The sequence below is a fragment of the Spinacia oleracea genome, chromosome 3 (genome assembly GCF_020520425.1).
Source record: "Spinacia oleracea cultivar Varoflay chromosome 3, BTI_SOV_V1, whole genome shotgun sequence".
Lineage (NCBI taxonomy): Eukaryota > Viridiplantae > Streptophyta > Magnoliopsida > Caryophyllales > Amaranthaceae > Spinacia > Spinacia oleracea.
In genome coordinates this window covers 122,171,392-122,243,480 of record NC_079489.1, presented here as the reverse complement: position 1 = coordinate 122,243,480, position 72,089 = coordinate 122,171,392, and the positions used below count along the sequence as shown (strand labels likewise).

At 37.1% G+C, this 72,089-nt stretch overlaps 2 protein-coding genes across 9 annotated transcripts; one reads left to right on the top strand and one right to left on the bottom strand.

The window, feature by feature from the left end:
* Positions 1-29,508: 29,508 nt before the first annotated feature.
* On the top strand, positions 29,509-34,984 carry LOC110786274 (TSL-kinase interacting protein 1). Of its 3 annotated transcripts, none has more exons than XM_021990814.2 (8): positions 29,509-29,792; positions 30,535-30,676; positions 31,118-31,317; positions 31,406-31,647; positions 31,730-32,051; positions 32,839-33,177; positions 34,067-34,189; positions 34,316-34,984. In XM_021990814.2, exons 2-8 carry the CDS (start codon positions 30,550-30,552, stop codon positions 34,379-34,381), a joined length of 1,419 nt encoding a protein of 472 aa, XP_021846506.1. In that variant the 5' UTR covers positions 29,509-29,792; positions 30,535-30,549; the 3' UTR covers positions 34,382-34,984. The 3 variants fall into 3 exon arrangements, with proteins under 3 accessions (XP_021846506.1, XP_021846507.1, XP_021846505.1); XM_021990815.2 differs by having other exon boundaries at positions 29,514-29,744; positions 31,178-31,317; XM_021990813.2 differs by having other exon boundaries at positions 29,515-29,744.
* A 6,383-nt stretch (positions 34,985-41,367) lies between these two features.
* On the bottom strand, positions 41,368-54,396 carry LOC110786273 (crossover junction endonuclease EME1B). 6 transcript variants are annotated; one of them, XM_021990809.2, is made up of 13 exons: positions 53,861-54,393; positions 51,258-51,635; positions 51,103-51,176; positions 50,015-50,173; positions 49,779-49,938; positions 49,578-49,687; positions 49,191-49,369; positions 48,300-48,363; positions 48,092-48,210; positions 46,884-46,973; positions 45,060-45,174; positions 43,066-43,273; positions 41,368-41,952 (listed from the first exon to the last, which is right to left on the bottom strand). In XM_021990809.2, exons 1-12 carry the CDS (start codon positions 54,225-54,227, stop codon positions 43,100-43,102), a joined length of 1,989 nt encoding a protein of 662 aa, XP_021846501.1. In that variant the 5' UTR covers positions 54,228-54,393; the 3' UTR covers positions 41,368-41,952; positions 43,066-43,099. The 6 variants fall into 6 exon arrangements, 4 of the variants coding, with proteins under 4 accessions (XP_021846501.1, XP_021846502.1, XP_021846503.1 ...); XM_021990810.2 differs by having other exon boundaries at positions 49,788-49,938; positions 53,861-54,392; XM_021990811.2 differs by lacking the exons at positions 41,368-41,952; positions 43,066-43,273 and adding an exon at positions 43,308-44,955 and having other exon boundaries at positions 53,861-54,396.
* Between the last annotated feature and the right edge of the window lie 17,693 nt (positions 54,397-72,089).

Below are 72,089 nucleotides of genomic sequence, written 5' to 3'. Positions count from 1 at the left end.
ATCGTATATCATATTGTGTATAGTCGTAAGCCAGGCCGTACAAATAATTGTATCGTACAACGTTGGATCGTCAAGTACTATACGATAAACAATGGTCGTAAGGCCTTGGACACAAATACGAGAATGCAACGTTGGTGGCCCAATGAGCCAAGCACACAAGCGTGCAAGGCCCGTAAGGCGTTGCATTGCGACAATGCACAAGCAAGGCTAAGGCTGCTTGTAATACCTCTTATTTTTTTTGAATTTATAAATACTCCCTCCGTCCCGGAATACTCGACCCGGTTTGACCGGCACAGAGTTTAAGGGCCTTGAATTGACTTATTTAATTTAATAGTGGGGTATTATTTTAATGTAGTTAGTGGAAATGTGTAAAGGGTGGGGTTGGGGGAACGTAGGGGTTGAATTTTTAATTATTTTTTGTATGGAGTAGGGGGTAAGTGGGTTAATAGGGGTGAAGTGAGAAATAATATAATATTGTTAGAATATTTCCATTTTTAGAAACAGGTCAAGTATTAAGGGACGGCCCGATAAGGAAAACAGGTCAAGTATTCCGGGACGGAGGGAGTATATTTTAATGTATTTATAAAGTACTTTCACGAATTTTAGAATTTAAATCGCATTTAATATGGATTTAAATGTATTTTTAATTAAATAAAATATTTATTATTTCTATTTAATTCCGAAGTAAAATTAAATGAATTTATTATTTTATTATTTAAGTCGGGATTTTATTGGGTCGTATTTCAACACAATTTAAATTCAATTCCGAGCCCAATCCAATTCAGTTGGTGAACCCAACAAAGTTTTAAAGCTTTCAATTCTAATTTAAACCCAATTGCAAAGCCTAATGCAAAACCCTAAGCCTAAGCCCACTAGGGATTACGAACCTATAAATATAACCCCTCTCATTAATTATCCCCACTTAAACTCCAGAAATTCTTTCTCCTCTTCTTTGCTCTTCTCTCTCTTTTGTCCGGCTCTTTGCTCGCCCCTCACCCGCACGCATGCAGCCGAGCACACTGCTCGATGCTGCCTTGTGTTGTGCCTCGAGCACTCGCCTCGCCCCTCTTTGTGCACGCTGCTCGTGCCTCTCGCACACAGCCCGCACACCTCTCACTCCCTTCGCGTCCCACTCGCCCAATATGCACGGTGCTGCTGCTGCTGTTGCTGTGTGTTTTTTTCGTTGGTCCCTCGCCCAGCCACACACTCGCCCTCACTCGTCTCTCTTTCCCCTCGCTCGTACGCTGCACCGAGCCCTGCCCTGCTGCTTGTTGCCTTCGCTTCCCGCACGCACCCGCAACGCACACACGTCCCTCGTGTGTGTTGCGTGTATTGCTGTGTTCCGTATACTCCGTATATTTTAGCTCTTTTTCTCCTAATCACATTCAATTCGTGATTGTATCGTGCTATAGACCAGATTGGTATAATTCTCTTCTTCCTTTCCTATTCTATTTCAATTCCGTATTTAAAATTATATTATTATTATTATTGATTTTGATTAATTACACTGTTGGGAACGGTTATGAATACCGTATTGTGATGTTGTACGTGTTTGAATTCACGGGGATGATTTTAATTAAAAGAGTTATTATTTTCATATTTGATTATTTTGTTAAAGCTTGGATTTTTAAAGATTAAACGTGATTTTTATGGTTAATTAAGATTAGGGTTTTAATCTTGGTATAATGGACGATTGATTTACATAATTTAAAGTCGTTTTCAATTATGGAAATCAAATCTAATTTTCAAATTTAATTCAAAACTAGAAAGTGTTGATTTTGATGATTTTAAAGGAGAAATATATTATTTTCTTACTAGGAATTTAATCGTTCAATTGAGACTATTATTTTAATTATGAGCAACTAATTTCTAATTAAATAAAAGGTTTTAGAATTCTTAAAAGTTGCTGGAAATTTAGTAAGCATGGATAATAACTAAGTTTTATTATTTTAATTATAGGAGGTGATTTCTAGCCTTGATTGTGATTCGCAAAGTGGCCCCCGTACTTAGATACTCGAGGTACGTACATGCCTAGAGTGACCACCGTTTACATGAGGATTATGTGACGATTATTATTTGTGAATCATGTGATTTAAAGAATTATGGACTTCATGTTTGATGTGGTGAACAACCTTGTTATGTTTTATTGTTGAATTATGAAGCCTAAGTGGACAGTCATGTTGTGATCAATTATAATCGTTGAATTATGTCAAGCATGTTGTTCAGGTTTATATGCATGTATGAGTGTTTCACATCCAAGGATTATGTTTAAGCTATTCTACGGGATGTCTAGCATACATTAAGCCAAGTAGTTGTGCCCTAGCTCACTATTTATTCTACCGTCGTGTAGAATATGTTTGGGAAGTCTATGTGAATTGAACTAAGGGCTATTCGTGCCTTGTGCACACCCCGCTTGTTAACTGGCAATGTCGGTTTATCTCAATAGTATATTGATAAGGAACAATGGGAGTAATATCACTTGAGTCCTATGCTTGATCACATGTCCTAAAGGAAGAAAATGAAGTGTCATTGTTTGGTTTCTTGTATTTTATGACTTGTTGTTGTATCTTGAGTTCACCTCGTGCATAAAATACTAATTAACGTAAAGTGCAACTAGAACTAGCTGAGCTTCAAAACTCTTGGAACGTATATACATTGAGTATGAACAATAGGGGAGTCTTGCCGGAACACTTTTACTCCTTGAATGAGCTTACTCTTGACTGAACCTATAAGGTCACACCAATGGCATGTAACAGATCACCAGATTAAATGAATCGGAAATTCATTTAATAGCTTTTCGGGAATTAGTTCGTAAAAACATAATATACGATATGACGTTGGATCGGAATCGTATATTGTATCGCGAATATTCGTAAGCTGGGAGAAACGAATAATCGTATCGTACGACGGTGATTCGTCGTGTACGATACGATAAATTATATCCGTAAGGTGTTCGTCGCAAATACGAGCCGCAACGGAGCTGCCGGCCCGTCGAGCCAAGCGCGCATGCGCGCAAGCCCCAACGAGCCAGCAAGCTTGCGTGCAGCAAGCATCCAGCCCGCGGCACAGCGTGTGCGCGCACAATGGGCAGCAGCGCAGCAAGCAAAGCAGCAAGGCCCGCGGCCCACTGCTGTGATGCTTGGTTGCCGTGTGTGTGGGCTTCGGTGAGTGTGTGCTTGTGTGGCCGGTTAGGCCCTTGTGCCTTGACCGGTTACACAATATAACCTTAGGGTTATATTCCACACTCCCAACTTGTTTTTTCCAATCTGAAAACCTAATTCAAAATATTACGTACGTTCAGTTTTGCTCTCTGCACAAAATTGTTCTTCCCAAAAGCAAACACTCTTGAGCATTGTCTAAGCCACGAATCCCAAGACGGATCTGAACGTGTCGGTGAACCAAATAGAGGAACGACGATTGGAGTTCTTTGTTCGTGTTCGTGAATCATAAACTCGGGGAAACACGCTTCGAATGTAAGTATGCTTAATCTGTGCTTTCACATGTTTCCTGGCTTTGGGGATTGTTCCGCACATGTTATATGTATTTAACTGTACTCCCCTACAGTTATAACCTTAGGGTTATAACACACCACCATTAATTATGTTTTTTAATACTACTACTATTTTAATTCTACGTGAGTTCAGTTTAACCTAATCAAAGAGAACCCTAATTATCTCTTTGCCTCCGTTCATACTGTTCTTCCCTAAAAGCTAAAAACTCTTGAGTGTTGTCTAAGCTACGAATCTCAAGACGGATCTGAACGTGTCGGTGAACCAAATAGAGGAACGACAATTGGAGTTCTTTGTTCGTGTTCGTGAATCATTGAACAAGGGAAGACACGCTTCGAATGTAAGTTTGCTTAACCTGTACCTTATACATGCTTCCTGGCTTGGGGGATTATTCCGCTATGTTAATATGTATTTAACTGTATTTCCCTACAGTGGTATCATGAGCCTTGTTTATTAAAGTACTTTTTAGCATGATTAATATGTTTTTGTTTCTATCAAAATTTTCTGAATTTTTCATGAATTTACGAAATATTTTGGATTATTGGATAGATCGTAGAATATGTTCTGAATTTGAAAAGTGTCGGAATTTCAATTTTTCTGACCCTAATCTGATTGAAAACAATTTTCTAAGATTATCTAATGAGAACAGAATCTCAAAAACAGGCCTCGAAGTTTGAGTTTTTGGGCGTTTTTGTTAATTAATGAATTAAATTAACAATTTTGGAAAGTTTTTCAATTAATTGCACGACCTAACTACTCGGAATTGATTGAAATTTGGACCTAATGTTCTTGGGTATATTTTAAAATTATGGCAAAATTTTCGGCCATAAATGTTAAGTATAAACCCTAATTTCATTTTCCCTAAATTTGTGATTTTTAGATCGTAAATTGATTTTTAAAATAATTTAGATCTGGAAATTTCGTTAATTGGGAAAGGGAATATAATTTCATGATAAGTGGAAGTTTTTAAAAATTATTGGATTAAAAGTTTGATTAGATTCGTTAATTTTAATCGTCACTTAAACCAAATTGATAAAAAAATCTGAAATTTAAATGTTTAGAACGATTTGAAATTTGGATTATCAAATATGTTCAAATTTTTGTTGACATTGTTCGTTCGTTAAATTTGAATGTTGTTAGCCAAGATTTAATAAATTTTGCAAGATTGGATTGTTGAAAAATTAATTAAATCACCCACTTTGTTATTTTTCGAAAATAAAAACGATTAATTTTGTTAATTTCAAGAAAATAAATCATGCAAATAAAGTTCCGTGAAATTAAAAAAAAATTAATTAAATGGCTCGTATGGCACGAGCCAAAGGCGCGGGAAGAGGGGTGTGTGGTGCGTGTTGCTCGGCGTAGCCCATGCGCGTAGCCTCCCCGCAGCTTGGCGCAGCAACGCGAGGCAGCCAGCAAGCGAGCTGGGCGTGCCTGCGCGCGCTGGCCAAAGCAACGAGCAAGGCAGACGATGCCTTGGCTCAGCGATGAAGCAGCGAGCAAGCAAGGCAGCATCGTTGGCATTGGCTTGCGCGCAGCGACGAGCAAAGCAGCCAGCAGCAGGCCTTGGCTTGCGGTGTTGTGCGGTAGGCTTTCCAAGGCAAGGGGTTGGGGCTCGAGGCCTCGTATGGCCACAATGTACTTGGCAATGTTGGGCAGGGGGCAAGGCTAGCCCGTGTTGCACGAAACTGGCAATTTTGTTCGTTTGGGCTTTAAATTTTATTTTTGCATGAAATGGCAAACGATGGATATTTATTTATTTATTTTATTTAACTTGGGTCGGGCCGTGAGTTTAATTAAATATTTAAAATTAAATTATCCAAAATTAAATATTGGTTTGAGTGGGAGTCTCTTAATGAAATTAATAGAAATAATTATTTTAATTATTTTCGTAGGGCACAATTATTTTAATTAAATTAAATTTTGATTAAAATAAATTCTAAGGATTAATAATTCGGAATTGATTAATCTTTTAGGACACGTTTTATGTGAACGTGATTTTTAAATAAATCATGTAAATACTTGCATATTTATTTGGGCCATTCGTTTTAGGATACAAATGGATGAATGCATAGAATATATATATTTTATCTAATGTAGGTACTCAAGTGACTAGAATGGCCAATCTAGGATAGTTAATTACGGTCTTCGAACCGTTTTATCTTTGAATATAAAGTTTTAAATATGGTCTGCGTACCATTGAAATTTTGATGTAATTTTAATTATTTCAAGTATTTCTGGTTTAGAACTTTAAGTTAGCATATTGAATGCAGTTCAAGACGATGCCAAGCTAACAAGGTGAAGAAGATTGGATGCTTCAAGACAAAGTTTTGGGCCATACTAGTTCACCAAAGTTTATTTATGCACTATATATACTGTGAATGAATGTATATTATGCATGAATGTTGTTTGTATGCTCGATTAGATTTAGTTCACTAAATAATAGAACCAACATAGAAACAACTAGGTCCAAAGTAATATTGAGCTTAAAAATTGCCTTCCAAATCAAGCACTTACAAAAATCTAAGGATCTAAGGTAGTAGGTTTCCGCCAAAGCTAGGTGCTATTTTAGTTGACTTAGATGGTAATTTATCCCAAAGGAACACGTTGATTGTGGTTTTAACTCAAACAACAATGGCATATGTTGTGGAAATGGGATTAATTATGGCATTAATTTATTAACCAAGAGTAACTTGGAGATTACTAGCAATAGGTTTTGCTTACCTAGAATCTTAATTAAAAGACTTAAGACATGCCAAAACTGCTTAAGGATTTAGGACTTTTAGCTTTCATTCATTTTTGGACCATATTTTGTTTTTGCATGAATGAAATTTTTAATAGATTTAATGATTGCATGTTCGCATTTATTTCAAAGTTATTAAAGATTATGAATGGTTATTTATTACGAAATCTTTTCAAATGTAGAATGTCTAAAACAACAATCAAATCATAGGAAATTACGGATGTCGAGTTAAACTTGACTAACTTTCTTGAATGGGAAAGGAAACATATCGAAGTTTTAAATGTTAACGACATGCGCTATGTCATCGAACAACCTTTTCCTAGATATTATGTGCGGGGTATGACTCCAGAAAGGTACATAAATTGAGCACTTCACAAGTACCTTGTCTCAAAGTTTATCCTAAAGTCTATTCCCGAAAATTGGAGAGGGAGGTTCATTACCTATGAACCTCATGCACTCCTAAGTCAACTAAGGGATAAATGTCGTGTGAGGTATCAACCCAAGGGCCAAACTGTTGGTAACGGGGTTGATGAATTGTCTAATTCAATGAGCAATCTCAAACTCATTACCCCACATAGATCGTGCTTGGAGGTCGAGCTTCTAGAGGCACAAAAGCACATTTACAAGGCTAAGATGGAAAGAAACACAAAAATTCGGTCTCATGTGAATATGATGACTGGATTATTCTTCAAAATTGAGAGACTTGGTGGTTCCATCAGAGAGACAATAGCTATTGCACTTGTGCTGAATTCTCTTCATAGGGATTATGAGGGGTTTAAGATGCACTATCTCTTTAATCAGAAAGAGAACACATTCAATGAACTTGTGCAATTGCTCGAAAAATTCGAGAGAATCCTTAAGTTCAAGCAAGACCCTTTGAATGTGAAGTGCACTAAATTCAAGAAAGTGTGCAAGGGGAAGAAAAGCAAGGCTGCGTCTTCATCCACTCCCGGAGGGCAACTGGCTCCTTCCTAGAGCAAGATGAGGAAGAACACTTATCCTTCTTCATCGCAATGCTTCAATTGTAATGAAATTGGTCATTACTAAAGAGATTTCCCTAAACTAAAGGAAGAAAAGAAGGACGGAAACGTTGTTTCTCCTTCAGGTATGTATGTTATACATTGTAATCTTGCTAATTCTACTTCTTGGGTATTAGATACTGGTTGTGGCTCACACTTATATTCCAATTCGCAGGGACTAAGGAGAAGTAGAAAGCTTGATAAAGGCGAGATGGATCTACGCGTGGGAAATGGAGCACAGATTGCTGCATTAGCCGTAGGATCTTATTTTATATCTTTGCCTAGTGGTTTTGTTTTGGAACTAGAAAACTGTTACTATGTTCCTAGTATCACCAGAAACATTATTTCCGTTTCAATTTTGGATTCCAAAGGTTTTAGTTTTCAATTTAAAGACAATAGTTGTTCTTTTTCTTTGAATGAAATGTTTTATGGTTCAGCACAACAAGAAAATGGTCTATATGTGCTAGATACGAGCGAACACATTTATAACATAAATACCAAAAATGCTAAAACTGGTGATTCCAATCTCACATATCTGTGGCATTGTCTATTAGGCCATATAAATACAAAACACATGGAAAGACTTCAAAGGAAGGGCATTCTAGAATCATTCGACTTAGAGAAGATTGATTAATGCAAATCTTGTTTACTTGGCAAAATGACAAAGAGACCTTTCTCAAAGGTAGGAGAAAGAGCAAGTGAACTACTAGGGCTAATACATACGGACGTATGTGGGCTATGAGTACGAAAAAAAGAGGTGATTATGCTATTTCATAACGTTTACGGACGATTTCAGTAGATATGGGTATATTTACTTAATGAAACACAAGTCTGAATCGTTTGAGAAATTCCGAGAATTTCAAAATGAAGTAGAGAATCAACATGGCAAGAAAAACAAAGCTCTAAGATCAGATCGAGGAGGTGAATATCTTAGCCACGAGTTTGATGACTATCTAAAAGAATGCGGTATTCTTTTTTAATTGACTGCTCCAAGGACATCTCAATGGAATGGAGTGTCGGAACGGAGAAACGGGACCTTACTGGATATGGTCAGGTCAATGATGGGTCAAGCCGAACTTCCTTTACAATTTTGGGGACATGCGTTGCAAACAGCAGTACTCACATTGAATCGTGCTCCGTCAAAAGATGTTGAAAAGACTCCATACGAATTTTCGACTGGGAAACTTCCAAAGTTGTCTTTTCTAAAGATTTGGGGTTGCGAAGCATATGTCAAGCGATTAATTTTGGACAAGCTCGAACCAAAATCTGACAAATGTTCCTTCGTTGGGTATCCAGAAGAAACAAAGGGGTATTACTTCTACAACAAGTCAGAGAACAAGGTATTCGTTGCTCGTGAAGGTGTCTTTTTGGAAAGAAATCACATTTCCAAAATGACAAGTGGGAGAATAATGAACCTCGAAGAGATTCGAGACGAACAACGAACCAAGAAATCTTTAGAAGCAGTTCAAAGTGAAGAACCTCCAAGGCCTTTAGAAGAGCCAATGGGAGTAGTTCCTCAAGAAATTGTTGCCCCTCGTAGGTCACATAGAACTAAGGTTCAGCCGGACAGACGGACAGACGTCCTCTTGACTGAAAACTTAGATGTTCTCATATTAGATAGTGATGAACTTATGACCTACAATCAATCTATGACGAGCCCAAGCTCCACTAAATGGTTAGAGGCCATGAAATCCGAGATATACTCCATGTCTGAAAATCAAGTATGGGATTTGGTAGATTTGCCGGATGGGTTTACAACTATAGGATGAAAATAGGTCTTCAAATTGAAGAAAGACAAAGATGGAATTGTATACATATACAAGGATAGATTGGTAGAAAAAGGTTACAGGCAAGTTCACGGCGTTGACTACGATGAAACCTTTTCTCCAGTCGCTATGCTTAAGTCTATTCGGATAATCCTTGCGATTGTCGCGTTTCATGACTATGAAATATGGCAAATGGATGTCAAAACTGCCTTCTTGAATGGTGTTCTTGAAGAGACTGTGTTCACGACACAGCCGGAGGGTTTTGTCGATCAAAAGAATCAAGGAAAGGTATGCAACCTTAAGAAATCCATCTATATATGGATTAAAGCAGTCATCAAGGAGCTGGAATAAACGATTTGATGAAGCAGTCAATAAGTTTGGCTTCATCAAGAATCAGGACGAATCTTGTGTATACAAGAAAGTCAGTGGGAGTAAAATTGCATTCCTAGTCTTGTATGTAGACGACATACTACTTATTGGAAACGACATTCCTATGATGGAGTCTGTAAAGACTTGGCTTGGAAAGTGTTTTTCAATGAAGGACTTAGGAGAGGCACAGTACATATTGGGCATCAAGATCTATAGGGATAGATCTAAAAGGATGATTGGACTAAGCCAGAGCACTTACATTGACAAAGTGCTAGCTAGGTTCAATATGATGGAATCCAAGAGAGGCCATCTACCCATGACACATGGCACATATCTAAGCAAGACTCGGTGTCCCAAGACATCTAATGAGCATAGAAAGATGAGTGGAATTCCATACGCTTCGGCTATTGGATCCATCATGTATACTATGATTTGTACAAGGCCGGATGTTTCATTTGCACTTAGTGCAACGAGTAGGTACCAGTCAGACCCAGGTGAGGCGCATTGGACTGCTGCCAAGAATATCCTAAAGTACCTGAAAATGACAAAGGATCAGTTTCTAGTCTATGGTGGTACAGAAATCCAACTATATATGGATTAAAGCAGGCATCAAGGAGCTGGAATAAACGATTTCATGAAGCAGTCAATAAGTTTGGCTTCATCAAGAATCAGGATGAATCTTGTGTATACAAGAAAGTCAGTGGGAGTAAAACTGCATTCCTAGTCTTGTATGTAGACGACATACTGCTTAAATTATTGGAAACGACATTCCTATGCTGGAGTCTGTAAAGACTTGGCTTGGAAAGTGTTTTTCTCAGTGGTACAGATGAGTTGATTGTTAGAGGCTATAAGGACGCAAGCTTTCAAACCGACAGAGATGATTTCAGATCACAGTCTGGTTTTGTGTTCTGCCTCAATGGCGGAGCAATAAGCTGGAAAAGTGCTAAGCATAGCACTATTGCGGATTCTACAACTGAAGCCGAGTACATTGCTGCCTCAGAAGTAGCAAAGGAAGTTGTTTGGATTTGGAAGATCATCGAAGAAGTTGGGGTTGTCCCCTCCATTAAAGGACCAATGGCTTTGTATTGCGATAATAGCGGAGTCATTGCCTAGGCAAAGGAGCCTAGGAGCCACCAGAAGTCCAAGCACGTACTGCGTCGATTTCACATACTTTGAGAAATGGTTAAAAGGAAAGAAATCGAGATTGCAAGGTTGGAAATGACGACAACGTTGCGGATCCATTGACTAAACCGTTGCCACAAGTGAAGCACAACGCACATGTAGTAACCATGAGAATCAAGCATGTTAGAGAATGGCTTTGATTTTCTAAGTTTTGTTTTAGAACATCTGTTAGATCTGCGTTTAAAACAATTGGTTTAACCATTTCATATTTATGAAATTCTTTATTTCATATTCATTTAATTTGGTTTAGTGTTAAATGAAAAGTCCAAGTGATTCAAATTATTCAAATGGGATGTCAAGATGGATTCTTCGACAAAGAAACACCCATAAGTGAACTTGAATATTCAAGTCACAATGGATCCCTAATCCAGGTCATTAAAAGGTGGACGACCAATGACTAATGAAGATTAGATTGCAAGTAGATTTGTAGTTCGGTTTCTTGAACTAGGTTGATTGGATGTCAAAATCTTTTGCATAGATACTTATCGGATCTTGTATCGGATTGACCATGAGAACACTTTAAGAGATTAAAGTCATGTCATAAGCAGTTCTCATTAATGGTGATTAGAACCATTCCTCAGAACATGAGCAATTATGATTGCTCGTTTGAAGATTAGTTCGGTCTTATGCTCGCAAAACGTCGCACCATAAAAGGAGGCTATAAAAGCAGTTATTGGCCGTACTATGATCAAAGTGAGTGTTAATAGATTGCAAGAATGGATTGTCCTCCTATCTTTGATAGGATATGGTGTTGTTGTGTAACAAGGCCTCTCAGAGAGTTAGATACTGTGAAAATGCATGGCCGTGCTCAGAATGGTTGAGGCTTAACCTTTTGTAAAAGTTTAACAGTTGAACTCAGTAATCCGAGAAACACTTCTGGACCTAAGAAGGATGGCTTGGATCTTACCTTATGTTTAGCAAGTAACACTAAGCGATAAAGGAATGTGAATGCACACTTGTCTGAATGACAAGTGGGAGACTGAAGGAAATGTGTCCTTCACCCAAGGTGCATTAGTCTAATACCAAGGTTCATATTAATTACGAATAATTAATTCAGTGAGATCAAGTGATCGGAACAGCTAGCTGGAGCAATGCTTTCAATCAGTGAGTTCTAATCTACATTAGACTCACAGCTTACTCTTGATTCAACCTATAAGGTCACACCAATGGCATGTAACCGATCACCGGATTAAATGAATCAGAAATTCATTTAATAGCATTTCGGGAATTAGTTCGGAAAAACATAAAAATACGATATGACGTTGGATCGAAATCGTATGTCGTATCGCGAATATTCGTAAGCTAGGCGAAAATATTAAGCGTATCGTACGATGGTGATTCGTCAAGTACGATACGATAAACAATAGCCGTAAGGCGTTGATAGCGAATACGAGCCGAGACAAGGCTACCGGCCAGATTGCGTTTAAGTCAAGTAACGAGGAATGCCAGTAGGAGTTTCCGTCCATGCTTTCGGCAGTCCTAGGTGGAAGGTTGTGGCTTAAGTTGAAAATCATTCAAGCATCCCATCGAGTCAAGCGCGCATGCGCGCAAGGCCCAACGAGCCAACAGCTCGCCTGCAGCGAGGAGCCAGCCCGCAAGGCTTGGCTGGGCGCGCTCGGAGAGCAGCAAGGCAGCAGGCAAAGCAGCGAGGCCCAAGGCCCACGGCTGTGATGCCCTTGTGCGCGCTGCTCGTGGGCTTGTTGCGTGTGTGGCCGGTTGAGGCCGTGTGCCTTGGCCGGTCATGTTATAACCTTAGGGTTATAACACACCACCATTTATTATGTTTTTCAACACTACTACTATTCTAATTCTACGTGAATTCAGTTTAACCTGATCAAAGAGAACCCTAATTCTCTCTTTGCCTCCGTTCATACTGTTCTTCCCTAAAAGCTAAAAACTCTTGAGTGTTGTCTAAGCTACGAATCTCAAGACGGATCTGAACATGTCGGTGAACCAAATAGAGGAACGATAATTGGAGTTCTTTGTTTGTGTTCGTGAATCGTTGAACTAGGGAAAACACGCTTCGAATGTAAGTTTCTTAATCTGTACTTTATACATGCTTCCTGGCTTTGGGGATTGTTCTGCTATGTTAATATGTATTTAACTGTATTCCCCTACAATATGAAATCCTGGAACGGATAGGAAAGGTAGCTTATAGACTAGCCTTACCCATGGACTTGCATAGAGTTTATAATGTGTTTCATATATCTCAATTGAGAAAGTACGTCCCGGATAAGTCGCATGTTTTGCAATCGGAGACCATAGAATTGGACCAAAGCCTAACTTTTGAAGAAAGACGAATCAAAATCCTAGATAGTAAAGTGCGTAGTACGCGGAATAAGGATGTTAAGATGGTTAAAGTGTTATGGTCTAATCAAGAATCTGAAGAAGCTACTTGGGAAGCCGAGGAAGAAATGAGAACAAAATATCCTGAGCTTTTTCCCGAGGTAAGTTGAGTTACGGGGCCGTAACTCGTTTCTTTTAAGGGGGGTAGAATGCGGTAGAATTTCGCACTTTTTACCTTATTTTCCTTTATGTTATGCTTAATTTAGTGCTTTCTATTGAAATTGCACTTCATATTGTCATGTTGAATTACTTAAAGATTACAACAACTAAATTTTTTTGCAAAAAACGCAATAAAGTCTCATAAAGTCTCAAGTTTCATTTCAAATTGTGATTTTCGTGCCCAAGTTTCGGGACGAAACTTCTTTTAAGGAGGGTAGACTGTACTACTTCGTATTTTTCTGAATTTATAAATATATTTTAATGTAATTACAAAGTATTTTCACTAATTTTAGAATTTAAATTTCATTTAATATGGATTTAAATGTGTTTTTAATTACATAAAATATTTATTATTTCTATTTCATTCCGAAATAAAATAAAATAAAATTATTATTTTATTATTTAAGTTGGGAAATTTATTGGGTCGTATTTCAAAATAATTTAAATTCAATTCCGAGCCCAATCCAATTCAATTGGTGAACCCAACAAAGTTTTAAGGATTTCAATTCTAATTTTATTGCAAAACCCTAAGCCTAAGCCCACTAGGGATTAGGAACCTATAAATATAACCCCTCTCATTAATTATCCCCACTTAAATTTCAGAAATTATCTCTCCTCTCCTTTTCTCTCCTCTCTCTTTTGTCCGGCTCTTTGCTCGCCCCTCACCCGCACGCACGCAGCCGAGCACACTGCTCGTTGCTGCCTTGTGCCGTGCCTCAACCACTCACCTCACCCCTCTTCGTGCACGCTGCTCGTGCCTCTCGCATACAGCCGGCACACCTCTCACTCCCTTCGCATCCCACTCGCCCAACACGCACGGTGTTGCTGCTGCTGTTGCTGTGTGTTGTTGTCGTTGGTCCCTCGCCCAGCCACACGCTCGCCCACACACTCACCCTCACTCGTCTCTCTTTCCCCTCGCTCGTGCGCTGCGCCGAGCCCTGCCCTGCTGCTTGCTGCCTTCGCTTCCCGCACGCACCCGCAACGCACACACGTCCCTCGTGTGTGTTTCGTGTATTGTTGTGTTCCGTATACCCCGTATATATTATCTCTTTTTTGCCCAATCACATTCAATTTGTGATTGTATCGTGCTATAGGCCGGATTGGTATAATTCTCTTCTTCCTTGCCTATTCTATTTCAATTCCGTATTTAAAATTATATTATTATTATTATTGATTTTGATTAATTAAACTGCTGGGAACGGTTATGAACACTGTATTGTGATGTTGTACGTGTTTGAATTCATGGGGATGATTTCAATTAAAAGAGTTATTATTTCAGATTTGATTATTTATTAAAGCTTGGATTTTTAATGATTAAACGTGATTTTTATGGTTAATTAAGATTAGAGTTTTAATCTTGGTATAATGGATGATTGATTTACGTAATTTAAAGTCGTTTTCAATTATGGAAATCAAGTCTAATATTCAGATTTAATTCAAAACTTGAAAGTGTTGATTTTGATGATTTTAAAGGAGAAATATTAATACTTTCGTACTAGGAATTTAATCGTTCAATTGAGACTATTATTTTCATTATGAGCAACTAATTTCTAATTAAATAAAAGGTTTTAGAATTCTTTAAAGTTGCTGGAAATTTAGTAAGCATGGATAATAACTAAGTTTTATTATTTTAATTATAGGAGGTGATTTCTAGCCTTGATTGTGATTCGCAAAGTGGCCCCCGTACTTAGATACTCGAGGTACGTACATGCCTAGAGTGACCACCGTTTACATGAGGATTATGTGACGATTATTATTTGTGAATCATGTGATTTAAAGAATTATGGAATTCATGTTTGATGTGGTGAACAAGCATGTTATGTTTTATTGTTGAATTATGAAGCCTAAGTGGACAGTCATGTTGTGATCAATTATAATCATTGAATTATGTCAAGCATGTTGTTCAACCTTATATGCATGTATGAGTGTTTCACATGCAAGTATTATGTTTATGTTATTGTACGGGATGTCTTGCATACTTTAAGCCAAGTAGTTGTGCCTTAGTGCACTATTTATTCTACCGCCGTGTAGAATATGTTTGGGAAGCCTATGTGAATGAACTAAGGACTATTCGTGCCTTGTGCACATGCACCCCGCTTGTTACCTGGCAATGTCGGGTTATCTCAATAGTATATTGAGAAGGAACAATGGGAGTAATATCACTTGTGCCCTATTCTTGATCACATTCCTAAAGGGTTAAAATAAAGTGTCATTGTTTGGTTGCTTGTATTTTATGACTTGTTGATGTGTCTTGAGTTCACCTTGTGCATAAAAGACTAATTAGTGCAACCAGAACTAGCTTCAAAACTCTTGGAACATATATACCTTGAGTATGAACAATGGGGGGGGTCTTACCGGAAAACTTGTACTCCTTGAATGATACAAGACGTTGTTTCATTCTTTATTTTAAGCGCGGGAATTTTGTCGGTATTGGTCCGATATTTATTATTTTGGTGTGTGGTTGGCTTCCAACACCTTTTCTTTTTATTTTATGGATATTTTATTTTACCCGTTCGAAGCTAATTCTTAATTAATCCGTGAGTCAAGAGTCGTGTCAAGTGTCGAGTCTTGTCTCCATGATTACTTGTTTATTAAATGGTTTTTGCATGTGGATTATTTTATTGTTGAGTGAAACATGTTTGAATAGGATTTCATTCTAGCTTGTTCGTACTCAGCTTTCGCTGACTTTGTGCTTCATGTTTCCTTCGGTCATGGCCTTTGCCTTAATGATCCTATGATGATCCATCATTGCACTTGCGTTGTTGGGGAGTAGATTTTGAATAACAAATTTGTAGAGATACTTGCGGGAGAAGTTATCATTAGATTGAGTTTGAGAGATTATTTTCTCTTCCACATTTATAAACTCTATATTTATTTCCTAGTCATGACTTCAGTATTTACTTAAACTTTAGTTAATGGATTTTTAAAACTATTAAATGTTTTGGTTTGGGCCTTAATAGTTCCGAGTTGTACGATGGCCATTAACTATTTATTATGTTTAAAAGTTAGTTAAATTTCGCTGCGTAATTCTGGTAAATAGCCTTAGCCGTTATCACGGTGGCAGTAATATCTTGGTAATTCCTTTATTTAAGTTGGAAAATGGTTTTATAAAAATAAGGAATTATTAGGGTGTTACACTGCTTGCTAGAAACAGGCCCACGGCTTGCGGCTAGCATGTGCGTGCACTGAGTGAAGCAGCATGACACAACGCGGCCTAAGGCCAAACGCTTGTGCGTGTGTGCTATGGGCTGCTCGTGCAGGCTGGCCGACCAAGCCTTTCGTCAGTTGGCTTGCGCACTTGTCCCTAGTTTTATTAGCTTAAACGTTAAGTGTTTACTACCTAGCTAAGAAATCAACATCAAACGCTAGAGCACCAAGAACCCTCTCTATGTGCCTCCTAGAGTGAGATTTTCCCAAAAGCCAAAATACCTTGAAGAAGTTCTAAGCCAACGGAATCATAGCGGATATGAACGTGTCGATGGACGACTATAGAGGAACTACACCGAGTTCTTGATCGTGTTCGTGAGGCTAGTGGGAGTACACACTACGAATGCATGTTACGTTTAATATATACTTATGCATGTGATCTTGGTTATTAACCATGAACCCACCTTTTTTTTATTTCCTAAAAAACATTAAAAAGTTCAACTCTCTAGTCCTTGCGATATTCAACCTTCAAACGTTAGAACCATCAACCTCCACAAAAGTTAGTCACCTAGAGAATTTCACCACCATTTACTAGAAATTCAACAAACATCGCATCATTTACCAAGGACAAAGCCATGAATATATTGTTAGGTTATGATACATATAACAATACATAAATCATGCGGAAAAACCATAAAGCCAGGAAAGCATATTATTTACACATAATCATTTAGCATAGTATAGATGCATACACTTTGTAGCGTGCCTTCCCTAGCTGCGCCCGAACCGAACAAGAACAAGTCTTTAGGACTCCAAGTGTCGTCCCTCCGTAGATAGTCCACAGTACGTCCGGATCCGCCTCAAGTTAGACCAACTAGAATCGCCCTTAAGGTTACTAGGAATTTCGGCTATTGTGTTTGCAAGTGTATGGCTGATTTTTCTTTCAAAAACTTACCCTTTGAATACTTCAATTGTATCTATAAATTATGACCCTAGGCACTTATTTATAGAGGTATGGAAAAGGAATTATAATCCTATTAGGATATTAATTAGTTTAATTAGAATCCTGCTAGGACTCTATTAAATAATCATTATCTAATAGTTTTAGGATTTAATCATATTTCCAATCCCGATTGCTTTAGGATTCCCGCACGAGCATTGCACGAGCACCGTACACCCGCGCAAGCCTTGCGGCCCACGTTAGGCGCACAGCGCTCGGCCCATTGCTGCTGTGTTTCTCGCGCGCGCGCCCCAGGCCTTGGCTGGGCCTGGCCTTGCGCTGGGCCTGGTCGAGGCTTGGCGTGCGATGGTGCGTGTGGCTCGCTGGGCGATGGCCTGGCTTCGTGCTGGGCCTTCGTCTAGCGGGCCTCGTCCGATGCTAATTTGTACGATACGCTTCCGATTAAATTCCCGATTCCGGAATTCATTTCCGATACGAACAATATTTAATATTTCCGATTCCGGAATTAATTTCCGTTTCGAACAAATATTTAATATTTCCGTTTCCAGAATTATTTTCCGATTCCGATAATATTTCCGATTCTGACAATATTTCCGTTTCCGGCAATATTTCCGATTCCGGCAATATTTCTATTTCCGATAATCTTTTCCGATACGTACCATGTTTCCGTTTCCGGCAACATCTACGACTTGGATAATATTTATATTTCCGATGCGATCCATATTTCCGTTTCCGGCAATATCATCGTTTCCGGAGTATTCATTTCTTGCTTGTGACGATCTCAGCTCCCACTGAAACCAAGATCCGTCGATTCCGAATATCCATAGATGTAGTATTTAATGTCATTAAATACTTGATCCGTTTACGTACTATTTGTGTGACCCTGCGGGTTCAGTCAAGAGTAAGCTGTGGATTAATGTCATTAATTCCACTTGAACTGAAGCGGCCTCTAGCTAGGCATTCAGCTCACTTGATCTCACTGAATTATTAACTTGTTAATTAATACTGAACCGCATTTATTAGACTTAACATTGAATGCATACTTGGACCAAGGGCACTATTTCCTTCAGTCTCCCACTTGTCCTTAGGGACAAGTGTGCATTTCCTAATTCCTTTGTCGCTCGATGCTTGCTCTTGAACATAAGGTAAGAGTTGTCATCCTTATTATGTCCAGAGGTGTTTCTCGGTTTCAGAGTTCAACTGATCAAATAAACAGATAATCATAGCCTATGATTCATCCGAGCACGGCCATGCATTTCAAGTTTCTAGCTCTCCGAGTGGCCTTGTACAACTTTTAAGCATCTCATCCCGATTTATGGGAGGACAATCCCAATCTTGCGATCTTGAGATTAGACTTAGTTTGATAGGTGATTGCCTGAGCGTTGCCTTTATAGCCTCCTTTTACGGTGCGACGGTTGGTCAACGTCAAAGCAACCAGTTCTCAAACAAGTAATCTCAAATCACTCAGGTATTGAGGATTTAGTGTCTAATAATTTTAATGAAATTTACTTATGACAGATTTTCATCTCTTACAGTAAAGTTTCATAGGTCTGTCCGATACTAGTCTTCCCAAAGTAAGTATCTATGCAAATGATTATGACATTTCCATGTCCACATAGTTCAAGAAACAGAACTACTAGTCATCTTGCATTCTAGTCGTCTAACGTTTTTTATGCGTCCAATTTTATAGAAAACTCCGACCAGGGACCATTTTCAACTTTTGACATTCAAGTTCACTTGATAGACATTTCTTAGTCACAAGACTGGTCCTGGCAGTCTATCTTGAATATATCATCAAATTTGAAGGGACTCATCATTTAATAAACCACAATTTAAATGGAAAAATGAATTCTGTTCATTTATTGTGAATGATTAACCAATAATGTTTTACAAAGATTTAAACTCTAAAACTTTAAAACATCAAATAAGGACATCAAAGCCATTCTCCAATATGCTTGATTCCCATGGCTGCAGTGTGCGAGTTGTGCTTCGCCTGCGGCAGAGGTTTAGTCAATGGATCTGACATGTTGTCATCAGTTCCAATCTTGCTTATCTCGACTTCTTTTCTTTCAACGAACTCTCGTAGAAGGTGAAATCTACGAAGTACATGCTTGACTCTTTGGTGGTGTCTAGGCTCCTTTGCCTGTGCAATAGCTCCGTTATTATCGCAATACAGGGCTATTGGTCCTTTAATGGAGGGGACTACACCTAGTTCACCTATGAACTTCCTTAGCCATATAGCTTCCTTTGCTGCTTCATGTGCAGCAATGTACTCCGCTTCAGTTGTAGAATCCGCAATGGTGCTTTGCTTAGCACTTTTCCAGCTTACTGCTCCTCCGTTGAGGTAGAAGACAAACCCAGACTGTGATCTGAAATCATCTTTGTCAGTTTGGAAACTTGCGTCCGTATAGCCTTTAACAATTAATTCATCATCTCCACCATAGACCAGGAAGTCATCTTTGTGCCTTTTCAGGTACTTCAGAATATTCTTGGCAGCAGTCCAATGTGCCTCTCCTGGGTCTGACTGGTATCTGCTCGTAGCACTGAGTACGTACGCAACATCCGGGCGTGTACATATCATAGAATACATAATTGAACCAATCAATGATGCATACGGAATCCCATTCATTCGTCTACGCTCATCAAGTGTTTTTGGGCACTGAGTCTTGCTTAGAGTTATTCCATGAGACATGGGTAGGTAGCCTCGCTTGGAGTCTGCCATTTTGAACCTATCAAGCACCTTATTGATATAAGTGCTTTGACTAAGTCCAATCATCTTTTTAGATCTATCTCTGTAAATCTTGATGCCCAATATGTACTGTGCTTCTCCTAGATCCTTCATCGAAAAACATTTCCCGAGCCAAATCTTGACAGAGTTCAACATAGGAATGTCATTTCTGATAAATAATATGTCGTCGACATATAATACTAGGAAAGCAATTTTGCTCCCACTGACCTTCTTGTATACACAAGATTCGTCTACGTTCTTGATGAAACCAAAGTCACTGACTGCTTCATCAAAACGTATATTCCAACTCCTGGATGCCTGCTTCAATCCGTAGATTGATTTCTTTAGCTTGCATAGCTTTTTAGCATTCTTTGGATCCTCAAAACCTTCAGGTTGTGTCATGAACACAGTTTCTGTTAAAACGCCATTTAAGAAAGCGGTTTGACATCCATCTGCCATATTTCGTAATCGTAATATGCAGCGATTTCTAACATTATCCGAATAGACTTTAGCATTGAAACTGGTGAAAAGGTTTCATCGTAATCCACACCGTGGACTTGCCTGTAACCTTTTGCAACCAATCTAGCTTTGAAAACTTCAAGTTTCCCATCCTTGTCCTTTTTCAGTTTGAAAACCCATTTTCTTCCAATGGCTTGGTAGCCATCTGGCAAATCGACCAAATCCCATACTTGGTTTTTAGACATGGAGTCTAATTCAGATTGCATGGCTTCTTGCCATTGCTTGGATCTAGGGCTCGTCATAGCTTGTTTGTAAGTCGCAGGTTCATCACTTTCAAGTAATAGAACGTGATAGCTCTCGTTCGTCAAAATACCTAAGTACCTTTCCGGTTGAGATCTATATCTCTGCGATCTACGCGGGGTAACATTTCTAGATTGACCATGATTCTCACCAGATTCTTCTAAAGATCTCTGAGTTTCATCCTGAATGTCATCTTGAGCATTCTCTAGAGTTTGTTGTTCGACTCGAATTTCTTCGAGGTCTACTTTTCTCCCACTTGTCATTTTGGAAATGTGATCTTTCTCCAAAAAGACACCATCTCGAGCAACAAACACCTTGTTCTCAGATGTATTGTAGAAGTAATACCCCTTTGTTTCCTTTGGATAGCCCACAAAGATACATTTGTCAGATTTCGGATGAAGTTTGTCTGAAATTAATCGTTTGACGTATACTTCACATCCCCAAATCTTAAGAAAAGACACATTTGGAGGCTTTCCAAACCATAACTCATATGGAGCCTTTTCGAAAGCTTTAGACGGAGCTCTATTTATAGTGAGTGCAGTTGTGTTTAGTGCATGTCCCCAAAATTCTATTGGATGTTCGGCCTGACCCATCATTGACCTGACCATGTCTAGCAAGGTTCTGTTCCTCCGTTCCGACACACCATTCCATTGTGGTGTTCCAGGAGGAGTCAATTCTGACAGAATTCCACATTCTTTCAGATGGTCATCAAATTCATAGCTCAGATATTCACCGCCTCTATCAGACCGCAGTGCCTTAATCTTCTTTCCAAATTGATTCTCTACTTCACTTTGAAATTCCTTGAATTTGTCAAAGGATTCAGACTTATGCTTCATTAGGTAGACATAACCATATCTACTGAAGTCATCAGTGAAAGTGATAAAATAGCTGAAACCACCTCTAGCATTTGTACTCATTGGTCCACATACATCTGTATGGATTAAACCTAATAGTTCAGTTGCTCTTTCTCCAACTATAGAGAAAGGGTGCTTTGTCATTTTGCCAAGTAAACATGATTCGCATTTACCATAATCCTCTAAGTCAAATGGTTCTAGAATTCCTTCCTTTTGAAGTCTTTCCATGCGTTTCAAGTTAATATGGACTAATCGACAATGCCACAGATAGGTGAGATCTGAATCATCCTTTTTGGCCTTTTTGGTATTTATGTTATAAACTTGTTTGTCGTGATCTAATAAATAAAGTCCATTGACTAATCTAGCAGATCCATAAAACATCTCTTTAAAATAAAACGAACAACTATTGTCTTTTATTAAAAAGGAAATTCCCTTAGCATCTAAGCAAGAAACTGAAATGATGTTTTTAGTAAGACTTGGAACATGGAAACACTCTTCCAGTTCCAAAACTAGCCCAGAGGGCAACGACAAATAATAAGTTCCTACAGCTAATGCAGCAATCCGTGCTCCATTTCCCACTCGTAGGTCGACTTCACCCTTGCTTAACTTTCTATTTCTTCTTAGTCCCTGTGGATTGGAACATAAGTGTGAGCCACAACCTGTATCTAATACCCAAGAAGTTGAATTAACAAGTATACAGTCTATAACGAAAATACCTGAAGATGGAACGACTGTTCCGTTCTTCTGATCTTCCTTTAGCTTCAAGCAATCTCTCTTCCAATGCCCCTTCTTCTTGCAGTAGAAGCATTCGGATTCAGAAGTGGGTTGACTGACCTTCCTCTTTTCAGATTTGGCGCTAGCTGGTTGCTTAGTCTGGCTGGCCTTGTTGCCACCTTTCTTAGCATTCCTCTTCTTTCCGGATTTCTTGAACTTGCCCCCACGCACCATAAGCACATCTTGCTTATCACTTTTCAGCGTCTTTTCAGCGGTCTTCAGCATACCGTGAAGCTCAGTGAGCGTTTTGTCCAGACTATTCATACTGTAGTTCAGTTTGAACTGATCATACCCGCTATGAAGAGAATGGAGGATGGTGTCTATAGCCATTTCCTAAGAGAATTGTTGATCTAGCCGACTCATATTCTCAATGAGTCCAATCATTTTGAGAACATGTGGACTTACGGGCTCGCCTTTCTTAAGCTTGGTCTCAAGAATTTGCCTATGAGTCTCGAATCTTTCGACTCGAGCCAGATCTTGGAACATGTTCTTTAACTCACTTATGATCGTGAAAGCATCTGAGTTGATGAACGTTTTCTGCAGATCTGCACTCATGGTGGCGAGCATTAGACATTTCACATCCTTGTTGGCATCAATCCAACGATTGAGGGCTGCCTGAGTGACCCCGTCGCCTGCGGCTTCGGGCATCGCCTCTTCCAGGACATACTCCTTTTCTTCCTGCATAAGAACTATTTGCAAGTTCCTTTGCCAGTCAAGGAAGTTTTTCCCGCTCAACTTCTCCTTTTCGAGAATTGATCGAATGTTAAATGAATTGTTGTTTTCCATAATTAAAACTACAATTGAAAAGAATAAACAAATAAATAACCATTCACAGTTTCTCTTAATAAACTTAAATTCTAGCATACATGCATAATTCAATGTTCATTAAGCATTTTATTCAAGTTATGTGTTCCGGCATGTGTGAATAAAATGATTCCAAGATCCTAAAATCCATTGAAGAATTAAGCACAGTTTGTCGACTCAATCCTAAAACATCTTAGGTAAGCAAAAACCTTTTGCTAATAGTCTAGAAACTATTCTTGGTTGATAGGCACGTCTAAGAACTCATTAGGTAAACCTATCGATTTTGCCACGACATAAAAGGACTCCTTACTTATATCGTTGAGTTTCACCAAAACTAACATGTACTCACAATTATTTGTGTACCTTGCCCCTTTAGGACCAATAAGTAACACCTCGCTGAGCGAAAACTATTACTAGATTGATGTAAAGGATATCCAAGCAAGTGTATATTTTGGCATGGCACCTTTTAACTCAATTTTTTTTTTTTTAAGTTTGGAACTTAAGGCTCTTACTATGTTGGTTAGATTTTAAGTGAACTAAAATCCTTAATCATGCAACATAATCAAGCCACAATCTCATGCATAATTAAGACATATTTAAAGCAATAAATAACTTAAAGCATGCATAAGATAATTGTGATCTAGTATGGCCCGACTTCATCTTGAAGCTTCAACTTCAAAGTCCGTCTCGAAAATCTCCGTGGGAGGCACCATTTTCTTCAATTAGGATAAGCTATAATTAAACTAATTACAACTATTTGATGGTACGCAGACCATATTTGAATTGAAAAACAATTTTGGTACTTTGGACCAATTACATTCAAATTAATGGTACGCATACCATATTTTCTATCCTATTTGGGCCATACTAGTCACTTCATAACCTGCAAAACAGTACATATACAATATATACCATTCACCCATTCATTATCATGAATGGCCCACATAGCTGGTTAGTAAAACACGTTATGCATCACATAAATATTTGCAGCAATTAATCAAGGGCACCAATAATCTACAAATTATTCAGTCCTTATTAATTCTAATCAAGTTGGTTTAACCTTAAGGATTTGTAGACCTAATCAAGAGTTTATGACTAAAAAAGGGCTCCCATTTAAACCAATAAATTCATATGCTTTACTAATTTTAAACATAAAAATATATTTCTAGTCTAACCGGAAACATAAATTTATAATTGAATCCACATATTTAATTTATTTTCAGTCGTATTTAAATTAATTCATGATTTTAATTTTAGTAAAATAATTAGAATAAATGAAATTTATTATAATTATAATATTCAAAATTAAAATCCAAGAAAATAACTTAAATTATTAATTTTAAAATTAATTAAAATTACGTAAACTGAAAATTTCAAATTAAAATTTTAAAACTCGACAATCGTGACATGATGAGCACTTGGGCTTGCGCCCAAGCCCCGTCGAGTGCACGACTCATCGATGTACATGGCACAACGTCGCAGCAGCCACGCGCAAACGCAGCAAGACAAGCCACGCTTGCGCGCAGCCTGCCTGCCCATAGCATCGCAGCAGCTACAATGCTCCTCGCTCGCTCGAGGCCACGCGTTGTGGTGCGCAGAGCAGCGATCGCTGGGCGACCAGCTCTCGCTCGCTCGCGCGCCCACAGCGTGCCATGGCTTCTCCCATCGCCCATCGCGCACAGCGCTCGACACAAGGCAGGGCTGCTGCCTTGTGCTCGAGCGCCATCGCCTTGCTCGCTGCATTCGTACTGCGTGGGCGACGAGCTCCCTTGCTCGTCGTCGCACGCCCGCACTATACAACACCCCTTAAAGGTTACACGTAGCGTCCATTGCTTTGTGCGTGCAAGTTATATGAGCGAATCGCATAAAAATTAAAATTTTAATTTCAAAATTAATGACAAATTAATAAATCATATTAATTTCATAATTTTAGGGCGAAAAATCGAAAATTTATTAATTAATTGATTTCCGATTAACATGGATTCAATTCTAGGTCATAAAAATTTAAAATTTAACACAAATTTACAATTTTTATGGTGGTTTTTAATCATAGGTATCTAATTAAATTATTAACTAATTATGAAAATCAAATTAATTCTAAATTATTCCAATTTTCAACAAATTAATCATAATTACAAATTAGATTGCATAATTAACAAGGCTAGGCATTCAAACTTGTTAAACATATACAGTAGGTCAATCAAAAATTCAAGATTTATCAACAAGAATCGCAAATATTTAATTTAACATCTTAAATTTACAAAATTTTGCGTTCGAAAAACTAAAACCTCCGAAAAGTCATAGTTAGGCTTCGAATTTGAGAAATCTGGGTTCGGCCGAAAAATATTATTTTTGTCAAAATTTTAGAATGCCTTTTACATGCGGAATTGACACAAAAATCACTCGATTTGGATGAGTAACGAAGAAACTGCCGAAAAACTGCGTACATATAATTAAATAAACGCAATTTGCAATTAATTAACAATTACGAAAATTAATCACCCCTTTTAATTCTTGCAAATTTGTAATATTTAACCATGTTTATGCAATTTAGATTATGAAAATAATAAGAGGCTCGTGATACCACTGTTAGGTTATGATACATATGACAATACATAAATCATGCGGAAAAACCATAAAGCCAGGAAAGCATATTATTTACACATAATCATTTAGCATAGTATAGATGCATACACTTTGTAGCGTGCCTTCCCTAGCTGCGCCCGAACCGAACAAGAACAAGTCTTTAGGACTCCAAGTGTCGTCCCTCCGTAGATAGTCCACAGTACGTCCGGATCCGCCTCAAGTTAGACCAACTAGAATCGCCCTTAAGGTTACTAGGAATTTCGGCTATTGTGTTTGCAAGTGTATGGCTGATTTTTCTTTCAAAAACTTACCCTTTGAATACTTCAATTGTATCTATAAATTATGACCCTAGGCACTTATTTATAGAGGTATGGAAAAGGAATTATAATCCTATTAGGATATTAATTAGTTTAATTAGAATCCTGCTAGGACTCTATTAAATAATCATTATCTAATAGTTTTAGGATTTAATCATATTTCGAATCCCGATTGCTTTAGGATTCCCGCACGAGCATTGCACGAGCACCGTACACCCGCGCAAGCCTTGCGGCCCACGTTAGGCGCACAGCGCTCGGCCCATTGCTGCTGTGTTTCTCGCGCGCGCGCCCCAGGCCTTGGCTGGGCCTGGCCTTGCGCTGGGCCTGGTCGAGGCTTGGCGTGCGATGGTGCGTGTGGCTCGCTGGGCGATGGCCTGGCTTCGTGCTGGGCCTTCGTCTAGCGGGCCTCGTCCGATGCTAATTCGTACGATACGCTTCCGATTAAATTCCCGATTCCGGAATTCATTTCCGATACAAACAATATTTAATATTTCCGATTCCGGAATTAATTTCCGTTTCGAACAAATATTTAATATTTCCGTTTCCAGAATTATTTTCCGATTCCGATAATATTTCCGATTCTGACAATATTTCCGTTTCCGGCAATATTTCCGATTCCGGCAATATTTCTATTTCCGATAATATTTTCCGATACGTACCATGTTTCCGTTTCCGGCAACATCTACGACTTGGATAATATTTATATTTCCGATGCGATCCATATTTCCGTTTCCGGCAATATCATCGTTTCCGGAGTATTCATTTCTTGCTTGTGACGATCTCAGCTCCCACTGAAACCAAGATCCGTCGATTCCGAATATCCATAGATGGAGTATTTAATGGCATTAAATACTTGATCCGTTTACGTACTATTTGTGTGACCCTACGGGTTCAGTCAAGAGTAAGCTGTGGATTAATGTCATTAATTCCACTTGAACTGAAGCGACCTCTAGCTAGGCATTCAGCTCACTTGATCTCACTGAATTATTAACTTGTTAATTAATACTGAACAGCATTTATTAGACTTAACATTGAATGCATACTTGGACCAAGGGCACTATTTCCTTCATATATCTCAACAAGGGCCGAATTTTACGGGTTATTCCCACCCCCAACCTTTTTATTTGACACATTTCCCACTAATTATATTAAAAACAATACCTGACTATCAACTGCCACCTATAAATTAATAAGTCAATTAAATTGCCTAAAACTATGCGTCGGTCAAACCGGGGCGAGTATCTAGGGACCGAGGGAGTAATACTGAAAAATTATCCAGTGAAAATATTTAAAAATTATTTAATTAAAGAATATAATAATTAATTGTTATTCACGTAATAATCTGGGGCATCACCATGACCCGAATACTAGTTAGTCGTTAAATCACGTGTTTGATAACAAATGTAAAGAGCAAGAAAAGACAGAGGGAATAGTAGACTAGACGATTCGGGAGTGGGAGGAAGGGTTAGTCAATATTTAGGGGGGCGTTTGGTTGGGGGTCTTCAGGAAAGAGAAAGGGAAAGGGAATGATGAGTTTTGATTTGATTTGTTGTTTTTTGTTTGGTGGTTTTTGTCATTCCCTTTACCTTTTTTTTTCACTTACCCCCAAATTCCTCTACAATGATACCCTACCCCCCCCCCCCCCCAAGGGTTTTCCATTTCCTTTTCCTTGACCAACATAAATAATAAATAATGAGTAATAACTAATAAGTAATGAATAATGAATAAATAAATAATAAAATAATAAAATAATGAAAATAAATAATAAAATAATGAATACTAAATAATAAATATAAATACGAAGTAATAAATAATAATAATAATAATAATAATAATAATAATAATAATAATAATAATAATAATAATAATAATAATAATAATAATAATATGGATAAGGTTGCTCAGCTTGATGATCCTCAGTGTGAGCTATTATTACTTAGGGCATGTACCGGAGTTTCTAAACTCTATTTTGCTTTGCGTACTTGTCCTCCTGGTATTTTTTAGGCGGCTCAGCGCACTTTTGATGAGGCTCTTCGATCTTCCTTGGAGCGTATTGTAACTGCTTCAGGACCTGGCTTTGGCGATTGGCAGTGGCGTCTTGCCTCCTTACCTTTTTCTTTTGGTGGACTTGGTGTTTATTCCGCAGGTGATGTTCGTCATTATGCTTTTCTTGCTTCTCGATTGCAGTCTTCTAGTTTGCAGACAAAGCTTCTACGGCATGCTGGTATTGTTGGTCCTGGTCGAGTATTTGAGGATGCGTTGAGTCTATTTAGTAGAACTGTGGAGTATGAAATTATGAGTAACCCTAATGAGGTCGCTGCCCCTAAACTCATGAAGAAATTGGCAGATATATATACTTCACAAAGGTTATTGCATCTGCAGAATCCACCTTCTCTTTATCTTCTCGACAGTCGGCGTTGTGGAAATCGCAGCAGGGAGATCACACCTCTGCTTGGCTTAGTGCGGTCCCCACATCAGGTTTGGGACAGATGATGAATGCTGAGGCTTACCGATGTGTGTTGTGTTACCGGTTGGGGGTTCCTTTGTTCTCTGTTACGGCGCCATGTTCTGCTTGTTCCAGGGTCTTTGCGGGAGACATCTTTTGTGATCATGCGGTGTCATGTGCTGGCATCGTGGGTATTAAACATCAACATAATGTGGTTCGGGATACCCTTGTTGATGTTTGTTATCGCTCTGGGATTTCGGCTCGGAAAGAGGTTGATATTGGTCTATTTGGAGGGAACGATGGAGCTCTCCGACCAGCAGATGTGTTGCTCTACTCTTGGGACCGGGGCTGTGGTGTGTGTGTTGATTTGACGAGATCATCTCCTTTGACACAATATGGGCTGTCTGGCTTTGCTCCGGGCCGGGTTGTGACTGATGCGGCTATTCGGAAATGGGTCAAGTACGAAGCACGTTGCAGGGCCATTGGTTATGATTTTCTTCCGTTCTCTTTCTCTTCTTTGGGGGAGCTGGATAAGGATGCTGTTGCGTTGCTGGAGCGGATTCAGAAGTTTTCTAGGACGTAGGACATTGGGGCTCGTGCTGCTGCTCATATTTTCACTAGGATAGATTTTGCTATAGGCAGAGGAGTGGAGGCCCAGATTGTATCTCGGCTTCCCATTAACTATTTGTAAAATATTTAACTTTGTTAGCATTTGATTTATATAATAATAATAATAATAATAATAAAAATAAAAATAAAAATAAATAAATAATAATAATAATAATAAATAAATACGAAGTAAAAAATAAAAAAATAAAAAATATTTATTTTTATTGTTATTTATTATTTATTATTTTATTATTTATTATTTATTCAGTTCATTTAAATTGTGACAGAGAAGGGAGGAGAATAGAAAACCGAAACACCATTTTTCATTTCATTTTTGTTGATTCCCTTTCTCATTATCTTTCCCTTTCCACTTCTCCAACTAAATGACCCCTTTTATAATCTAACACTCTAACCCAATGGGCTTGATTCGTGTACGGCAGGAAAAAAAAAAAAAAAAAAAAAAACCCGTCAAACTTAAAATTTCGAAACAAACCGCCATAAAACTTACGGAAGCCAAATTTTGTCGAATTTTCAGTATTTCTTTCTCCTCCCGCCAAACTCCTCAAAATTCAGAAATTCCTCCCTTCTCTCTCCTCACTTCAAATCCTCATTATCTTGTCAACACTGCGAAATTCCCAGATCTATCAAACTTCCGGATTCAAAATCAAGGTTGGCAATCGATTCCCCAATTTCCTGTCTTTCTCTGTCTTTGATTAGGTGATAATTTGTTTTTTTTTTCTTCTTTCGTGATTGCGTTTTTTGTTTTCTTGGAAATTGAATTTCCGACTTTTATTTTGTTGAAATCAACTATCGTGTGTGTGTTTTAATTGATTACTGAACTGAGAGGTACAGTGAGAAATTGGGAATTCATTTCGTTATTCCCGAATCGCGATTTTCCGAGGAATGCTTGTTTTGGCTTTGACAATTATTTGAGTTGTAATTCTTCAATAGAAACCCTAATTTTGTCGCTGTTTCGTATTTCGCTTAATCAGAAATGCTCATTTCAGCGTTGTGTTATTGTGTAGGATATATTTAGTATTAGGTGCTAACCTTGCTATCGAATTTCTCTAAGATAGTAATAACTACTCCGTATTCAAATTCATGCATTGTCTAACTTAAATTAGGTTTTGGTTGCCCACTTCTTCTTCTCCTTTTTCTTGGGTATTTTTGGCTGTTTACGAATATGTATGTAAACTCGTTATTTGCGTAGGAGGATGTTTACAAGTTGCTCTTAATAGCAAGTTATAGTTTATAATTTACAAGAATTAGTAAAGGGAGATCATACCAACTGGATTGATTGGTTGAAGTGGTTAACCTGGGGGAAGAAAAGTATACAAGCAGGAATTTTGGATGCAATTGGTTAGAATTTGTTAATGTTTTTGGAAAAAAAAAATATTTTGCAGGTTTGTAATTATGGTATTCACTGATATATTAAAATGATATGGGTTTCGATTTTCAGGGAATCTAAGTTGAGATGAAGTCCTTTAAACAGCCAAAAGAGAAGGGAGAACAAGTTCCCATTCAAGGAAGCATTAGTAAGAGTACCATCGGTAGTAAGAAATCGAGTAAGAGTCCCAGAGGGCAGCACCAAAAAAAAGCAGGTAGCCTTACTTGTCCTAGAGAAACTTGACATAGTTTTGCATTATTTTGAGGTGTAGTAATTCAAAACTGTTTAGGATTCAAAAAGGTAAAAGTATGAAGTTCTGGGATCAGATTTTGGTTCAATTAGTTTCATCCAAGAACAAAACTATACCAATAAGTCTGTATCACTGCATGTTAGAATTTGAATTTAGACTATAGATTAAGTGGAATGATGGAATCTAGAAAAAAGCAGCCTTAGTTGGTGCAGAACAACTAATTATCTTCTAGCTCATCAAGGCTCAAGTACCAAAATTTATCAAGACTTATGTAACCTATTGTTTTTTCTGTATTTCTGTTGAATTTCCTTTAGGTGTAATGTTTGAAATTTCTCTTCATTTTATTGATGGTTCGTTGTCTTTTGTTTATGGGTAATAAGACTAATAATAATGGTTGTGTTCTAGTTGGAAAAGACGCACTCTCCACACTCTCTAAAGTTCTACAACCTGGTGATTGCAATGCAGATAAAGGCTCTGGTCTACAAACTATTAACCAAATGCCTCCAAAGATCAAGCCAGCTAATGAAATAATGTTGCGTTCTTCTCCAAAAATTAAATTACAGCTTTTCCCGATAGATGAAAAATTTCGGATTGGATTGGAAAAGGTAACTGCAAGTTAAATGGTATGCTTTTGATGGTGAAAGCTTCCTATATATTATGGCGTTTAATTTCAGATTTTTTCTGTTTTTTCAGGACGGCCATAATCCATTCCTGGAGTTAACTCTTAGTTCACGAAAGAAAATATCCTCTGTGTTAAAGCACCTTTACAATAAATGGGGCAGTTCAAGCATTGCAATAGGAGAGCTGATGCTTTTCCCTTTCAACATTGCAGCAGAGAGTTTGACGAGTTGTAGAAGGTGGACTTCAAGTGACATTGGCATTCGTGCAGGAGATATTCATGCAATGCTTGGAAATCCAGAAATCTTTCGCTTAAGGTCAATTTGTTTTTTTTCCCCCTTCCCCTCTTGTATCATTCAACAAACTAGCTCAGCTTTCTGACTTTTGCTACCATTGAAGCTATGGCTGGGTTTCCTTTCAACCCAACACCTCTCCTTCACATTGTACCAAGCCTGGTCAGGTAAAGAATGTTTGTCGCCATACCATGGAGGATACGTGTACTACTAGGAATGGGGCAGATGGAACAAGCAAGCCATGCAATGAGGAGGAGTTTATTCATATGGCATTTAGGCAGCCAGTTATACCTGAACCACTGCCTCAGGTAGTTAACAAGAATCAAGATGAGGTGAAAAGTGATGACTTTATGCCGAGCAAGTCCAGCAAAATAGAAAATTATAATGCAGTTGAAGAAGACCCATCAGCTGAACCATTAAAACATGAGGTTTGCCCTCGTTGCAGTTTTGTTGTTTGCATATCATCTTTATGTGTGTGGATAATTTTCATGGTTTCTTTACCTCATAGGCTCACACCACCATTTCTTTCTTTTACCTTGGGGCTCTAATTAGTAGCTCCCAAATTCTGAAATAAGGTATGCAATTATTTGATCTGTGATGATTTGGAAAGATGTCTTCTTATTTGTTTAAAAGAGTTCAGTGGAAAGCCTTAATCCCAAAATGATTTGGGGTCGGATGACATGAACCATCATTAGGAACTGTCCGTGAAACTTGAAGCAAGGAAAGTAAAAGGTTATGTTAAAGAGAATAAACACGCAAAATTGAGAAAATGACGGTGAGAGTAATAAGACAAATAAGTAGGAAACAAGGTCGCTTTAGAAAAAGAGAGTGTGGGTAGTGGATGCCTTTGATGATGAGTGAAGCTATTTAGGGCACCCAGTATATATTGTAGGAAGAAGTTCCTACCCGTCTTCTGAAAATTAGTCAGAACCTAAATGTGATTGTTCCAACTAAAATTTCCTTGTTCTGGTTACAAGGTTGACAATGTTTGTTATTAGCTATACTTCTATGGTGCACTACTACCCAGTGCCTTCAAGTGTTAATTGGATTAGCCTCTGAAGAATTTTAGTAAATGGTTTTCTGGTTCAGCACTTATGCTATCTTCCCTTTTCTGACTACAAGATTGTTCATTGTTTTGTTTTGTGCACTCCAATTCCTAATGGCTTGTGGATTGATTATAGTTTAATAAAGTTTCTTTTTTTTTGTTTTTTTAAGGAGCCAAGGGTGGATACGGGAATGCTGTGGTCTGACTTAAGTAATATAAGCATTGGAGGTCTTCTGTCTGAAGTATCTATGCAGGGAAGATTGTTATCTCAGACTACTGTGGCTGACTCACTAGATGCTTTCATTGAACAATTTAAATACCCTCAAGCTGGAACTACTATATCTAGTATGCCTTCATCTATTCTGGATGCGGAAAACACATGTCATTCATTTGCATTCTCAAAACAGTCATCCTCCGGTAAAGACTTACCAACCATTGGAAGAAGGGCCTTTTCTGGGTTATCCGACCACAATGCTGCTTCTGATACATTTAAGTCTCCCAAGTCTGAGGTTTGTTCACTTCTTTGCTTTTGTTCTTCTTTGCAAGCTCCAACACATGAGATGATAGGTTATGTAAAACCACCTTTTTAGTGTTTCACAAGGATGTAGTATTGCTGTTATGGGGGTAAGTATGAGGGGTCATTCAATCAAATTTCTAAGATTTGATCTCAAAGCCGGGGGTAAATATATGGGAACTGATCTCAGAATCAGTTGTTTTCGCTCCATATATTTGCACCCAATCAAAATCAGTTTCTAAAAGTTGGAAATGGATACAGATTAGCTGTAATTGGTTTTAGTTACCCTACTGTATTGTTATCCAGGAAAATTATATGTAATTTCAAATTTATGACTCCCTCATTGAACATATCCTACCATAATTAACATAACTCATAGTAGGAACCAAAATGCAAGAAAGTTAAAAACTCATTTGTGTAAATATACAACTTTATAAATTACAATTACATGGACCACACATGCAGTCCACAGAAGTGATAGTAAAACCAAATCATATGAATTATAATCATAAAAATGTAACCGAAAGTCGGATCTAATACTAGATCCTGTCCTAGCTAAGCTACCAAAACTAGACTTGTTATTCTATTAAGATAACTTCAGATCAATTCAAGTGTCTGCATTCTGCAGTGGTTCTAAGCCCAAAAAATATGGTAGCCAGGGCAGAAACTCTTAACCTATTGTGATCTAGAACTGGTCCCTATCGAAACAGTTTCTGTTTTAGACTCAGTAAGGATCTCAGCGATTCTGGGTCCAGAACTAGGTGCCCTCTTTCTTGCTCACCCTTATTACAATGAGCTGAAATTTATTTGTCAAGAAAACATTGGATGATTCAGCTGACAATTTTATGTTACTGTTTTCGTTGATATTAATCTATTTTTGTCAGGTCAATGCACAAGGCTGTGCATTAGGAAACACCAATGTTCAGGAACCCAAAACGGATTGTCTTCCTTTTTCATCAGGAGTATGTAATAATGAGAACAGCCTTGGTTTTTCCAGCATTAGATGGGTATGTATATAAATAAATAATACACTCTTTTTTTTAAGGATATACACTGTATTTTTCAGAGTTATATCACATTGAAGTCCCTACTTGTTTGTTGCTCATATTATGTCCTTTCATGGTTGTTTTCAGAATGACTCTTTGGGGCCCTTTGACCTTCCCTTGACATCGCGGCAGATTATAAAAAATGCTAATTAAAGCATTGAAGGATTTGCCAGATAGCAAATTTGATCTTCTGATGCTTCTGAAGTTGCCAAATTACAGCAGATGACAGTGTAAGCATCCGGGAACTTGTCATATAGCAGCATAGATCTTCGGATGCTTCTGGATTTGCCTTTGGTTGGTAGTGGTTGAACATGTGGTTTATTATTCATTTCATATTTCAAGTACAAGTTATAAGTAGAAGGATTTTCTGGCTGATATGAAGCTGTTCTGCGTTGTTGTTTTCGCCTACAATGCACTTAATTAGGCGGTTTAGGAAGACATTAAAGGCCCACAGGAAGCTTTCAGCCATGCATCTGGATCTGCTGTTGTTTCTTGTGATGGGTTGATAGCTGTTAATAAAATGTGTACAGATAGTTGGTCATTGTCATGTCTAGAGTTTTATAGACATAGCACACCTTCATGTGGTTGTAGTTAAGTTTCTTAATCCTTTCATTAATGTAAATATACCAGCTTATTTCAGGGCTGGGATCAATTACCATTAAATCTAGACTTTAATTTATTGTTTGTTGGTTTTTGATGGGTCAATTTAGTTAGAGAAGATATTTTCCTCCATCGTGCGTGGTGGATTATGATTTATGGATGCCTTATAAATGAAGAAATTGTTGGACAAGAATTTTAAAGGTTGCTATCTCATTTGTTAATGGGTGTCCCCAGGTAATTGCTATCCATAATTGTACCTCGCAAAATTCTCACATCAAATCTTTATCACTTAGCTAACCCTTTAAGCCTTGCTTGGTAATTGCTATCCATATATGTAAGATATTGTATACTTTGTTTATTAAAGAAAACTTGCAAATGATTGCAAATTTTTTAGTTAAAATATATCTAAAATATTTGTATTAAAAAAATACAACGTTTGTGTTAAAAGTACTCCGTACAGCATTTATCATCTCTTGAAACTATTTGAGCACAAAATTTACTAAAATGTCCATTTTTTGTTTGCTTTCCAAAAGACCCCATTTTACCTCTTGATATATACACCATTTATTTGGAATTTCTCTTTGTTAATGGAATACGATTTCTCTCAAGTGTTCTCCAATTAAGAGCTTTGAGCTTTTTATTTTTCATTTATATGCTTCATATAATTTAAATGTATTTAATACATGTCAATAACAATGACTTTTTACCCCTAAACTCTGCAAGTATAAATTACTAGTCTTTTATGCACGCGATGCTTGCGTGGATTTTTATAATGCATGTAGGCCGATATTGACAAATTAATACTCCTCCGTCCCAGATTAGTTGTTACACTTTCCTTTTTTCGTCCGTCCCAGATGAGTTGTTACACTTCTAAATTAGGAATGACTCCACTAACTCCTATCACATCTACTTTTTGAATAAAATAACAATTGATAACCAAACAAACACTTATCACTTAAAACTTTGTGCAAAGGCAAGTGTAACAACTAATTTGGGACGGAGGGAGTATTTACTATCGTAAAATGAATACCTCTTTTTTTTAACACCTATTGGTTGCAAATTGTTTTTAAGGATGAAAACTATCAAACATGGAAGTGTGTATTCACACAAAGCCGGATTAGTTGTTAAAGGTTACAAGCAAATTCACGACGTGGATTGTGTTGAAACCTCGTGCATAATCGTAATGCTCAAGTCTGTAAATCAAGCAATGATTGCATATTGGTACATATGGCATTTGGATGCTCAATCAAATGTTGGAAGAAACTATGTTCATGGCATGTCATAGGATTGTGGATCCAAATAAATACTTGAAAAGGAAATCAAACTTATGAAATCTAAGTACATATTTAAGCAAACAATTGGGAATTGGAACTGTATTTTAGTGAAGCTAATAAGTATTTTAGTTTCATAAAATGTACATGATTCTTATAGATATATAAGAAGTTTAGTGAGAGTAAAAACTCAATTGGTCCTATGTGTACATATCTCTCTATTGTGAAATTTCATTCAAATGCTAATGACTTAGATTTGAAATTATTCATCAATGATGGACCAAGGAGAAACTTAGTACATACTGGGTATTAAGATCTATTTACAAAAGATCTTAGAATATTGTTTTGGATTAAGTAATGACATTTACTAAATCAAACACGAAAGGCTCCATAGGAGATATTCGACCCATGTGAATAAATCTAAGTAATAGATGTTTGAACTATGTATTAGAATTTACTAAGTTAAACATCAAAGATTCTAAATGAGATTCTTAACCTATATTATATGTCAAGGATTTGGCTGGATTTAGTATCTACTGAGACTGAATAAGCTAAAGTTACATGGATAAAATTCAATTTGGAAATTATTCTGCAAAATAATTTATCATGTATGATATAATATGAGGTTCGCCAAAAATGTATTGTATGACTTTGGGCATGACGAACATATACCAATCTCAATTGATCTAAGTGAAGATCAACTAGATCGAGATCAAGAAAAACTTATGGTGCTTGAAAATGTACATAGGAATAGTTCTTGATTCAAGGAAATGAAGATATGCTAATATCGATGCTACACCCATAAACACTGACAAAGGATCAAGCAAGATCCCTTTGGAGTTAACCATTGGCAAGGACGAGCTAAAGAGAACTGTGTTTTGAAATGGCAACATGGATTGAAGACCATGAGTTGTTGCATGGGAAATTAAACATTAATTTCTATGTTCTGAGATACAGATGGAAAGTCTTCCACATATATGTGAACTGCTTGGATAAGCAAATTCAAACAAAGCATCACTAGCAACCTAAACATTTGAAGTAAAGGTACTTATTGCCTAAGAAGCAATGAAATAGAGTTGTTTACGTTAAAGAGTTCTTCACTGAACTTGGGTGGATCACATGTCTGCTGACTTGATGGTTCTTCATTGCGAAATGCGTAGAACCACTATTGAAGCAAGAAAGACTAGATCACAAAATAAACATACTCAAAAGATCTTATTATCTTATCTCGAAAGGCATTCAATGAAAAGGATATTGAGATTGGCAAAGCATGATAACTAAACCTATGCAAAAGGTGAGAAACAACACTCACATTGTGGCACTGGAAATCAAGCATAGCTTTGAATTCCGTTAATTGTTTTAAAGATGGGATAAAGTCCCATGATTGTAAAACATTGGGGTTGAACATTTATCATATATGAAATGTATTTTCATATTCCATTTAATCTTGGTTTAATATTAAATGATGAGTCCTTTCAATTTGACAAGTATACAAGATAGACTGTCAGAACCAGTCCTGTGACTAATAATGGCTATCAAGTGAACTTGAATGTCAAAAGTTAAAAATCCTTGGTCGGAAGTTTTCTATAAAGGTGAACGCATAGAAAACCCTAGACGACTAGAATGCAAGATGATTAGTAGTTCTGTTTCTTGAACTATGAAGACATGGGAATGTCAAAAATCATTTGCATAGATACTTACTTGACAAGACTAGTATCGGACAAGACCTATGAAACTTTACTGTAAGAGATGAAAATCTGTCATAAGTAAATTTCATTATCTTATTAGACACTAATCCTGAATACCTGAGTGATTTGAGCTTACTTGTTTGAGAACTGGTTGCTTTGACGTTGTCAACCGTCGCACCGTAAAAGGAGACCATAACGGCAACGCTCGGGTAATCACCTATCAAACAAAGTCTAAACTCAAGATCACAAGATTGGGATAGTCCTCCCATAAATCGGGAAGAGATGCCAAAAGTTGTATAAGTCCACTCGGAGAGCTAGAAACTGTAAAATGCATGGCCGTGCTCAGATGAATCATAGGCTATGATTATCTGTTAATTTGATCAGTTTAACTCTGACACCGAGAAATACCTTTGGACATAATAAGGATGACTACTCTTACCTTATGTTCATGAACAGGCATCGAGCGACAAAGGAATTAGGAAATGCACACTTGTCCCTAAGGACAAGTGGGAGACTGAAGGAAATACCCTTGGTCCAAGTTTGCATTTAATGCATTTAATGTTAATTCTAATAAATACGGTTCAGTATTAATTAACAAGTTAATAAGTTAGTGAGATCAAGTGATCTGAATGTCTAGCTTGAGGTCGCTTCAGTTCAAGTGGAATTAATGAATTAATCCACAACTTACTCTTGACTGGACCCGTAGGGTCACACAAATAGTGCGTGAACGGATCAAGTATTTAAGTGAATATAATATTCATTAAGTAATCTATTTATGGTCATTCGGAAATGATGGATCTAGGTTCCAGTGGGAGCTAAAATCATCAAAAAGGCAAAAGGGAATATTTGCCGGAAATGAAGATATTGCCGGAAACGGAAATATGGTTCATGACGGAAATATAAATATTTTCCAAGTCGAAGATATTTCTGGAAACGGAAATATGGTTCTTATCGGAAAAAATTATCAGAAATAGAAATATTTCCGGAATAAGAAGTATTGCCGGAACAGAAATATTACCGGAACCGGAAATATTGTAGAAATAGGAAAATATTATCGGAATTGGAAACATTAACGGAAACATAAATATTGTTCGAATCGGAAATAAATTCCGAAATCGGAAAACAAATCAGAAGCGCGACGTGCGAATGCTCGACGAACGAGCTTGCAAGACGCAAGGCCCAGCGCCAAGCAAGCCCGCACGGAGCAAGCATGCTTGGGTCGAGCAAGTGCAGCAGCCCAACTCATGGGTCGCGTGTTGTGGCTTGGCGCCAAGCCTTGCACAACAACATGGGCTTTGGCCGCACGCTGCAAGGCCTTTGGCTGACTTGTTGCTTGCACGCTAAGCAAGCTTGGGTGACAAGCTTCTTGCGCGTCAAGTTATTGTTTTCCTAATTCTACTATAATTAGATTAAGGGTAGATCTGAAATACTTAGTATTTGAATATCCCTAGAATTCTAATGTTGTTAATTAACTATACTCCTAATAGGATTAGTTAATGATTCTTAGTAGAATTCTAATTCCCTATTTCCACCCTATAAATATGTGGTTCATGATCACAATTTATACATCACAATTACAATTTCCTATCACCATTTTGAGTTTCCCGAGTGCACATAAAACCTTAGAGAATATTCTAGTTGGTTGAATCTAAGGTGGATCCAAATACGCTGTGGATTATCTACGGAGGGACGACACTTGGAGTCTTGTACTTGTTCTTGTTCGGTTCGGGAGTATCTAGGGAAGGCACGCATCACAAAGTATGTATCCTGAATTATGCTAATTGACTATGTGGCAATTAATTTGGATTCCTGGATTTATGGTTTTTCCGCATGAATTATATTGTTTATATTGTTCATAACCTTACAAGGTGGTGGTGTTGCATAGTGGTGTGTGGTGTTGTGCGGTGGTGCGTGGTGTTGTGCGTAACATGTGGTGTTGCGTGGTGTTGTGTATGTCCAGCTGGTGGTGCGCAACAAAGGTGGTGAAGATGATGGTGGTGAAGACGGTGAAGAATCATGAGATGGTGAAGGAGGTGGGGGTGAAGATGATGGTGGTGGAGACGGTGGTGAAGATGATGGTGGTGGAGACGGAGCTGCGGGATTTTTGTTACCGAAAAATGTTTTCACAAACCGGAGAGAGAGGGAGGGTGAAAGCTTGTGGTAAAATGTGAAGAGTTGGGGTAGATTTTATAACGGAACAAATGTCCTTTCATGTAAAATACGCGAGCGTTTTTAGCGAACGAGGACGTCGAATAGCGATACACTAAAGTTTTGGGGTTACAAAATACAACTTGAAAAATCAAGGAAATGGAAAAAATACAGCTTCTCTTAAAAATCAAATACTAATATTCAAAATTTAAAAATCTGCATTATATTTTATGTTTTAAAATAAAGATATTAATTGGCTCATCTTAATTATTTAATTATTAAAAAAAAAAAATACCCTTTTGTATTCATAACCTCCATTTATCACCTTAACTTTTTTTTTTAAATCAACATCTTTGTTACTCTACTCTTGAAAAAAAAGGTAATATTATCATTCTCCGCCTTAAATCAGGTCAATTTTCAGACAAGTGTTAAATAAATTGATTTCCAAATATCAATGCATATTAAACAAAATCGTAAAAAGACATAACTCATGTGCCACACGGATAAAAACTACTCCCTCCGTCCCGAAATAGTCGACCCGGTTTGACCGGCACAGAGTTTAAGAGACTTGAATTGACTTATTTAATTTAATAGGTAGTACTCCCTCCGTTTCAAAATGTTTGTTACGTATTCCTTTAATAGTGTTTCAAAATGTTTGTTACATGAAGAATCTTTCTATTTATAAACTTGTTATTATTATTATTTTTTGAGCCAACTTTTATTTCTAATTGGTCAAACTTTTCAACTCAATAAATTTCATTCACAATTTCCGAGTAAAACAACACTATATTCTAAGAGAGTAATAAATGTTAGAATTTGGAAAGATGAAATCAGATTTATGATGGAATCTAGAACATTTAAATTTTTTAAAAAAAGAATCTTAAATATACGTTAATAAACGTGCCAAAATCCAAACGTAACAAACATTTTGAAACGGAGGGAGTAGTTGATAGTGGGGTATTATTTTAATGTAGTTAGTGGGAGGTGCGTTAAGAGTTGGGGTTGGGGGAGAATAGGGGTTGAATTTTTAATTATTTTTTGTATGGAGTAGGGGATAGGTGGGTTAATAGGGGTGGAGTGAGAAATAATATAATATTGTTAGAATATTTCCATTTTTAAAAACAGGTCAAGTATTAAGGGACGGCCCGATAAAAAAAACAGGTCAAGTATTCCGAGACGGAGGGAGTACTCCGTAGAACTTTTTAAAGATCACAGATTCACAGAGTATTGTGCTATACGCCTATACTTGATTAAACGATACGGAATATGGAATATCTATTTAGTTTTTCAATTATACTTTATGTTAGAAAAGAGAATTGTGCTCTCCGAAAAAGGATCTCCCTTTTAATTTCCTGGTAAAAAATCTAAAATATTTGATGGCTCAAGAACAACGACTTAAACAAGAGCTATAAAATCTGAAAATAACAACAAATTGTAAGAAAGATATAATCAAAATATTTCCAATAAACATTTTGGTAGAGGGAATCTCAGCTGAATAACCTATATATATATATATAAAGCTTAACTTACAACTTGATAAGCAGCTTGCAAATTCCAGAAATGCCAACAAACACACTTAACTCTATCAAATGTACAAACAACCACCTAATATTCAATGACATAGGAGAAAGATTCAAGTGTTTCTGAGTTTTACACATCAAAATAATTGTCAGAAAATTTACTCTTGATCCACTTGAAGCTGTTGCGAAATGTTGATTTCAGCTTACCCTCCATGGCATACATGTTATAGGACGCTACTCTCTTCTTCCTCTTTGTCTCCGGGTTCCCGGGCCCTCCAAACTCATCCTCCTTGTTGCTCGGGCCGTTGAACGAGTACGCTCTAGGCCCGTCCTCGAATGCATAATTCGCTTTCACATAGGAAGAGTATTCTGGCATTGATTTACTCTTCTCCATCACCAATAAAATCAGCTCTGAACTCTTAAAGAGTAAGGAATGAGTAGTTCCCTCCAACTTGACAGATGTATATATAGAGCACAGAGCAAGAAAGCAAAAGCCACTGAAGGGAAAAAGTATATTAGTGGGTTACGCATGGGTTTAATGGAAAGAAATCATTCGTAAATAGAAAGATATCAATCTAACCAACATATAATTATTACTGGTGGGAAAGGAACACGTGGGGCTGATGTTATATATCATGATGGGAGACCACAATGTGCAATTTCACACAACAAAATGTTATAGCTTTTATGACATGAACATGAATACCTTATCTTATTGCAAAGTTGAGTAGAGCAGTTTCCAAACTTATTGCCAATTATGTGTGCGGCAACAAAGATAGTAGAGATGGCAACTGATAAGTGCAGAAACAGAACTCAAGGCGTGCAAAGTAAAATGACGAGAATCCCCCTACCCGGGACTACAAGTAGTCACGAGCTTGAAGCCTTTGGGTACGGGGATGTTTCATAAGGGGTTAGTTTGGTAATATGTTTTCCGATCCTATTTGATTTCCACATGCCAATTATGAAAAACTAGTACGTAGTAATTGATTATCTAATGGAAATCACCATGAAATGAATTATTAGAAATGATGGTAAAGAAGCTATTTCACCAAATTTAGGACAAGGGAAAGCAAAAGTCAAAAAAATGATGCAAAAGGGTGTTTGAATAGTGTTCAGGGCCAACCATCATTTTAAAGGCGGAAAGGAAAATAGTGGTAGGGGACACAACACACAACACACAACAGAATGAGGCAGCAGGCTTCTTAAAGCCCCACAAGGCCACAAACCCACTCTTATGGAGATGGATTCATGGACCATTATTTTACATATGTGTGTATGCTTTAACCTTTATGATAAAGTAGAAAACTATTGTTTGCTTTATTTATGGTTGTGGTCTTGTGGGCCTAATTTAGTCGGCTCTTAAGCCATTATCAGCATCAGGACCAATGAAAAAGGTTTATGCTTGGTTTGATATTTGTCCACTTTTAATGTAAATGGAAGTTAATCTAAGGTGAGTTTTGAATATTTTGAGCCAACAAGTGTGGTAATCGGATTTCCACCATAGTAGAATAGATATGCAAATTGCAGTATATGTAATGGTAAATGAACAACGGTAAAAAAGAGTAAACAGAACAACGGTAAAATGATGTAAGGTCGAGGCATGCACTCACTTGTTCCATCTTTCATGTCGAGTAATAAGTTCTATTACTGACTGGGGAAATAATCAGCACCGTTTGCAGCATCATCAGTGGTGATGCTTCCATTTTGGGCCATGAGTATCCTATACACTCTCTTTGAACATATTACGCCAAGCCTTTTTTCACCGCCGGATATTTGTTCTAGTGGCAGATCTTGGAGTAATAATTCCTTGTCATCCACCTAATGTTTCATATTTTTGGAAAGGAGGAGGAGAAACCAAATATTACGGTCCACTTTCATGCATGTAATAATTAACAGCAACAAGAAGTGAGGACATATCAACCAGGCTTTTCTTCAGAAACATGTAAGAGCTTAAACTATATATAACCAGATGGCCATCTAGAAGAAATTAAGGATAAATGACAATTGGTGGTTCTCACATTCATGAGAAACTGGCACAAAGGATAACTCCACCCCCACCTTCTACACAACAGGGAAAAGAAATATAAATCTACTGAGCATTGACACATTTGAACATATCACAAAACAACCAAGTAAGAACAATTTGCCTAAGATAACTGTTAGCCCAAGAAGTATCAAATGAAGAGAACAAAGTTTGTGCACTTTTGCTGCTGGAAACAGTCAATATCTCTAATTTCTATATTTGAATCAAAGCAAACCACTATACATGGGTTGATCTAAGAATACACACAAAGTTTAGACCAAAACCGCAATATAATCAGCGTGGCAACTTCACTTTTATATGATGCCAGCAAGATTAAGAAGGCTAAGATACTTATCCCAGAGAATGAGAAGTATAGGCATCAAGAAAATAGATACAACGATTACAACTGACAGCAACTATAAATGATCCTGCCTTTGGCGACCCCTGAAACCAGAACAGCACTAAAAGAAAATAGTAATCAAACCTTTATATAAGTAGCAAGGAAAATGGAGATGAGCACGGGTAGAAACAGGTCAGAATTACGCAATTCACAGACATTTTTTAGTTGTTTATTTTGGAGCTGATGAGAGAGCTTTAGGGATGTTCCAAAGAACGTTAATCGGGCCAGAGATAGAAGAAGGATTTACCCTGGGTTGCTAAACACCATTCGTGAGAAGAATATCTTATAATGTTAATATAATCCAAGTGTAAACACACAAAATATGCGGGTGGCAATTCCAAACAGCCTAGACTCAGAAATGAGAAGGTACCTAGAGATAAATCCTATCATGGGTCATTTCTCAATAAGCTTTACACAAGCACTACCTATTACATCCTTCCAATGTTTCTCAAGTTATTACCAACTCAAGTGAAGTGCAGATGATGAAATTAAGTTTACTGGTATATGAGAATCCTTAATAAAGACGGTATTGCAAACATGAAAAAGGAGTACAGCGGGAGAGCTATAAGTATATAATGTTGTATAATCAAGAGGTCAAACAGTAGGTATCAGGATTCAGAATCAAGGAATTGCACAAATAAAAATATCATATGCATATCCCGAAAAGAAGAACGCAAATTATGGCCCAAGTATGATCTGACATTGCCTTGCAAAATATTATGGCCCCTCCAAGGATCGAGCGGTAATCAACATACAGAAAGCCGACCCCAGTGACAAAAAAGGAATGATTCAGATAAGTCCAAGCAATGTAGTAATGGTGTACAACAAAATGATCAACTTGTGTTTCTAAATCATCACAAAGCAGCTGAATACCTAAGTATAATCCTTTTCCAATAAATTGATTACTGAACGGAGAAAAACTTGAAATTTTCCCCCCTAAATCTGGTATATTTGCATAAAAAAAAAATTAAACAAAATATCAGCTACTTCTAAAACTCTACAAGAGGTAAAACCTAAATGAGGTAGTTGTGTGAAGTTTTCAGATCCCCAACATTTGAAAGCTGATAAATTGAAGATCTGGTAGGAGATGATTTCTTAAATCAGACAAGCAAAAGAACCATCCCCAAATCTTTTAGTAAATTGAAAAACCAAGATTCCGGAAACATGGATGAACAACTCACAGTTTTAGTTGGATCCATGAAAACTCGCAAGAGAGATTTCATAGTTGGATACTTCTTCCATATAGCGATAGCAAATCGAGGTTGCACTTTTGGTATAGAAACCAATGCCTTTAACCTGGAAGGCCGATATAAAAGTGAGCACTATTACCATTTTATGGGTAGGTGATTCGAAAAATAGAAATTACAAAATCTAGACTAGTTTAATACAAATTAAGAATTCATAGAGCTCATGATTTAACAAAAAAGTCCATTTCCACAAGCAGATCTTGTTCATAACTAAGTAATTAATGACATAACCATAAAAACTCAGTGATGAGAATAATTGTATAATAAATTTAACAACAAAGAGTTAAGGGTTTCAATGCAACTTCCAATAGCTTTTGATATGAAATAACAGAGAAGAAAATTTCGGTGTTCCAACTTCCAAGGGACACTAAAAGTACCATTTTATGAAGATTTTATTGAGAGTTAGGTAGCACAAACATTTATCTTAATAAAAATAGGAAATAGACATGTATAATTCATTTGTTATAGTATCTAGTTAGAATCACTAAGGGACTGTATTTCAACTTACTTTAACTTATTTCAGCAAAAACAAGTTCAGGTAACTTCCTATAAGGTCAGATAAGTTCAACAGAAAATGAAGTTCAGATAACTTCCTATAAGGTCAGATAAGTTCAGCAAATATAAGTTTTATTTCAGACAATTTAACACACACACAAATTCTTTCAGCAATAATAAGTACAGATAAGTTAATTTCAAAGTGAAGTATAAGATAAAAGTAGATATAAGTAGAAATAAATATGTATCTTTATTGACATTTTTGTAAGAAAATGAATTTTCTATCAGGGTAACGAGAAGAATTATAAATCCTTTATCATTTGTTCGTGATTATTTTCCTACCAGGGTAACGAGAAGAATTGTGAATTGCATTGATACTCATGCCTATAGTGCAAAGAAATGAAAACTTATTGATAAGACCTTGCAAAATTTTGGCCAAAAATATGGACAACTTTAGGAGAAAAGAGGCAATTACTCATCATAGAGATGTTGTGAATAATTTTACTTATTACAATTAATGTTTACTTCCTCAAAAAAAGAAATATTAGCTGTTATTGCTCCTTAAATCATGAGAAAGACACGATTTAGGACAGAGAATATGTACAGAGTCAAGCAACTAGCCTAGCTAATAGAGATAGCATATCTGGAAAAAAGGCAGGCATCTCCCAGTACCATGTATTTGTGACTAGTGCATGCACAAGGAGCCTCAGAGCCCAGATTTGAAGGGTTCTACTCTTGATGAAACTCGTTTGTGTATGTGTTAAGATTTGAATACTCGTGCATGAAGAGCCTATTTAGGAGAATTGGAAACACATGTCACCACCAACGTCCAATTGTGTATTGAAGGAGAAGCCAGCAAACCCTACTCCCCTAGTATTTTGTCAAAGCGCCAACTGCCAAGGCATTATCTGTAAGACTGGTGAAGGGGCTGACAGATGGCATGAGGATGGAGACAAAGATTAAGCAAGGACTTTTTGGTGCAACGGAGAGAATAGTTCTTGTGGAGGAAACATATGGAAAACACCTTTTGAGAGGTGCTGCACAGTTTACAGTAACACAATCTGGGGGGGGGGGGGGGGGTTTAAGAGCAGACATTATAGGATTAAGAAAGAAGTTGTATGTTTTGTAAAATAAACCACTTCAGAGTTCAGATTCCAAATTGTTGACTTACTGGGTGGAAATAGGCCAATAGCCGCTGAACAGAAAACCATGTTGTATATTAATGTTACTAGAAATAGATATGGGTTTACCAGAAATACTAACCATGGATGCTTCATTATGAGGCTTCTGTCCACACAATCCCTTGTAACATTACATCCATTGGCATTAACAGATAGGTGTGTCAGCTTCTTGCTGCCACAAAAAGCATACAACTTTAGGCACTTAACCTATACGTTCAATTAAAGATAAACGATGTCAATAAATTCTAGTATTTCAACAGTAAAGAATGCAGGAAAAGACATTTTAATCAAACTTATGGCAGAAAGCAATAGAATGTGTACTGTAGCTACTTGGCAAGACCATTTTTTGCCAGTTCAATAAGAAATTTATCAGGGTTACAGCTTACAGGTGCTAGGAGCAATTAATTCTTCATATTTATTCAGCAACAGGTGCTCAAGTTTTTACCCATACCCTACATCGGCACATTGCAGAATATCTAGAGATCTATAATTAAAGTTCATAACAAGCGCATTGAGGGATTGCACCGAAATCCAGTGAAAAGTACACTTAAACCATCTAAAGCATGGTCACTGATGTACAACACAAACTAGTATTATAAAAGAAGGCAAAAAGAAAAACTTTCAAGGTTTGGCAGACGAGAAAAATGACTTCAGTCAACAATACACCTTCAGGGGTTAGCACAAAAAAAAACAGTAGAAGAGAAACCTATTTCAGGAACCACGTTACAAATACTTGCTAGAAAGTGACCAGCCAGAAACCATTATCCTTATTCATTTTAGTTGGGTAACTAATAGGGCCCTGTCATGCAAGTTCCAATGCCCCCCTTTCCAAGCACATCACATGAATCCTGGCAAACGGTAACCTTGAGCCACTTGGGCTAATGACACGATGGTATAGCCAGAACAAGAACCAGAACTCAAGGTGTGAAGGTGAACCCGAAATTTCAGAAAAACAGATTAAAGGATTCTGATTGAAATTGGAAAGGTAATGCTATTCTGTTACAGACTCATAGTACTCTCTTATGTGGTTTCCCTACTTCATAGGTAGCTGTATTTCTAGAGTCCACCGGTAAGGCTACCAAGAAGGATGATCTGCCGTGACAACCGCTTACATGAAGAATTAACAAGGTAATACTTGTAGTTGTTACCGACTGATCACTATAAGGATCTGGAAGAAGGTAACTAACTGGTGATAAAATAAAATAAAGTAATGATAACATAACAGTATGCTGAAGCATGATTGTCAGGTGGGTTACATGTTATGTTTTCACAAGAAAATATTGCAGTTACCGAGATTGGCCCTTGGCAAGGTTGATTGTCAACCCAACGACATGCTCAGCTACTTCAGCCTCATCAACACATTGTCTTGAATGAACATTGGCAAACTGAGTGGTTAACTTTGCAAAAAGCTGTGCAAAGCAGTCGGTTAATCCACCAATTTTAACAGGTAATAACAAAAAAAATAGTATTGGACAAGCGAAAACTCAATATGTCTTGCCTCTTCCACAGGTGGGCGTATCCAATCACTGGCAACCTTTTGCTTTTTATACTTCTGCTGCTCCCTGCCAAGAAAACCATACCCCAGCAATTTGTGAATTTTACACAGGACACAACTTGGCTGGGAAGAAAACGATTGGACTTAATTTCTATGAAACTAAAACAGTTGGAAAACATGAAAATATAGCAAGAAGAAGATGCAGGATTTTATGTAGAAATGAGAAACTACTCAAGCAACAAAAACTGCATGAGAGAGAAAGAGCAAGACCTTGCGTCTGTGCAAAGCTTTTCAAGGATCACTGGGGTATATGGCAATTCGTGGAGTATGAACAAGGGTGCACAATGAGCATGATGTACCCAAATATCACAAGTCTATAGGTAAAAGAACGTGACATTGGGACAGAAGAAATGAGATATACTCTTTTATTTTTGTTAAAACTATGAATAAAAAACATAACTCATGTTCTTTTACGCAAACACTTGTGTTCTTTGGAGGTGCACCATGCTCATTGTGCACTCTTGTCCGCCATCTAAATCGCGGGTTTATGCTTGTAGGGTCAAATAAAATCAGCAAGAGAAAAGAGAGACAACTGTTCAGGACCATTTTTGAACATGACCACTTCAAAGAATACAAGTTTTTCTCCTACACCTTCATCATGCTTTCATTTTTGTTTGTCTTCCAACACTTGAAACAAGTTTTTCCATGATTTGAGTAACAAACTTATGAGAACATGACGGACTATATTTTATTGTAGTAAATCATAATGCTTTTGTGAGCTCATTGTTTGGTTGTGCATTTTGCATAATAGCTAATATAAAATAAAAAGAGGAGATGGAACCTAACGTCCACAAAATTAAATGAGGGAAACCATATTCTTGCAAAAAGTCTCACCTTTTATTGATAAAAGACATCAACCTATTTGTGAGGCAGCAGATTGTGTAAGATGGATAACGCTTTCGCACAGAAGAAATATGAACCATAAGAGATCCATCATTAGCACGGTTACAAAATTCCTCAGCATCATCATAAATGAGCAATATATATCGAATATCTGGTTTCACTGCAGAATGCTGCAGGCAAACAATCCCCATCTCTCCATCAGTTTCAAGCTATACTTCAGGAATTAGGATATATAGTACGTTAGCAGAATTGGTATATAAGGAAGAACTTTGTGGTTATTAAGGTTTAACTTTTATCTCCAATTAACTGCATTATTTTTTCTGTCCGGAAATCGATAGAAATTGTCGACAGAATATATGAACTAATAGTTTTGTTTACCTGAAAAGTATTTTCTGGAAGAATAAATCTCCAAATAATTGATTTTTCGACGGGATTTGGATTTATTTTATAATTGAGACCTTTCTCGTTAAACATTGTTAGCAGAGGACCTATATCCAACGAAAAGTATCAGTAAGACTAAAACTAGAAGATAACCCTCCTATAAAATTCAAGGATGAAGTTCAGCAGATATACCCTTACCGGGCCTACCTCCAAGTGATCCTGACAGAACCTTTGGATCAATTTCAGCCACGATGTCTTTCTCATTGAACTTATAGTTCTCCAATTTCTTCTTCTCTTTCTCCAGCTGTTTCTGTTTAGCAGCTTCAGCCCTCAAATCTGCTTTAAGTGACTTTTCTTGCTGGGTTATGAAAAAACTCAGTAAGCTCTCGTCTGAACATGATCCGCAAAATCATTTTGTACAACAAACCACTGACCTCCTTTAAAGCCCTTTTTTCCTCCATTAATTTCTTCCTATCTGCTGCCTGATCGTCTTTGTTCAATTTTTTCTTTGCATTAGCATCACCTCCACTTTTTGGCTTATGGATTGCACCTCCTTTTTTCAGTCTGACATTTTCTTTTCCACAATCATGATCCTGAAAAGACACCATACTTGCATAAGCACATGAAGAACATATTTGGCATTTTGTAGAGCATCAACATGCATAAAAGGACATAAAAATACTAACTCCTCCCCTAAGCACATGAACATATTTGGCATTTTAGACGACACGACAGTTAATTTCTTGAGCCACTTGATCTCAAATTACTTCATCCTTCAAATGCTAGTAAGCACGTTACTTTGGAAATAGTGCTAATGGACTGCTTTAATTAGTGACAGTTCCATGCCAGAGAAGATTTTGGTGAAGGAAAAGAAAAGGAATTTAAGTGAAGAGACTAGAAAAAGAGCTCTGGAAAGGAGAAAATGACAGAGGAAGAGGGAGAGAGCGATTTTGTTTCATTCAATATATATCTGATGTAGTTTACATCATCTACATGTCACCTATTATACCGCTCCATAACGCCATAAGCAGTAATAGAAGACTTGGTGTTAAAGGCATAGATACAAAGGAAGAACTTGACAAAAACCTAAATCTACAGAGTATTTACCATGTACCCTTCTAATGCTTTCAGTTCGCCTTGGGACGATATCATATGTTAGGACTATTTTCATAAGCCATACCTAGTAACTACTATCAATTTGAAATTTCTTCAAGTACTTGGAAAATATAGTTGAAATGGTGAACAAATGCATAGATATGAAAGAAGAATTAGAAAAGTTGCTCTTTGATAAAGTCAAATTTCCCCCTTTAGATAAAATTCTTAGTGTAGTGAGCATAAAGCCACAGTGCTTCACTCATCCAGCAATTGCCAACTTATACTTGCTGAATAAGCTTGGGACTACAGGAAGTGTGAAAGATAAACATCTCTTTACAGACGAGGAGAAGCAGAGGACATGTTAAAAGAAAAATGATGAGGACTATGGAGATATCAAGAAGCTACAAGGAAGCCATAATCATCTTACGTTAATAGGTTGTACTTGATTGGTATTGTATTCCAGAGAAGTATGGTCATGTGTCTTTGTGGATTTCAGGTTCCCTGAAGAAAAATGATTGTCAAAGTTATGCAACATCTTGGATACTCTGCAAAATCCTTATGCGAGATATTTCACCAACTTACCAAGACAGCACGTGGACTGAACAATGGGACACTTTTCCAGGGTCTTCACATTGGAAGTAACAGGAATTCTTTCATTCTCCTGGCAGTTCTCCTTTTCTACAACTTTAGGTCTCTTTTCCAAGTTCTGTTCCACATTAAGCTCAGACAAAGTTCTTCCATTTTCCATTGAACATTTTTTTCCTAGACCTCTACCCTCCATATGAACATTGGATTCCTCTCCCTTATGAAGACAAAAGGTTGAGTCAATGTCTAACCAACTTTCAAGATCAAACTCACGTACCGACTCATTTTCTGAATCAGAAGACGGAGATGCTTGCATATTTTTTACACAAGTTCCCATTTCAGAGTCTCCAGCATCATTATCAGATTTATCAACACCTGCAATTTGCAAGATCAATCTAAGCAATAATTCTCACACGGAAAACAAGCAAATGTACGTGTATAGGAAAAATAGTTAAGTACAGCCACAAAGATAGCAAAGGTGTGTACACACTTTTTTGGGGGGGGGGGGGGTAAGAAGAACGACCCTACTAAATCGGGACCTCTCGCCGGTAACCAACTCGGCTACAGAGGTCAGACTCTTGGAAATGGGGGGAAGGATAAGAGAATCTCCACCTCCAAGAACCGCAGTTGGAAGAGATAGAGCCCAAAACCTCAAAGCCATAAGGTGTGCAAACACCTGGTCCCTTAGAACTTTAGGCCCCTTTTAACATGGAAAAAAAAGATTTTCCATCTTACCCAATAGCAAAACAATAAAAAAGGAAAATGGTAAAATTATTTTCCTAGAAAATGTTTTCCGTCAAACAAACAAGGTATTTTAAAGTTATTAAAAATAAAAAATACTTAATTATCAACTTAAATTCTTTAGAAAATAGGTGATAAGGGATCTATGGTTATACCACCTTAAAAAGAGAATGAAAGGGTTGTGTTACTTGTTCAATATATTCTTGATCCTCGGTTCAGTGTATAAAAAAGCGCAAGACGCACTAAAGCGATAAGTCCTAGAGCCTAAGCGCATGGCTCGCGCCTCATCAAAGTGAAGCGCACTTTTAAAAAACTAAAGGTTTCTTTACTATTATGCACATATATCTGACTAAAATAAAGTATTTAAACCACAAAAATATATGAACATCAGATTTGCTTTCCTATTGTTTTAACAAAAATAAAGCATATAACATAGTGGTTATCAACTTATCATGCACTATCAACTAGGAGTCCAGGACCACTAGGGAACAAATATACTATAAACATCGTCGTTTGTTGTCTTCTTCTTTTCTTTTTCCTTTTCTTTTGGACTCTTGGCCAACTTTCTATTGTTAAGGATTACTAGGGCGTGGTCCAGAATACAGTAACAACATAAAAAAAGATTGAAGCGCAGAAAAGCACGCTTCATGCGCTTTGATGCGCTTTTCCAAAACGCTTCACCTATAGGGCAAATTAATCTTTTTGCCCTACTGCTTCGCGCTTCAGCGATTAAGCGCGCTTTAAGTGTGCTTTTCATACACTACCTCGGTTTGAACAATTGAAGTCTAAAAGAGAAACCTTACGAGTTACGAGAAAGAAAAAGTTAATGTTTATTTTATTGTTTTTGGCTTTATAGAAGATTATGCATCAAAATATGGTTTGATAAAATACTTAAATACATTCCTCCTAAGCTTCAAAATTGTGAAGTGCTCTTTATATCTAGAATAAGGTAGTGCTTAATGAAGTTGTAAAATCAACAAAAGGCCACACTGAAAAAGACAAACCACAATTTGCCACCAACTTCACTAACAAAATATCCCTCATTGCAAAACTTTTCAAGTATGTCATTTTATAATGAGTTACATCTGGAACCTAAGCATTTTCTCGAGAGGAAGGGGAGGATTACAGGAAATCTCCAATGCTCCAAGAGGAATTAAAACTAGGAAACATATTCTGAATCCTACATTTTCCAGACAAATGATCCCATTCAACCACCGAGCTTACTAACATGAGGAATTGGACTAATTGAAATTCCGAGTAACTAGTCAAGCCACTAAAGTAACAAAAGGGAATGAAAGCACGTTGATGCTAATCTACAATGGTAATGAAGAAGGTCGATCCATTCTTCTCTTATGCGAGTAACAAGGATCCACTGGGGATTTTAAGACCAGGATACCGTGTAGGAGCTTCTTAGCAGTAGTATAAATCGTAAGTTAATGTAGCGAAAACAAGACAACGATCAAGAAAGCTACTGAAGGTGAACCGAAATCTAAACAACACAAACTATTGGTTCCAACTTAGCAATGTCAAAACTTCAAAAACCTCATTCTTGAGACATAATCTACAAACATTCATTTAGTAATGATTCAAACATAATAACGCAAACTAACAAAAACCTAACCCTAGTACATATGTTAATTTTAATAACTAATCAACACAAAATCAAGCAAAAATTGTCCGAATCATTATTCTTGACAATCAATCAAAGTATAAATTAAATTAGGGCATCCCTGAAAAAAGGGGGGCACTCCATTAAGCATCATTCCAACAAACCCACAATTCTAACAAAAACCTACGTAATTTGAAGAGCAACACTAAAACAAACTGAAACAAAAAATAAAGGAGAGAGAAAATGTGACCTGATGAAATGAGAGCAGGACTATTCGAGGGGCTAGGCAAATTAGCGGTAAACTTGGTAACAGGAGAATCATCAACGAAAATTGGGGTTTCTGGGATAAATGATTTTGTAGAAGATGCTGATTTTTGAAGCTTAGGAGGAGGAGGAGTTGGGTCATCGATAAGATCAATTAACACAGGGACTTTTCTGGGTCTCTTATTCGAAATTGGAGTAATTAAATCAATTTCTTTGTTGAAATTCGAAATTGGAGTTGTTAAATGTATTTCTTTGCTCAAAATCGAAATTGGAGTTGTTGAATGAATTTCTTTGAGCTTGTATTCGTCGTCATCGTCAGAGTCACTGAGGACGATGGGTTCAGGCTGTGACATCTTCACTGAAGAGAGGGAGGGGAAAGGAAAAGAGAGTGGAGACTGGAGAGAGTTCTTTCAATGGCGGTTTTTGTTGTTTCAAATGTTTTTCTTTTTCTTTTCCAAATATGATTTGATAAAACTACCCAAGTTGCGGACCAGTTTTCTCATTGCCGCGCCTGTGAAATCTCCCTTGTATTTGATGCAATACAGTGATGTAGGGTTTTGCTTATTGACATTAGAGCCATAAAAAATGACTCGATCCGAGAACTCGATCTGAATCAACTTGTATCAGTAACCGACTTATTATTTGAATTTTTGGGTAAAACAGGTAACCCGGAACATAACTTTTACCCGATCCGATAAAACAAGTATCAGGTTTTAACCCGATATTGTATGACCCAAACCCGAATCGACACCACACTCGTATCGAACTGACCCGAACATACAATAATTCGAACCCGATTCGACACCTAAACCGACGTCAACCTGAAACCGATTATAACCCGACACAACCTGATATTTACCGAACTTGTGACAACTCGTTACTAGATTTACCTGACTTGTTAGCAACCCGACTTGTCATTGACCTGACCAAATAGTAATATAAATCATAAGTCTATACACATTTTATTACCTGATGTGAAAGATGCAATGTAATAAACTAATATATAAGGTTGATGTTATTTTAATAAGCAAAAGCTAAGTATAACTTGACCACACCTGGTAGTTATGGCATGATCTTCCCGTGTCCGAGAATAAAGCTGATAGAGGTATTTTCCGTCGTTAAAAGAATACACCTCAATCAAACAAAATTTATAAACTCCTAACTAACTGGCTATATTGACTATATTGACTATAGCGGCAAGCATAGGGATCGTCCCAAGAGAATGAATATGTTTGGCTTTTCAATCTAATGTGTTCAAAAGCTAGTTCGAATGGGAAATGAGTTTTTGTATTAATCTAATGAAAGCAAGAAAAGTATGAAATATGAACAAGTAAAGAAATTCTAGAGATTTCGGGAATCGGCGTTGGAAATTGAATTAAGGAGAAGGACAAAGGTCAAAACACAATGATTATGCAAGGACTTGATACATAGGGGAAAAGAAACTAATGACGAGCTCGCCGCCTCTCGGATAGAGCGCGCTAAGTCCTCTAGTCTAGGAAGAGCTCTCGCATTATCCTAAAACTAAACAACTCACGATTGAGACCTACTTTTCACATGCATCATAGAGATTCACAATCTCTTGCAAAATCAAAACAATGCACTCCAATCAATCCTATGGAACTAGCATTTGCAACTACTAATTCTATAGTCATGGAAATCCTAGCATCAAATCGAATTTAATCACAACATCAACATGAATTTCCCTATAATTTCCCAAAATTCATTCCCAAGCCTTCAACCCTAACCTCTAGACTAAGACTACTCAATTAGCATGATTAATATTGTGTCATTATGCTTGACGATGTTTAAAATGATTTTACGATTTGGAAAATTGCGATGCGAATTAATAACACGGTTTTCTATTTTTGGGGTAAATTAATAACACGGTAATTAATAACACGGTTTTAATTAATATTGTGTCATTGTGTTAATAATGACACAATATTAACACAATATTACTAACCCTTACGCAATGAGAATGCGCACAAAAGGCACGTTTAGAGCAAAAACGACTAAAATATACGCAAGACGAGAAAATGTTACGATAAATGCAAAAATGCAATAAACGAACTAAAAACGATAAAACTAAGTAAAAATAATAATAAAATGCTAATAAAATGAACTTAAATCCTAAGCTAAGAGCGACATAAATGTCGCTCATCAAACTCCCCCAAGCTAAAACTTTGCTTGTCCTCAAGCAAAGCTAGAATGAGAAACGGGGAGGAGAATGAGCTTAATTATTCAAAATCAAAATTACGAAAATAAGAACTACAAGAATACACGCTAACTCACTTTCGTAGGAATCACGGTTGCATTTAAGCACATGCAACAAGCTCTTTAAACCCCACAATCTCTCATGAGGGCCAGTGGGATCTCGCAAGGGTTTCCAGAGAGAAACACCCATAACTCTTCCAAAAATTGAATCAAGGCAAGACCTAAAAGGAAAATAAACCAAGAAAAAGAAAAGAAAAGAAAAGAAAAGAAAAGAAAGAAAAATGAAACTACAAAATTCAAGAAATTGGCCTTTATTATGGAACGAGCACGAATGAATGCTAATATTACTAACCAATAAACGAATGCACGCTAACCAATGTCCTAAGTCGAGTGAAGGATTCAAGTGTGAAGCAAAGAGAACTAAGGGTTCGCACTTATCAATTCCCCTTCAACCGAGCATACCACGTCAAATCTCTAGATCCCATCCACCCTTAAGAATAGCTTCTCATGACGCCGCGAAGGCGCCGGAAAACAAGAATTGCAAGGGAGAAGAGAAGGTTACTCGACATCTTAGCATGACAATCCTATTCCATAAATTTGACCAAATCCTCCCTCCACCGACAAAGACTCAACTCAAAAGGGTCGAAAGGACTTTTTAGGGTGTATCGTATAGGCTAGGGGTGAGGGTGTGGAAAAAATTTGGAAATTGGTGCTCAAACCTAAAGTGAAGCGCGAAATGAACTTTACTCAAGCAAATCGAACCAAAACAAACTCATACCACTTATTTGGGGCACCCTCAATCTTATTCAACAATAAAACTAAACTAAAACTCTTTTTGAACTTTTCTTGATTTGATTTTCTCCTTTTTTTGTGTTTCAATTGAAACTTTTCTCATTGCCTTGTTTTTTTTCTCTATTTTTTTTTGGCTTTTTCAAAACTTTCCTTTCTCTTTTTGCTTTTTCTTATTTATTCACTATATACAACATAATTCCCAAGACTTGCCGTTCAATCCAACAACAATCATTCCTCAACTTTGCATAATCATTCAAAACATCAAGCACAATAACTCAAAGCTTCACTATCACTTCTAAGGGTGAAAATAAAACAAAGGCTAATAGGCTTGTAATGAGCTTATAAGAAATGAAGGGGAAAGGCTCAAATGGCTAGCAAGGGGGCAAGTGCAAACAAAAATATATGAGAAAAATAGAAAATAAAGTCCTAAACTAAAAAGAAAAATAGTCACCGAAAGAAATGCCTCTATCGTCCCCTAAAGTAGTTCGGTCGCGGTCTCGGGAAGGAACAAGTCAAATTCGGGATATAAGAAAGTCAATGCCAAGGATCCATGCCACTCAATATATGTATACATGTGTTTGGGCTAAAATGAACATGATCCTCACAAATGGGAGCAAATACTACCCTCTCCCGTTTCAAGCCACTAGAGAGATCGACACCGTCTTACCACAAACCAAGGGTTCAAGACTCATGCTACCCAAAGTTCTAACCGACTTTCTTAACACCTAAATCCTAGACTCAAACCAAGACATTGAAAACCGTGCACACATCTACCAATTAGGAATAAAACATTCTAGCCTACAAGTTCCATTTTTATTATGCCCAAATTAAGAATAATGCCTAAAAACTAGAAAAACATGCCTTGACAAAGATCGAAAAGGAAAAAGAAAGAAAAGAAATGAAAAAGAAAATAAGGAAAAAGGAAGTAAAAAGAAAAAGAAAAATAAAGAAAATAAAGAAAATCAATGAAACTAATCAAGAAATATGCACAAAATCCAAAATATTCACAAAATCAAGCAATCCATCACATGGAGATCAAAGTAGCATTCCAAACAATAAAATCTCCCCCCAAGCTTGAATTAGGCCATGTCCTCAAGGCCTAAAACGAAACTAGGAGGGGCACATCTACCCATCCAACCAATGCCCCACAAGAAATATGTCCGATCCCAAAGAATGCATGTGAGTTAGAAGGATATTACCGGTGATGACGTGGGAGCAAGTCCCACAAAGAACCGTAATAACGAACGAACTCACCAGTAAGAATAACCGGGCACGGCAAAGATGGATGCAAAGACTTCCACATCAAGAAAGCTTGAGGCACAAAAACTTCAAAAATCAAGAAAAAATTAGTATACATGGGCCAAATGGCCAAAACCCACGGGTTGCCTCCCGAGAAGCGCTCTTTTTACGTCATTAGCTTGACACCTTTTGAAGGAAATAGTGCCCTTGGTCCAAGTATGCATATAATATTAAGTCTAATAAATGCGGTTCATTATTAATTAACAAGTTAATAATTAAGTGAGATCAAGTGAGCTTAATGCCTAGCTAGAGGCCGCTTCAGTTCAAGTGGAATTAATTATATTAATCCACAGCTTACTCTTGACTGAACCCGTAGGGTCACACAAATAGTACGTAAACAAATCAAGTATTTAATGGCATTAAATACTCCATCTATGGATATTCGGAATCGACGGATCTTGGTTTCAGTGGGAGCTGAGATCGTCATAAGCAAGAAATGAATACTCCGGAAACGATGATATTGCCGGAAACGGAAATATGGATCGTATCGGAAATATAAATATTATCCAAGTCGTAGATGTTGCCGGAAACGGAAACATGGTACGTATCGGAAAATATTAATGGAAATGGAAATATTGCCGGAATCGGAAATATTGCCGGAAACGGAAATATTGTCTGAATCGGAAATATTATCGGAATCGGAAAATAATTCCAGAAACGGAAATATTAAATATTTGTTCGAAACGGAAATTAATTCCGGAATCGGAAATGTTAAATATTGTTCGTATCGGAAATGAATTCCGAAATCGGGAAATTAATCGGAAGCGCGTCGTACGAATTAGCATCGGGCGAGACTTGCTAGACGAAGGCCTAGCACGAAGCCAGGCCCGCGTCCAGCAAGCCTACGCGCCACACAAGGCAGCCAAGGCCACGCCAGGCCCAGCGCAAGGCCAGGCCCAGCAGGCCAAGGCGCGCGCACGAGTGGGCTGCGAGCTGCGCTGCTCGCGTGGGCCGCAAGGCTTGCGTGGGCTGAGCGTTCGCGAGGGTCGTGCTCGTGGGTGTTTGTGTCCGATACAAATCCTAAATCTAAAGGGGTTTGTTCAAAGATTAAATTCCTAATCCTAATAGGATAAAATAGTTAATAAGACTTTTAATATAATTCTAATTAAGCTAATTAGTATCCTAGTAGGATTTCAATTCCTTTCCATAAACTCTATAAATATAGGCCTAGGGTCACATATTTAACAGACGATTATTGAAGTAGTCAAGGTAAGATTTTAAGCAAAAATCAGCCAAACACTTGCACCCAAATAGCCGAAAATCTAAGAACCTTAAGGGCGATTCTAGTTGGTCAATCTTAAGGCGGATCCGGACGTGCTGTGGACTATCTACGGAGGGACGACACTTGGAGTCCTAAAGACTTGTTCTTGTTCGGTTCGGGCGCAGCTAGGGAGGGCACGCTACAAAGTGTATGCATCTAAATTATGCTATATGATTATGTGTAAATAATATGTTTCCTGGCATTATGGTTTTTCCGCATGATTTATGTTTATTCATATGTATCATAACCTAACAGTGGTATCACGAGCCTCTTATTATTTTCATAATCTAAATTGCATGAACATGGTTAAATTTTACAAATTTGCAAAGAATTAAAGGGGTGATTAATTTCCGTAATTAATTGCAAATTGCGTTTATTTAATTATATGTACGCAGTTTTTCGGCAGTTTCTTCGTTACTCATCCAAATCGAGTGATTTTTGTGTTAGTTCCGCATGTAAAAGGCATTCTAAAATTTTGACAAAAAGATTATTTTTCGGCCGAACCCAGAATTCCCAAATTCGAAGCCTAACTATGACTTTTCGGAGGTTTTAGTTTTTCGAACGAAAAAGTTTGTAAATTTAAGATGTTAAATTAAGTATTTGCGATTCTTGTTGATAAATCTTGGGTTTTTGATTGACCTACTGTATATGTTTAACAATTATGAATGCCTAGACTTGTTAATTATACAACCTAATTTGTAATTATGATTAATTTGTTGAAATTCGAATAATTTAGAATTGATTTGATTTTCATGATTAATTAATAATTTAATTAGGTACCAATGATTAAAATCCACCATAAAAATTGTTAATTTATGTTAAACTTTTAATTTTTATGACCTAGATTTGAATCCATGTTAATCGGAAATTAATTGATTAATAAATTTTCGATTTTTTCGCCTTAAAATTATGAAATTAATATGATTTATTAATTTGTCATTAATTTTGGAAATAAAAGTTTTAATTTTTATGCAATTCGCTCGTAAAACTTGCACGCACAAAGCAATGGACGCTACGTGTTACCCTTAAGGGGTGTTGTATAGTGCGGGCATGCGACGACGAGCAAGGGAGCTCGTCGCCCATGCGGTACGATGCAACGAGCAAGAGCCATGACACACGTGCACAAGGCAGCACGCTGCCCTGTGTCGAGTGCTGTGCGCATATGGGCGAGTGGGCAAGGGCGAAGGGCCAAGGCGCAAGCCATCGGGCAGACGCGTGTGGGCAGCAAGCTCGTTGCGCCACAGCGCGCGCTGCCACGCCCAACAAGCAAGCAGACGCGAGGCAAGCAGGCGCGACGAGCGAGCGGGCGCGCGCAGCGTGGCCTGCACTGCTGCGTTGCATGTGGCCTGCTTGCGTATTGCTACACGAACAGTCGAGGGGCGCTAAGCCTCGTGCACTCGACGGGGCTTGGTCGCAAGCCCAAGTGCTCGTCGTGTTATGATTGTCGCGTTTTAAATTTTAATTTGAGTTTTTCAGTTCAAGTAATTTTAATTAATTTTAAAATTAATAATTTAAATTGTTTTCTTGGATTTTAATTTTGAATATTATAATTATTATAAATTTTAATTTATTCTAATTATTTTACTAAAATTAAAAACCTTGAATTAATTTAAATACGACTGAAAATAAATTAAATAAGTGGATTCAATTATAAATTTATATGAGCTTTAAGTTTTAATTGAATTTGTATGTTTCCGGTTAGACTAGGAATACATTTTTATGTTTAAAATTAGTAAAGCATATGAATTTATTGATTTAAGTGGGAGCAATTTTAGTCATAAACTCTTGATTAGGTCTACAAATCCTTTAAGGTTAAACAACTTGATTAGAATTAATAAGGACTGAATAATTGGTAGATTATTGGTGCCCTTGATTAATTGCTGCAAATATTTATGTGATGCATAACGTGTTTTACTAACCAGCTATGTGGGCCATTCATGATAATGAATGGGTGAATGGTATATATTGTATATGTACTGTTTTGCAGGTTATGAAGTGACTAGTATGGCCCAAATAGGATAGAAAAAATGGTCTGCGTACCATTAATTTGAATGTAATTGGTCTAAAGCACCAAATTTAATTTTCAATTCAAATATGGTCTGCGAACCATCAAATAGTTGTAATTAGTTTAATTATAGCTTATCCTGTTTGAAGAAAATGGCGCCTCCCACGGAGATTTTCAAGACGGACTTTAAAGTTGAAGCTTCAAGATGAAGTCGGGCCATACTAGATCACATTGATCTTATGCATGTTTTAAGTTATTTATTGCTTTTAAATATGTCTTAAATATGCATGAGATCGAAGCTTGATTATGTTGCATGATTAAGGATTTTAGTTCACTTAAAATCTAACCAACATAGTAAGAGCCTTAAGTTCCAAACTTAAAAATTGAGTTAAAAGGTGCCATGCCAAAATAACACTTACTTGGATATCCTTTTTTCATCGATCTTAGTAATAGTTTTCCGCCATAGCGAGGTGTTACTTATCGATACTAAAGGGGTAAGGTACACAAACAATTGTGAGTACATGTTAGTTTTGGTTAAACTCAACGATATAAGTAAGGAGTCCTTTTATGTCGTGGCAAAATCGATAGGTTTACCTAATAAGTTCTTAGACGTACCTATCAACCAAGAGTAGTTTCTAGACTATTAGCAAAAGGATTTTGCTTACCTAAAAGATTTTAGAATTGAGTCTAAATACATAATGTGCTTAATTCTTCAATGGTTTTTTAGGATCTTGGAATCATTTTATTCACACCTGCCTGAACACATAACTTGAATAAAATGCTTAATGAACATTGAATTATGCATGTATGCTAGAATTTAAGTTTATTAAGAGAAACTGTGAATGATTATTTATTTGTTTATTCTTTTTCAATTGTAGTTTTAATTATGGCAAACAACAATTCATTCAACATTCGATCAATTCTCGAAAAGGAGAAGTTGAGCGGGAAAAACTTCCTTGACTGGCAAAGGAACTTGCAAATAGTTCTTATGCATGAAGAAAAGGAGTATGTCCTGGAAGAGGCGATGCCCGAAGCCGCAGGCGAAGGGGTCACTCAGGCAGCCCTCAATCGTTGGATTGATGCCAACAAGGATGTGAAATGTATAATGCTTGCAACCATGAGTGCAGATCTACAGAAAACGTTCATCAATTCAGATGCTTTCACGATCATCAGTGAGTTAAAGAACATGTTCCAAGATCTGGCTCGGGTCGAAAGATTCGAGACTCATAGGCAAATTCTTGAGACCAAGCTTAAGAAAGGCGAGCCCGTAAGTCCACATGTTCTCAAAATGATTGGACTCATTGAGAATATGAGTCGGCTGGATCAGCAATTCTCTCAGGAAATGGCTGTAGACACCATCCTCCATTCTCTTCATAACGGGTATGATCAGTTCAAACTGAACTACAGTATGAATAGTCTGGACAAAACGCCCACTGAGCTTCACGGTATGCTGAAGACCGCTAAAAAGACACTCAAAAGTGATAAGCAAGATGTGCTTATGGTGCGTGGGGGCAAGTTCAAGAAATCTGGAAAGAAGAGGAATGCTAAGAAAGGTGGCAACAAGGCCAGCCCAACTAAGCAAACTGGCGCCAAGTCTGAAAAGAGGAAGGTCAGTCAACCCACTTCTGAATCCGAATGCTTCTACTGCAAGAAGAAGGGGCATTGGAAGAGAGATTGCTTGAAGCTAAAGGAAGATCAGAAGAACGGAACAGTCGTTCCATCTTCAGGTATTTTCGTTATAGACTGTACACTTGTTAATTCAACTTCTTGGGTATTAGATACAGGTTGTGGCTCACACTTATGTTCCAATTCACAGGGACTAAGAAGAAGTAGAAAGTTAAGCAAGGGTGAAGTCGACCTACGAGTGGGAAATGGAGCACGGATTGCTGCATTAGCTGTAGAAACTTATTATTTGTCGTTGCCCTCTGGGCTAGTTTTGGAACTGGAAGAATGTTTCCATGTTCCAAGTCTTACTAAAAACATCATTTCTGTTTCTTGCTTAGATGCTAAGGGATTTTCCTTTTTAATAAAAGACAATAGTTGTTCGTTTTATTTTAAAGAGATGTTTTATGGATCTGCTAGATTAGTCAATGGGCTTTATTTATTAGATCACGACAAACAAGTTTATAACATAAATACCAAAAAGGCCAAAAAGGATGATTCAGATCTCACCTATCTGTGGCATTGTCGATTAGGCCATATTAACTTGAAACGCATGGAAAGACTTCAAAAGGAAGGAATTCTAGAACCATTTGGCTTAGAGGATTATGGTAAGTGCGAATCATGTTTACTTGGCAAAATGACAAAGCAACCTTTCTCTAAAGTTGGAGAAAGAGCAACTGAACTATTGGGTTTAATCCATACAGATGTATGTGGACCAATGAGTACAAATGTTAGGGGTGGTTTCAGCTACTTTATCACTTTCACTGATGACTTCAGTAGATATGGTTATGTCTACCTAATGAAGCATAAGTCTGAATCCTTTGACAAATTCAAGGAATTTCAGAGTGAAGTAGAGAATTAATTAGGCAAGAAGATTAAGGCACTGCGGTCTGATAGAGGCGGTGAATATCTGAGCTATGAATTTGATGACCATCTGAAAGAATGTGGAATTCAATCAGAATTGACTCCTCCTGGAACACCACAATGGAACAGTGTGTCGGAACGGAGAAACAGAACCTTGCTAGACATGGTTAGATCAATGATGGGTCAAGCCGAACTTCCAATAGAATTTTGGGGACATGCACTAAATACAGCCGCACTCACTATAAATAGAGCTCCGTCTAAAGCTGTTGAAAAGACTCCATATGAGTTATGGTTTGGAAAGCCTCCAAAAGTGTCTTTTCTTAAGATTTGGGGATGTGAAGTATACGTCAAATGATTAATTTCAGACAAACTTCATCCAAAATCTGACAAATGTATCCTTGTGGGCTATCCAAAGGAAACAAAGGGGTATTAATTCTACAATACATCTGAGAACAAGGTGTTTGTTGCTCGAGATGGTATCTTTTTGGAAAGGGATCACATTTCCAAAATGACAAGTGGGAGAAAAGTAGACCTCGAAGAAATTCGAGTCGAATAACAAACTCTAGAGAATGCTCAAGATGACATTCAGGATGAAACTCAGAGATCTTTAGAAGTTTCTGGTGAGAATCATGGACAATCTAGAGATGTAACCCCGCATAGATCGCAGAGATATAGATCTCAACCGGAAAGGTACTTAGGTATTTTGACGAACGAGAGCTAGGATGTTCTATTACTTGAAAGTGATGAACCTGCGACTTACAAACAAGCTATGACGAGCCCTAGCTCCAAGCAATGGCATGAAGCCATGCAATCTGAATTAGACTCCATGTCTGAAAACCAAGTATGGGATTTGGTCGATTTGCCAGATGGCTACCAAGCCATTGGAAGGAAATGGGTTTTCAAACTGAAAAAGGACAAGGATGAAAAACTTGAAGTTTTCAAAGCTAGATTGGTTGCAAAAGGTTACAGGCAAGTCCACGATGTAGATTACGATGAAACATTTTCACCAGTTGCAATGCTAAAGTCTATTCGGATAATGTTAGCAATCGCTGCATATTACGATTACGAAATATGGCAGATGGATGTCAAAACCGCTTTCTTAAACGGCGTTTTAACAGAAACTGTGTTTATGACACAGCCTGAGGGTTTTGTGGATCCAAAGAATGCTAAAAAGGTATGCAAGCTAAAGAAATCAATCTACGGATTGAAGCAAGCATCCAGGAGCTGGAATATACGTTTTGATGAAGTAGTCAGTGACTTTGGTTTCATCAAGAACGCAGACGAATCTTGTGTATACAAGAAGGTCAGTGGGAGCAAAATTGCTTTTCTAGTATTATATGTCGACGACATATTACTTATCGGAAATGACATTCCTATGTTGAACTCTGTCAAGATTTGGCTTGGGAAATGTTTTTCGATGAAGGATCTAGGAGAAGCACAGTACATATTGGGCATCAAGATTTACAGAGATAGATCTAAAAAGATGATTGGACTTAGTCAAAGCACTTATATCAATAAAGTACTTGATAGGTTCAAGATGGCAGACTCCAAGCGAGGCTACCTACCCATGTCTCATGGATTGACTCTAAGCAAGACTCAGTGCCCAAAAACACTTGATGAGCGTAGACGAATGAATGGGATTCCGTATGCATCATTGATTGGTTCAATAATGTATGCTATGATATGTACACGCCCGGATGTTGCTTACGCACTCAGTGCTACGAGCAGATACCAGTCAGACCCAGGAGAGGCACATTGGACTGCTGCCAAGAATATTCTGAAGTACCTGAAAAGGCACAAAGATGACTTCCTGGTCTATGGTGGAGATGATGAATTAATTGTTAAAGGCTATACGGACGCAAGTTTCCAAAACGACAAAGATGATTTCAGATCATAGTCTGGGTTTGTCTTCTGCCTCAACGGAGGTGCAGTAAGCTGGAAAAGTTCTAAGCAAAGCACCATTGCGGATTCTACAACTGAAGCGGAGTACATTGCTGCACATGAAGCAGCAAAGGAAGCTATATGGCTAAGGAAGTTCATAGCACTACAAGAAAAGAGCCATTTAGTGACGGAAAATTCAGTCGCTAATCATCAAAAATCAGTCGCAAAATACATTTAGCGACGGATTAGTGATGGATCTGATCCGTCGCTAAACACCTGGTCGCAAATTTAAAACTGTCACGAATTTGCGACTGAAAATTTAGTAGTTTCTAAAAGGCTACTGATTATATCTGTGACACTTTAATGACTAAATGGGGACGATCAATATTTTGTGACTGAACTTTCAAGTCACTAATTGGCAACAAAGAGTTTTACCGTCGGTAATTAGAGATCAACAATTGTGTTGCCCAATTAGTGACGAGATCAATTTGTCACAAACTAGCGATCGGCATATGTAGTCCTTAATTTGCTATAGTCGAATTTTGTTGCAAATTAGCAACTAGATGATTGTCGGTCACAATTGGGTTATAAATATTGATACAATCACATTGTATTATTTAAAACTATATTTTGGTGTGGTATTTGTTTGGACACAATTTTATTAATCTCTAAATGTCGTCACTAGCAATTAGTCAAACTATTTTCATATACTTGAAGAGACAAAACTAAGGAGTATGAAATATGATAGATTTTCATATACAAATCACAAATACATCATACATTAAGGTTTCGTAGTTTATGTAGAAATTCATTAAATGAAGTAACTAAATAAACATTTCAATCAAAGACACTAAGCTATCAAAATAAACTTGTTCATATGAATATGATGTAGCTTCTTAATTCTCATTTACAATAACCTGCACGCAAGCACAAAAAAGTGTAATTAGTATAGGAAAAGTTATCCTTTACAAGTGTAAACTATGAGGGAAAACCCAATACTTCGTATAAGAGTAATTATGTTATGATCTAGTGAATTGTACCAAATTGAAACAAACAACGCAAGATGACTAGTTCAATCTTAATTAAAAATGATTAAATACCGGAAAAAAAAAAAAAAACAAGCAAAGTTGTTGATGATTACTCATTATCGTTATTCTGAAATACTATACGAAGTATATAAAATCATAAACTATGGTAGTACAAATTCTCCTACTCCAAGAAATTTGTAGGCTTCTACTCTCCAACTTTTTTCCACAAAAAATATCATTTCATAAGTAGTCCTAAAATAGCCTAATAGTTCACATGATTAACATCCATTGCTACAAATTAGAGTGTGAAAATGGCAAGAAGTTTGAAATAGTAAAAAAATTTACCTATGTGGAAGAAAGATACATGTGACCTTGAAAGAGCACATCCCTATTATTAAATGAGGGGTAAAACCCAAATCATGAACTCTAACAATTGAATCAAAACTTACTAATCCCATCAATTATACCACATGAACCAAACTAACAAATCAACAATGCATTTCCAATAAAGAGCAGGACCAGAAACGCAAAGTAGTGAGATTACAACATATCTCTGTTTCTCCAATTGCATGTTCAAGATCCTCTTCCTCGTCTTTCAAATTCTTAACAAGAAAAAAATAAAAATCGTTTCAGATACAACCAAATCAATAATACAAATTAAAGATCAAATATATATTGATTGAAGGATGCAAAAAAAATCGAGAACCCCCTCATTTATACAAATTAGAGTCGAATTACCCCAAATGAGGGAAAAGGTACAATAAGCATGATTCAATTGAATTACCAACAAAATATGAAAATCGACAACAAATCGTAGAATATTAGATCGAAAACCGACTAAAAATGAAAAATAAAACTATAAATTTAAATTAAAACCAATAAAGAAAGGCGGTGAATATGGAAGATTGAAGCAAACCTGGAAATAGATGAGATAGGTGAGAAAGAGCGCAATAGGGAGAGCGCGGCGATTAACTGCTAACGAATGAACATAGATGGACGAGGAGTAGTAACACCTAGGGTAAAGAATTAAGATATATTTATTATCTTATAAAACCGTCAAAAAAGTTAAGCACTCACCCACATTTGTTTCCCGCTCCAGTTTCAATAAAAATTAACCACCTCATTTGTTTTTAAGATTTACTTTATACTTTACGGTGTACGATAAGTCTAAGGTTCAAATCACCTCGTCTCCTTGTAATTTGTATTGCCTTTTTAGGTTGTCGTACCCAAAAATAAAAGGTGGATAAATTTTATTACTAATTAATTTTATAAAGGAACGTCTAAGAGGTTTGACTTTTTGCAGTCTCCTATAAAATACCTAATATATCCTTATAACAAGTTAATTTTGTTTAAATAGAAAAAAATCATTCAAACCAAAAAGATGGAATCTTTCCATTTATCTAAGAAACGAAACATTATGTGTGACATTTTTTTATATTAAATATTTATATAAAATTTTACGCACGCATTACGCGTATAAATACAATTGATCGTTTATACACAGTTGAGTTTTTTTTTGTCTTTTGACATGAGCTAAATAAGATAAAGTGAGTGAAAAGTTATAAATGTTGTGGGTATAAGAAAAATATGAATAAAATAAATGAAAGTGAGTGAAAAGTTATAAATGTTGTGGGGTAAGAGGGGTAAAGATAAAACACATTGTAAAGAACAAAAATAGAATAAAACACATTGTAAACGGACTACAATGGAATGCATTTGTTAAGATCATTTTGAAACGGAGGTAGTAGATATCCTCATTCAATCTCTTAAAATAAAGTAGTTATTTCTTTCGGACAGTGCCTTGGGCCATTAATAGCAGTAATATTTTAAATAAGTTCAAATAAATTCGGATACTATAAGTGAACTACGTAGATTATAAATGGTTATTTTAATCGTTATGCTAAAAAGGTTAGTTGTTAATACTTAATTTTATGGTTAATAATGTGTTTTCTTCTTTAAAATTACAAATCTAAACATAAGAAGTTACGATTGTAATTTACTTTTGAGTCAATACGACTTACTTTAATGTGTTTTTGCTTTGCTTTGAAAGGGCGGAATTAGTTCTCATTTTAATTATAGACTTGGTTCTCACTAGAACCTGAACCTATATACTTCCTCCGTTCCGTAAATATCGCACTATTTTGTTTTTTACACTATTCACACTATGACTTTGGCCATTTTTTTGTGATTCATACGTAAGAAAATTGTATGTGAGGTAATGTTAGATTCATATCGATATATATTTTCTAAATATCATTTTTTTTTTAATTTTTACTTACAGCGATTTGAGATATTAAGAGTCAAAGTAATGTGTTAGAGGAGTAAAAGTCAACCATGGGGCCATATTTATGGAATGCATGAAGTACATATATAGTCATTATTGACACATGAATCATTTGGACCATCTGATTTTGATGATCTAAGGGCCCATATTGGTTCATAGTTCCCATTTAGGGTGTGGCTCTCACCGGATCGCGATTCTATTTACTGGATCCCAATTCCATATGTGCCCTTATATCATCAAAATCAAATGGTCCAAATGATTCCCTTGTCATTTATGATATTTTCGTAATTATGCAACTTTCCAAATGGTTTCAAGTTTCTTCACTTTTAATGAAATTTCATTTACTTTTTAACTAATTATGCAATTTTTCAAATTGGTTCTCAGTTCCCACTTTTGTAGTAGTTTTATCAAAATTAGGTTTATATTCATCAACAAATAGTTGCAAATGAGATTTGTCTGATTTTTTTAGTGAATAATATCGTTTTTATAGAGTTTTTACTTGTGCTTAACTTTAGAGATGTTGCGAACAATTTTCTATTGATATATGTGACATAACTTTATCTATAGTAAATTAGTGACAAAAATAATGTGTAGTTATTTTGAGACTGATTTTTTGCGACTGAAATAATGTCTGTAGTTATATAGGGACTGGAATTTTTCCGTAATTACTTAGTGACTGACAATTGTTTTGTAACTATTTGGCGACCACATTTTTGTGACGGGCTTTCTGCTGGTAGTTAAATAGAGACCAGTATTCTTTAAGTGGATAATTAGTGACTAACATTTTATCAGTACTTAATTTGCAACTGATTTTGTGACTGAGGTTGAGTTGGTTAGTAAACACTGACTAGAAATATATCAGTAACTAATTGGTAACTGAAACTTAAGTAGTAGTAATTTAGCGACTGATTTTTGCTTGGTAACAAAAATCCGTCGCGAAATGGCCTGTTTCTTGTAGTGTAGGTGAACTTGGTGTAGTCCCCTCCATTAAAGGACCAATAGCCCTGTATTGTGATAATAACAGAGCTATTGCACAGGCAAAGGAGCCTAGACACCACCAAAGAGTCAAGCATGTACTTCGTAGATTTCACCTTCCACGAGAGTTCGTTGAAAGAAAAGAAGTCGAGATAAGCAAGATTGGAACTGATGACAACATATCTGATCCATTGACTAAACCTCTGCCGCAGGCGAAGCACAACTCGCACACTACAGCTATGGGAATCAAGCATATTGGAGAATGGCTTTGATGTCCTTATTTGATGTTTTAAAGTTTTAGAGTTTAATACTTTGTAAAACATTATTGGTTAATCATTCACAATAAATGAATAGAATTCATTTTTCCATTTAATTTGTGGTTTAATAAATGATGAGTCCCTTCAATTTGACGAAATATTCAAGATAGACTGTTAGGACCAGTCCTGTGACTAAGAAATGTCTATCAAGTGAACTTGAATGTCAAAAGTTGAAAATGGTCCTTGGTCGAAGTTTTCTATAAAATTGGACGCATAGAAAACGTTAGACGACTAGAATGCAAGATGACTAGTAGTTCTGTTTCTTGAACTATGTGGACATGGCAATGTCATAATCATTTGCATAGATACTTACTTTGGGAAGACTAGTATCGGACAGACCTATGAAACTTTACTGTAAGAGATAAAAATCTGTCATAAGTAAATTTCATTAAAGTTATTAGACACTAAATCCTCAATACCTGAGTGATTTGAGATTACTTGTTTGAGAACTGGTTACTTTCACGTTGACCAACTGTCACACCGTAAAAGGAGGTTATAAAGGTAACGCTCAGGTAATCACCTATCAAACGAAGTCTAATCTCAAGATCGCAAGATTGGGATTGTCCTCCCATAAATCGGGATGAGATGCTTAAAAGTTGTACAAGGCCACTCGGAGAGCTAGAAACTGTAAAATGCATGGCCGTGCTCGGATGAATTATAGGCTATGATTATCTGTTTATTTGATCAGTTGAACTCTGAAGCCGAGAAACACCTCTGGACATAATAAGGATGATAACTCTTACCTTATGTTCAAGAGCAAGCATCGAGCGACAAAGGAATTAGGTAATGCACACTTGTCCCTAAGGACAAGTGGGAGACTGAAGGAAATAGTGCCCTTGGTCCAAGTATGCATATAATATTAAGTCTAATAAATGCGGTTCAGTATTAATTAACAAGTTAATAATTCAGTGAGATCAAGTGAGCTGAATGCCTAGCTAGAGGCCGCTTCAGTTCAAGTGGAATTAATTATATTAATCCACAGCTTACTCTTGACTGAACCCGTAGGGTCACACAAATAGTACATAAACGGATCAAGTATTTAATGGCATTAAATACTCCATCTATGGATATTCGGAATCGACGGATCTTGGTTTCAGTGGGAGCTGAGATCGTCATAAGCAAGAAATGAATACTCCGGAAACAATGATATTGCTGGAAACAGAAATATGGATCGTATCGGAAATATAAATATTATCCAAGTCGTAGATGTTGCCGGAAACGGAAACATGGTACGTATCGGAAAATATTAATGGAAATGGAAATATTGCCGGAATCGGAAATATTGCCGGAAACGGAAATATTGTCTGAATCGGAAATATTATCGGAATCGGAAAATAATTCCGGAAACGGAAATATTAAATATTTGTTCGAAACGGAAATTAATTCCGGAAGCGGAAATGTTAAATATTGTTCGTATCGGAAATGAATTCCGGAATCGGGAAAATAATCGGAAGCGCGTCGTACGAATTAGCACCGGACGAGACTTGCTAGACGAAGGCCTAGCACGAAGCCAGGCCCGCGTCCATCAAGCCTGCGCGCCACACAAGGCCACGCTAGGCCCAGCGCAAGGCCAGGCCCAGCAGGCCAAGGCGCGCGCACGAGTGGGCTGCGAGCTGCGCTGCTCGCGTGGGTC

Bases quoted from the DNA above. Each gene is read 5' to 3' on its own strand.
- LOC110786274 (XM_021990814.2), top strand. From the start codon at position 30,550: ATGAAGTCCTTTAAACAGCCAAAAGAGAAGGGAGAACAAGTTCCCATT. The intron at 30,677-31,117 runs GTAGCCTTACTT...GTTGTGTTCTAG, and splicing joins GCAGCACCAAAAAAAAGCAG to TTGGAAAAGACGCACTCTCC. The intron at 31,648-31,729 runs GTCAATTTGTTT...CTACCATTGAAG, and splicing joins CCAGAAATCTTTCGCTTAAG to CTATGGCTGGGTTTCCTTTC.
- LOC110786273 (XM_021990809.2), bottom strand. From the start codon at position 54,227: ATGTCACAGCCTGAACCCATCGTCCTCAGTGACTCTGACGATGACGAC. The intron at 49,939-50,014 runs GTCAGTGGTTTG...TTCATAACCCAG, and splicing joins AAAAAAGGGCTTTAAAGGAG to CAAGAAAAGTCACTTAAAGC. The intron at 48,211-48,299 runs GCAAGACATATT...TGCTTTGCACAG, and splicing joins TACGCCCACCTGTGGAAGAG to CTTTTTGCAAAGTTAACCAC.